Source organism: Capsicum annuum, chromosome 4 (genome assembly GCF_002878395.1).
Source record: "Capsicum annuum cultivar UCD-10X-F1 chromosome 4, UCD10Xv1.1, whole genome shotgun sequence".
In the NCBI taxonomy this organism is placed as follows: Eukaryota; Viridiplantae; Streptophyta; class Magnoliopsida; order Solanales; family Solanaceae; genus Capsicum; species Capsicum annuum.
The window spans coordinates 29,872,811-29,944,899 of NC_061114.1; the positions used below are offsets into that span (position 1 = coordinate 29,872,811).

At 33.2% G+C, this 72,089-nt stretch overlaps 1 long non-coding RNA gene across 1 annotated transcript; it reads left to right on the forward strand.

The window, feature by feature from the left end:
* Window positions 1–14,608: 14,608 nt before the first annotated feature.
* Window positions 14,609–21,084, forward strand: LOC107868164. The gene is made up of 3 exons (XR_001673680.2): window positions 14,609–14,949; window positions 16,354–18,436; window positions 18,880–21,084. It is a non-coding gene; the product is annotated as an uncharacterized LOC107868164 (long non-coding RNA).
* The last annotated feature ends 51,005 nt before the right edge of the window (window positions 21,085–72,089 follow it).

The window sequence follows — 72,089 nt, forward strand, 5'->3', positions numbered from 1 at the left end:
CGATCAAAATTTATCAACACTGCAGCTAGAGGCTTTACAATAAATTTCTCCTCTATTGGGAACTCCTCCTTATCCTCATAATATACATCAATAATTGAGAAAACACTCATTTCTTTATGTTGCTTCATTGATTGGTATACATCAAATTGCACCACTTCATCGTTCAGCCTAAATAAGAGCTCATTATCTAGCAGATCAATCAACATACTTTCGATTATAAGGAAAGGTTGACCCAAGATTATGGGCACCTCGAAGTCCACCTCGCAATCCAGAATAACAAAATCAGCAGGAAATATGAAACTAGCCACCTTCACCAACACATCATACAAAATACCAATAGGTCATTTTACTGACCTATCCATCGTCACAAGTCGCATGTTGGTGGGTGTGGGTTCTCCTAAGATGAATATTTTATAAATAGCTAGAGGCATCAGATTTAGGCTCTCTCCCAGATCACATAGAGCCTTAGCAAATTCCAAAAATGCAATCATACAAGGAATAGTGAATGCTCCTGGATCTACTTTTTTCGTACCAAGGACCTTGTAGAAATAGCACTACAATGATAGAGATTATTCACCGATTCGTAGCTCACTAATCTTTTCTTCGTCATAAGATCCTTCATAAATTTAGCATATCCTGGCATTTGTTCAAGTGTCTCTATTATAGGCACATTCACTATCAGTTGCTTCAACATTGCCATGAATTTACTAAATTTTGTATCATTAGCCTTTTTTTTCAATCTTTGAGGAAAGGGAAAAGGTGGTTTTGGGAGAGTATTAACCACTATTACTTTTCCTTCTCCTTTATCTTTTTCAAATCATCAACTTGCTGGTGATCAGAAGTGATATCAATGTCATCCTGCTTCTCAGACTCAATTGGATTACTTTCTTTAAGCTTAATATTATCTTTGATCACCTCATCATTCACAGCTTTGCCCACAGAAGGGCCCGATAAAACCTTACCACTCCTTGTAGTAATGGCCATGCATGAATCATTATTCTGAGGGTTCTAAATTATATCACTTGGCAGTGTTCCACTCTTCCTCTAATTTAATATTATAGAAAGTTATCTCATTTGCTATTCTAACTGTTTGATCAAAGTGGAGTGTGAGCTTACTAACTGACTCGTAGAGGACAAATCGGTTTTCATGGTACTCACCCCAAAGTTGGTAGATTTAACTTTCTTTAATAATTTCTCTATCATGTCCTCTATGGACAACTTGCTAGAGCTAATTATAGCATTAGATTTGATACTGGAGGTATATACAGCCCACTTCTACCATTCTTGCTCTTCCAGTTTCCTTGATCCCTATCCTTATATCTATCCTTATCATAATAAGTCCAACCTTGATTTCTTTTGCTATTTTCGCGTAAACCCCCTGGTTATGCAAATAGTTTACCTCTTCTTCCAAATCAGAGTCCTCTCTTCTTAGGATGCAATTGCTTTCACCTTTTCAGTTTTTGCAGATAATAAGTTCTTGGTCAGTAAATCCATTTATGTTTTCAAGTGTGCCATGTCTTTATCGTGTTCTTTCTCTTTCTTACATTGTTCTGCAGTTATTCCAATAGGGATAGTAGGGCTTGCTACCATAGAATCCCTGGTATGATAAGGTCTACTATGTTTGGTCATCCGATCCAGCATCTCAGAGACTTCTTGAAAAGTGAGATCCATAAATAACCCCCCTATAGCATTATCAACAACTGGCTTAGTAATAGAGTTAAAAGCTTGATAAAGAGTCTCCATAAGGTAAATATCTGTCATATTATTGTTCGGGCACTATATCAACTTTTCTTAATCTCTCCTAGGCCTCATGAAGAGCTTTGGTTAAGAGCTGTCTAAAGTAACTGATCTCATCCCTCAATTGTACTATCCTGGAGGGTGGAAAGAACCTTTTTAGGAAAGCCTCTTTCAACTGCCTCCACTTGGTTATAGAATCAGGCGTCAGCTTATTAAGCCATGATGTTGCCTCTCCAGACAGAGACAGTGGAAATAAATACAGACGGATGGCATTCTATCCCACTCCTATGTTATCAAAAGACTTACAAATAGTGACAAATTTTACTAAATTCATATTGGGATCATCTCCCGGGAGCCCACCGAACAACCCCTTCAAATGGAGGAGTTGAATTATTATACTGCTAATATTGAACTTTTCTCCTAGTGCTAAAGGTGGAGGAATAATAGCTCCAGTAGTACCATCTCCATTCATTCCATCATCATCATCATTCTGATCATACTGCATAGGTTGGCGATCCAATCTTACTCGAAATGAACGATTTCTATTCATATTCAAGTTCACCGGTGTGGCTACATGCTCCGCATGCCTTGGGTTGGAAGGATTCAACAATTCTTTATCTCCTAGGTCCTCTTCATCTGTATTTGGTACCCGACCTGGGTTATTTACATTCTGTTAATTTACTTAAGCCCTAGCCAAGTGGCTAGTCTTCCTGCTTTTTGTGGGTTTGTCATTCTACCGATCAATTGAGGTTCTGGATGTACTGGTAATAATGGTTTACCTAAACTCCGTGTACTTGTCATACACACTAACTAACCTATAGAGAATAAAAACAACAAATAAAAGTAAAATTAAGAAACCTGACTAATAGTCAATTAGCACACATAAACTTAAATGACAATCGTATTCCCCGACAACGGTGCCAAAATTTGATACACCTAAATTACAACTCACTTACGAGAGAGTAAGCGGCCGTTGTCAAATATATAACCAAACTAGGTTGGGGTCGAATCCCACAGGGAATATAGTGTTAAACTAAGTTATTCGTAAGTCAATCAACTGATAGTTAGAAGTTTTCGGTAAATAGGGGTTTTTCTAGATTAAATAGGTAGTTATTTCTCACTTTAAGTTTATCACTCGTTACCAATATGTCAGTGTTTCAAGTCAATATTATGGAAGAAACCAGAATTGTGTGCACTATGGGTATTGGTGCTTGACAAACACTAGTAGAGATTCAAGATTCTTATTATAGATAGGAGTAATAGATCATCTGTATTAGAGCAATGCCTAAATATCTCTTAACCTATTTATACATTAAATTACCTAATCCTTTTGAACTTAGGGAATTCATAATAATGAACCAGATTTTATTAGGTTAATTAACCTTGTTACAACATTAACTATTAAATAGAAGTTTAATGCTTCCAAGACTCTATAGATAATTCACTTCCAACAAGATTTGATTTCTTATTTCAAGTAAATCACTAGTTAGGCATAATCTATCATTTTCAACCAATAGATAATGTGTACAACAGAGGAATTATCCAAAAGTCCCTAAAATCTCACGAATCTTGACCAACTAGTGACATTACAAGACCAAACCCATAGATCCCACATTTCGGGTTAAGAAAATTAGCTACTCATGATGTAAACAAAAATAGTACAAATTGCATTCATAATACGATGGATGATAACTTATAGACTAATGATTAGCAATAATTGTTTCTCCTTCACAATCACAGTAGCAATCCCAAGAAAAATATAATAACAATCTTCCAAAAAGGAATTGTAATGTTCCAACCAAAAACTGGAGAGAAAACTACAATAGTCGTGAAGTTTAAGATGCCCTAAAAAACCCTTCTCTCTGTCTTAAATACTTAGCCTAATTTTGGAATTAAATCATAGATTATAGCTTTTTTTTCCTCACACAGGTGACGACAACATGTGATGGCCTATCAGGATGTTGATAACTTATCAGACATGTCGTCAACTCCTTTTCCTATTTCACATGTTGCTGCCTTCGACTGACGATAATACCTGATGACTTATTAGAATATTGATGACATATCAGATAATGTTTTCAACTCTTCACTGCAACTCCTACACACTGCCTTAGGGTGATGATATTCCTGATGACTCATCATGATATTGATGACATATTAGACGATGTCATCAACTCTTTATTGCAACTCCTACACACTGCCCTAGGCTGATAATATTCCTAATATCTATTCATAAAGTTGACGACTTATCAGACAAGTTCCCTTGCTTGATCTCAATGGGGAACCAGTGAAGCAAAGGAAGAATAAGAGCGAGAAGAAAGATAAGGGTAAGAGAAAAAGGCATGATAGCGATAAAGAAAGAAAAGTAAAGAAGAAGGCAAGAAAGAAGACTGAGAAAACAGATACGAAAAAGGTGATGCAAGTATCCCAAGCGAATAATGAGAGATGGGAGGAGGCCCTACAAGTAAGGGTTTTAGGTGCCTCAACTAGTGGTCCACCAACAACTACTAGGCCAGATGCGTCAGAACAGAGGAAGGCTCCCAATGGAGATATAGCAGCTGAGGATGCAGCAGCAGGGTCAGCTACCCATGATTCGCGTGCTTGAGCCACTACAGATATGTTCCAACCCCTATGATTTTGGTTTCTTTTTAGATTTGCATTGGGGACAATGCATGCTCTTTTCTATTGGGGGTGGGGTATCTATTTGTTGCTTGGGATATTTGTTTATTTTCTTGTTATGTTGGTGGTTTGTTCAGTGTTATGTTTAAATAGGAGAGTTCGTATGACAGTCATCATTGTTGATTTTTGAAACACCTGTTCAATGGTATGTTTTATAATTGTGTAATGTGCATCCATGTGTAACCACTGTGCATCTTATTATGGTATTAGTACTAGTGATATGATAATCATTTCTAATAAATTGCATGATCCGGCTAGGTAGTAGCTTGCGGAGTACCTGGGTGCTATATGTGTGTGAGATATTACTTGGTTCCCATTGTGTGTAAATCTAAAACTTGCCCGGTTGGTCTTGCCTTGGTTGTAGGATAGTGGTTTGGAAAGGATATGGTCAGCCTAGGATAGTGTAGAGGAGTTGCAATAAAGAGTTGACGACATCGTCTGATATGTTGTCAACATCCTAAAAAGTCATCAAGAATATCACAGCCTAAGGTAGTGTATAGGATTTGCAATAAAGAGTTGACGACATTGTCTGATATGTCGTCAATATCCTGATAAGTCGTCAGGTATTGCCGTCAGCTAAAGGCAGCAACACGTGAAATAGGAAGAGGAGTTGACAACATGTCTGATAAGTCATCAATATCTTGATAGGCCATCACATGTTGTCTTCACCTGTGCGAGGAAAAAACAGTTATAATCTGTGATTTACTTCCAAAATTAGGCTGAGTATTTAAGGCAGATAGGAGGGTTTTCTAGGGCATCTTGAACTTCACGACTATTAGAGTTTTCTCTCAAGTTTTTGGTTGGAACATTACAATTCCTTTTTTGGAGATTATTATTATATTTTTCTTGGGATTTCTACTGTGATTGTGAAGGAGAAACAACTATTGCTAATCATTAGTATATAAGTTATCATCCATCGAATTATGAATGCAATTTGTACTGTTGCTGTTTACATCATGAGTAGCTAATTTCCTTAACCCGAATTGTGGGATCTATGGGTTTGGTCTTGTAATGTCACTAGTGGGTCAAGATTCGTGAGCTTTTAGGGACTTCTGGATAATTTCTCTGTTGTACACGTTATCTATTGGTTGCAAATGATAGATTACGCCTAACTAGTGATTTGCTTGAAATAAGAAATCAAATCAAGTAGGAAGTGAATTATCTATAGAGACTTGGAAACATTAAACTTCCATTTAATAATTAATGTTGTAACAAGGTTAATTAACTTGATAAAATCTGGTTCATTATTATGAATTCTCTAAGTTCGAAAGGATTAGGTAGTTGAATATCTAAATAGGTTGAGAGACATTTAGGCATTGCTCTGATACAGATGATCTATTACTCCTATCTGTAATAAGAATCTTGAAGCTCTACTAGTATAAGTCAAGCACCAACACCCATAGTGAACACAATTCTGGTTTCTTCCATAATATTGACTTGAAACACTGAAATATTGGTAACGAGTAATAAACTTGAAGTGAGAAATAACTACCTGTTTAATCTCAAAAAACCCCCATTTACCAAAAATTTCTAACTATCAGTTGATTGACTCACAAATAACGTAATTTAACACCATATTCACTATGGGATTCAAATCCAACCTAGTTGAATTATATATTTGACAACGACCGCTTACTCTCTCATAAGAAAGTTTTAATTTGGACATATCACTTTTCAATATCACCATCTCTTCGTGCCCCTCAAAATTATTAATGAATATTTAAAACCAATCTCTAGAATTATCTCTCCTTTAGCCATAAATTAATTCATCTCTTTTCTTTCCCTTTCTCTCCTCTTTAGGGTTATCAGAACTGACTCGTTTTTTTAATCTCTTTTCTCTCCTCTTTTATATGAGGATCCTTTTGTATCTCAACTGATCTATATCTTTTCTCGACTAAAATGGGTGTTTTGATCCCTTTGCTTTTTTGACATTGCAGGTATGGTTCACTATTACTCTTTCCTTCTCATCTTCTTCTTTGTATGTTATTTAAATTAGATATTTACATTTGTTGTTTTTATTTATTTACCCATTACTCATATCTTATTTATTGAGAAAATTAAATAAAAGGTGACTTTTAAGTCTTGAATGAACGAACCATTATTTTTATTAAAATATGCACAAAAAAGTTATCTATTGGGAGAACTTAAAAAGTCTTGTTGTCAGTGTCATTTTTTTTGTCTTTTGTTTGTTTCTTTATTGTTGATGTTGTTGTTGATGTTGGTGGTGGTGTTGGTGTTGTTGGAATATGTGGTATTTGTGTTGTTGATGGTATTGGAACATATGGTGTTGTTTCTTTGTTGGTGTTGGTGTTTTTGATGTTGTTTTTGGTGTTACAACAGATTCCCCAACTATTGTAACTGATGAATCAACTGTTGAAATAGGCGGAGCAATTGTTGGAATAAATAAAACTAGTAGTAAGGTTGGTTTGATTTATTCCAACAGATGACCCATCTGTTGGAACGCCTGTTGTAATGTGTTGTATTCATTCAATTTTATGTTACCCTTTTTAAAAATTATGTAGACATCAATTGTAATGTTCTTTTTGTTCTCATCTTGTTTAACATCAATTTTTTTTTCTCTTGTTTTCAGATAAAAGAAAGTAAAAGTGGATCAACTTTTTCTTGACCAACATAAAAGGCTAGAGTAAAGATGGATTCGAAGGAATAAGCTACTTGCAGATGAACCACTTCATATGTGAGAGGTATGTATTACTGAACATGTTATCGTGAAAACACACATAGAGTACACCGATTTTGTGAATGAAGTTTTTTACCAATTAGGCATTAATCATTCAAAGAAGATATTGCATTTTATAGTTAAGATTGATAGATTCGAACTGATAAGGCCGAGAGACCAAGTAGGTGGTGTCAATACCCTGTTATGGTTTAATGATGGTTTTGCTAATGTTTATGTGTCAAGTTAGGAGAAGGGACTAAGTTTTTCGTGGTAGTGTAAAGATTCAATAGTGATTGGACTAATTTTAAGGGTTCAATAGACTTTTGAAAGGCCTCTAAAGCCTCACACTACTGAACCAGGAATGGAAATCAATATAGTTATTGCCATGGTCTAAATTTATATGGATGGGTTGTTTGGGGTGATATACAGCAGAAGGTGCTTGGGATAATATCTACAAGCGAAATAGGAGGTGCTAAAGATCATATATCAATTCATACCTTATTAAAAAAGAAACACGGGTAGCAAGGAACATGTAGAGAATCTGGCCGATGAAATTGACATGAAAAATGAAAATACTGAATGAGCTAAAAAATTAAAAGTGTGTCCAGAAATGAAAATCTATCAATTGATTTTGAAAAGAAAAATAGTGAAGTGGACTGGAGCTGTGCACTTTGCTGGGGATCTACGACTAGCAATCATGGACTGGGTGATGACCCACAAAGTGCAGGATCAGAACTCTAAGGTTGCAGCTTTGTGAGCACCGAGGGTGGTAAGATGGTCAGTCAAGAACGGAACTTGAACCAGCAACTCTTGAAGTAAAAAATAAGGGATCAAGCCAAGGTGGTAATTTCTGAAGTTAAACTTGCATCCCAGGCCTTCTGCTTGCTGTCCTAGTTAGGTCAAAGGCAGTGGAATAATAAGGCATGTGATTTTGGCCCGACTTCAGACCTTTTTGTTTCTACTTCTATTGACCTGATCAAAACCACAAACAGAAGGCTTGGGATGCAAGTTAGACTTCAAAAATTGACGCCTTGGCTTCCCTTATTTTTACGTCAGGATTTGTTGGTTTAAGTTTCATTCTTGACTGAAAATCTTACCAATCCTCGGTGCTCGCCAAGTTGTTTTCTTAGAGTTCTAATATTGCTCTTTGTGGGTTTTTATTCAGGCCACGTTAGCTAGTCGTAGTTCCCTAGCAAAGTGTCTAGCTCCAGTCTACTTTTCTTTTCTACAACGACTGACAGATTTTAATTTTAGGACACACTTTCACATTTGCAACTCATTCAGTTTTTTATTATCTTTCAAGTCAATTTCATTGGCCAAATTGGCTAGAAGTTCCTTATTTGCTACCTTGTATTTATTTTAAAACAAGATTTGAGATGATATATCATCTTTTCCACCACTCCTTTCCCGTGCAGGTATTCTCCCAAGCACCTTCTGTTGTATAATATCCTCCTCGAGTAACCCATCCATATAAATTTTGACCAGGGTAATTTCTATTAGTTTTCCATTTTTGTTTGCTATAATGGTAGGCTTTGAAGGACTTCTCAAAGTCCATTGCACCATTAAAATTGGTCTAATCACTATCGAATATCTACAATGACATCAAATATTCTCTTCTCAGAACTTGATGCATAAACATGAGCAAAACCATCATTAAATTGTAACAGGGAATCGACACCCCTTCTTGGAACCCTTCGGCCTTATCAGTTCGTACCTATCAAACTTAACGATAAAATGTATGATCTTGTTTGAAGGATTAATGCCTAAGCGGTAAAAAACTTCATTCACAAAATCATTGTACTTTATGTATGTTGTCACAATAACCTTATCAAAAATACATAACTCTTACGCATGAAAGTGGATCCATCCATCTACACGCACCTTATTCTTCCTACCCCATCAATGTCAAACAGTGTTTAATATTCAGTTCCCATCGTTAAGTAGTGTACAAGACTATAGAGGCTCAACAGGTAACCATCTTAAACGTCAAAGGACTACATGCCCATTAAGAAAAAACAAGTTCTACGTATGTAATGCACCATGATCGTTGTAATAGTAAACTTGTATTGTTGTTTGATTATGGACTTTGATAATTTTAACTCATTGTTTGGGATGTAAATGTTATTATTATTATATAAAATATATTTTTAATAACTTGTGCATCAATAAAAGAGGCAACCAAACAGGAACTAAATACACGACTGACTACAAAAAGTATATTCAGCATATTACCCATGTGTTACAATAGATGGAAATTGGCTGGAAAAACAGAATACATTTCATCAGATTGCATTGCGTTTAACCAACACATGACCAATATGTTGGAATAGATGGAACATCTGTTGCACATATCTACTGAAAGAACACAATACAATTATTGCCATTGATTTGCGTTCTTCAAACAAATGGCAAATCTGTTTCAACAATGGTCCATCTGTTGGAAAAGCTGACTAAAAACGGTTATTAATAAAAAAAGAGGATCATTGAAAGGGTGAAAGTCATGACTTTTCAATTATTTAATAAAGAAAAATAGTTCATAAAAAAATAATAAGGAAATAAATAATAAAAGCAATTTAAAACCACACAAAAATGGTTATTTGATTTTAATTAACAGATGGTCCCCAATAGATGATCCATCTGCTGTAACATATTTTCCATCTATTGCATCAGATTTTTCATCTGTTGCACAGATGGATCATCTATTGTAACAGATGGAAAATTTATTGCAACAGATGGACCATCTGCTGCCACAACTCAATAAAAATAAATATTATTAAAAGAAACGGTTATTGAAAAAATGAGAAGTCTTCGATTATTTAACTGAGAAAAATAGTTATTTAATTGTAAGAACTAATTAATATTAAGAAGCTGAAGATTCATGACTTGTCACAATAATAAAAAAGTCTCCAGCTTGATTTAATTAAGTCATGACTTTTCACAATAATTAAAAAGTCACCAATTTGAATGCAATAAATAAAACGGAGGTGAATAGTCGTGTCTTTTTACCTAACGCATTCAAATTCGATCCTCTATAAATAGGTCCCTCCTTACTCATTTATTTTACTACACTTTATTTATTTCTTGTATCTTGTCTTTCATATTACATCTTCAACCATTTCTCTTCAAAGACCAGATTTCTTTCCCTAACTCAGGTAAGTTTTTTTTTGGTGTAAATCTATCCAGCTTGTAGTATACATCGTATTACATTCAGACTCTTTTCTATACTTTTGTGTTTATGTTTTTTGTCAATTCATGTGTGTTCTAGATATGGTTGATCCTATTTGGGACATTGTTATTCTTCGCGATACTATGTGGAAACTTCAAATGCAGGTTAATGACCTACAGTGGGAGTTAGGTGCCATGAGAGCAAGGATGCTCCGAGAGATTCGCAGGCTGAGGAGGACCCTGCTGCTGTCGGTTGACAATAGGTCGGCTGACAATAATAATAATAATAATAATAATAATAATAATAATAATAATAATAATGAGGATAATAATAATTATGTTATACTTTTTCTTTTAGCGTATGTATTTTTTTATAATTTATATCTAATCTACCTACCTAATGTATTTTATTTTTATTTAATGAAAGAATTTATGTTTGGTCGATTTTGGCTTTTTAATTCTTATTTATTTTTCATTCTGTCTATTTCTTCTTCTCAATATGTTGATGGTTGCAGGAATGGATTGAGAGTTTGGCACGACTTTGAATCCAGTAGCAATAACAATAGTTTTGAGTTCTTTCAACATATGGACCATCTGTTAAAAAAGATTGGTCATCTGTTGGAACAACAAAAAACAGTGGCAAAAATTATTGTGTTTCTCCAACAGATTACGCATTTGTTGCAATATAATAGTCATCTGTTGGAGGAACACATTCCAGTTTGGTGAGCTGTATAGTGTTTTTTCAGCAAATGTCCATCTGTCGCAATAGATAGATAGTCTGCTGAAAATAATTTTGTAGTATGTTGTATTTAGATCTTGTTTTACCTCTTTTTATTGATGCACAAGTTAATAAAATGGATATTTTATATAATAAATAATAACATTTACGTTCACAACAGTGAGTTAAAAATATCAAACTCCATACAAACAACAACACAAGTTTTGCTATTACAATGATCATGGTGGATTACGATCCGGACATGTAGTTCTTTTGTGGCCAGCGTTCTTACATAAAGAGCACTTATTTTTCTTGATGGGAATGATTCTCCGACACCACGCCTCCTCTTATATCGCCTTCTTTTTGGTTTGATAGTGCTTGGGACAATATATAGAGGAGGTATTAATCTCCCCAAAAGCTCTACAGGAACAACTCAAGATTTTTCAGGAGGCACCAGATTAATATTCTCACTATATGCCATTATATATATTTCCACCGAATAATATGGAGATGAGCACTCATAAATTTTAGTTTCATATTGTGAACCGTATTGGGCTCGAAGCGCTGCATAATATGTGGACAGGTTATTTTGTCCAAGTCAAAAACTCTACACGTACAAGATCTTGTTTGAAGATTGACCATGACAACATCACTATGACCATCGATACTGAACTTGTAATCTGCTATTTGATGAGAAAATAACATATTCCCCAAACTAATGTTCGTTGATATTTATTTTTCTGCCTCTAAAACAAATTTGGTTCCTCCTTTCGTGAACTGCACACGTCTTTCGTGTAATAATTTGTCATACTTCTTGTTTATTTCATCAAATAGCGTCACGATGGGAAATTCTCTTTCAATTCCAAACAATGAATTCACTGATTCAACTATGTTTGACGTCATATTATTATACCTATATAATAAAATCACTTAGTACGGCATCATACTAAACTTGTAACTCAAACAAGACATTAAATTCATAAGAATATAAATATTTATCGGACAAAATACCCGGCTCCATCTCTTGAAATCGACACGTATGAGATGTTCTATTGCCTTGGGATGCTATCCATTATTTGATTGAAATCATCAAAAAACTTATCTCTATTATATGTTTTAGCTGCTCTATAAAAATGGGTCACGACCCTTTCATTGTGAAACAACATTTCAGCTGCTCTACAAAATGGGTCACGACCCTTTCATTGTGAAAGTTGTTTCGAATATTATCTCTAAGATGTCTTATGCAACAACCAAAGTGAGCTGAAGTGTAGAAAATTGAACCTATATTTTACTTTGATGTCTATCCAAAATAAAACACAACTCTTTGGTATCTCGACGCATCTTTGCATTTATTCAAAAAAATATCCATACGAGGCATCACATTTCTTATCTGATACACAAAAAGCGACAGAAAAGATGTGCCTCTCCGCATCTTGTGCCACCGTCGCTAGCAAAACTCCATTATACTTGCTTCTCAAGAAGGTCCAATCGATGGCTATGACTTTTTTCAAATGTTGCAAACCAAGAATCCAAGCACCATAGGATACAAAAAAGTACTTGAACCTTTTATTTTTATCAACATCCAGCACCCTCTTACTTTCAAGATTTGTGGACTCAAGCATGTAACGGTAGGCATCGAGGACTGCATACTCGTTCTTGTGTGTCCCCCTAACCAAGTCCTTGGCAATCTTCATGGCCTTATATATCTTTCAATAACTGACCGCAACACCCAATTCTGTAAGGAGTTGATTGGCCATAGAAGGGCCTTTGCCATTGGGGAATTTATTCTGGAAATATTGATCGAGGACCTCTATCGTGGCATGAGGATTTTGGCCCATAATATGCTCTGAACCACATGTGTGATACTTTTCATAAACATTAATGACAAATCTTTCAGAGCTTAAGTATTTCACAGCCCCCAACCACCACTTGCAGGTCGGATTAGCACATCTGTAGGAAAAGACTTTACTCGAATTAATCACCTTCTTTACTCTGAAATCTTTTTTTAAGCAAGCAATAAACAAAGAAGTAGATAGTTCTTTCTTCTCCTTGAATGACATTCCCTTGTAAAAGCTAGTCCCATCATCTTGACGACTGTCTGACTGTGTTGATTGAGAAGAACTGCTAACCGTATTACTCGCACCAACGGGCGTAGGTGTTTGATTATCATATGGAATATTCATGTTCAGATTATCCAGCTTATCATAAAAATGTCTTTTTGTTGTTCTTCTTCTACATTTTGGTTCTCATTCTCTCTCGATTTTCAACCATATACGCCGTTAATGCCGGACTAGCTGAATCACTAAGATAAGCATGCAACCGAACTTGATCGGTTATCATAAAAGGTAGTACCTTTTGATTTTCAAAGGAGCTATGCATGTAACTGATAACGAGTTCTTCCAGTTGACAATTCAGTCCACACTAGCTGATGATTAAGTTCACAAAATATCATACAAAACATCACTTTGAACTGTCATAGCTATCGTCTCTAGCATTTCACCCTCCTTCCAACGCCATACATATCGATTGCTCTTCTCGATCCATTCATTATGACAATTCACCTCTATTGTTATTGATCCCTCCATTAGTGGTTCCTAAATAAAGACATTTGTTAAAAAAGTTAATAATGACATCATAATAAAATTAATAGTAATTTTATAGTGCCGTAACATAAACCCCAATAGATGAGTAATCGGTTGCAGCAGGTGAATAATACGTTGCAACAAGTGAGTTATATGTTGTAACAGATGACTCACCTATTGGTAATTCATGTTATAGTACTGTAGAACCTGAAGTTGATTCTAACAGATGAGTCATCTGTTGGAATAATTGACTCATATGTTGCAGCAACTTATACATCTATTGCAACAGATGAATGACATGTTGCAATAGATAAATAACCAGTTGCAACATATTAGTTACCTGTTGCAATAGACGACTCGTCTGTTGGAATCGAGTTCAGGTTCTATTGCAACAAGTGAGTAATTTGTGTCAACAGATGACTCCTCTTTTACAACGGATAACTCGTTTGTTACAACAGATGATCCATCTGTTCGATTCATGTTACAACACTATAGAACAATAAACATGAATCCAACATATGAGTCTTCTGTTGAAATAGATGAATCTTTTGTTGGGTTATATTTATAGTTCTATCCAGTGTTTAGAAAATAGAAGTAGTAGTATACCCAGATGAGAAATTCAACTAAAAATCATAATTTTACTTACCAACATCGCCTATGAAGTAATGCCAAAATGATGTACGAAACTAAATTTGACCTAAAAAATTAGTCAAGCAGTAGCAGTAACAACAAAAATAGTAAACAAAAAGAAGATGATGATGATAATGAAGAAGAAGATGATGATAATGAAGCACAAGATGATGAATAAAGTAGCAACAACAATGAACAACAAAAATGACGAAAAGATAGAAAACAACAATAATGAAACGAGAGAGAAAACATGCATTTTATTCCCTTCGTTTCTAGTTATATTATGTCAATAATTGGATCAAAGTAAAATTTAAAAATTTATAGGCTATTTTCAAAATTTCCCAACTTTGTTAATCACTAATAAAGTAATTATCATTTATACTCAATTATTAAAACCTAAGTCATCTGTACCTCATTTTCAAATTGTTTTTATCACTTCTAGCTAAATTGTTTCTTTCTAAGTGCTGTATCATATAATTTCCTGTATCAATACCCTTTTCTTCCTGTAACAACACCTTTTTCTAAGGGCTATATCAGCTAATTTCCTGTATCAATACCTTTTTCTTTCTAGTTCGAGAAGCTAAAATTGACTTCACATTCTGATTGATAAATTAAAATCACAAAAATATGAAATTTCACACTCAAAAATAAATACACCCAGATCTAAATAAAGACCTTGACCAAAACCAATCAGTAGTCAAGTGCACTGCTTCTCTCCTGCTTTTCATTTGTTATCTTCTGCTTCAACTTCAATATCAAAGGTAAATACTGATTATTTCATTCTTCATTTTTATTGTATTTGAAATCAGATCTGATTGCCGAGCAGCTGGAGATGAAAATTAACTTACTATTATTTACTTATTAGTTCATTTTTCCTGTTAATTTCTGTGACAGATGTAGAATTTTTACTTAAAATTTTGAAAAATAAAAATTTGGTCCTTGAGATTTGAACTTGGAATTGTTAAGTGAATTTTAAAATCTCTAAATCACTGAATCAACCTCTAGTCTTATGTTCACGGAGTCATAACCTATATATTCTCAAAATAACCCTATATATACAGTGTAATTTATTACCGAGAGGTTCGAGTAAACACCCTTGCTCCCTCCTAGATTCGCTCCTCAAACCCCACTTGTGGGATTACACTGGATTTGTTCTTGTTTGCTTGAGTTCACCCTAAATTAATTGTGTTAACTGTTAACTCTACGGTCGAGGCTCTTATGGATCCGGTAGCTTTTGATTCAGACTCAGTATTTGTCCAAGACCCATTTTGTAGAAATTAGAACCCATAAACTCAAATATTTAGCTTTGCCTCAGCACCAAGGGGTGTTGTGGGATGGGATCCCTCCGTGGTTAATCAAGGGTCTCGAGTTCGAGTCCTCGGAGTAAAGAAGCCTCTGGCCTTGTATGGTCCTGCTGTACGAATATGAATTAGTCGGACTAGTGAGTTATGTATAGGCTAATGGTAATGAAAAAAGTTGCGTTAACTTTCTATTTTGGGTAGAGAAAATTGTGGAAAAAATGGCTTCTTAATACTGCTAAACAGGGTCAAAAAGTTGCAAAATACTCTTCTTTTCTAGAATGTATAGCTCTTTTTTGTTTGTAAACAAAGAGATGCTACTTCCATAAAAGAATTCGGCTTTGTTAACTTCCATAATAAGAATCGAGTTTTGTTAAACAATATTTATCTGATCTTTTCGTAACAAATAGCTATTTGGTCTATACTGCACTGTACTTCGTTCCCGGGTTTGCTATCTGGTATGATTTGTCAAACTTTAACATGAAATTGTTTGCTAGCTAGTGAGATATTACTTTCTTTGTTATATATTATATGAAGGTTTTCACTAGACATGATGTTTAAAGTGTTGAATTTGATAGTTTTTTTATTGAGAAAATATCACATTAAGATTTGTATTTGAATGACACGCTAAATACTCTCCTTGATGCCATTTGTTTTAAAAAAAATGATTCTTTTTGAGATGATTATGCTCATTGATCAGATGTCCAAGAAATTGAAATGTTATACCAGAACGAAAAAGAAAAAAGCCTTTTGAGATACCTCATAATATAATTTGGATAGGAGAAAGTACTTTTTCAGTAAACTGCATGTTGATTATAATTTTATCTGCGCAACTGAACTACATTTTTATATTTGTTTTTTTGGCAGTGCTTTTCGTTAGATCGTGAATGCTTTTATTGAGAAGGTAGTTGATATTGGCTTAAAGAAGTTCAAAAGTATTAGGGACTTTGATGAGAATATGGAAACTCTGGAAGAAATGTTAAGTAATTATCAGACAAAGTGCTCGATGTGAAGACAGAGGTTGAGAATCGAGAGCCATTTGGGAGGAATAGGAAAAAGGAAGTTGATTCTTGGTTTGACAAAATTATGAAGGTTGAAGAAGTATTACGTGTGTTAAATGAATAAGTAACAATAGGGAAGAGAAGTGCAGCTGCTTTGCAGAAAATGAGTGGAATGGTTGGAGAACTTCTTGAGCAAAGTAAACATTTTGGAGTGCTCTTACATGATTTGTATGAGAGAGTGTCTACTTCTTGTAGGCAAGTTCATGTGGAAACCTCAAAACAAAATTTAGAAAAAAATTGGACGTGCTCAAGCATCCATATATATGGTATGGGAGGTGTAGAAAAGACGACTTTGGCAAAGCATATACATACTCATCTTGTTAATGAGATTCGTAATCAACTCTCTTGGGTTAGTTTCTCAAGGGTTTAGCGGTAAAATATTACAAGATGATATTCCCAAAATTGTGCATCTGGACCTTTCAGATGCGGTAGGCGGTAGGCAAACGAAGATGGGCAACCATATTAAATCGGGCATTCTTTTCAAAAAGAAGAATAACATTTTTATCATTTTGGATGAGGTCTGGGATCCCCTTTGCTTGGAGAAGTTGCTCGATGTGGAGGAGGGCTGTAGACTGATTCTAACTCTTCGCTCGTATGAAGTTTGCGAAAAGATAGGTTGTCAGAAACTACTCGAAGTGGGGAAACTCATGACTTATGATGCTTGAGAGTTGTTCAGGAAGAGTCTAGGGTGCGAGACTCTGTTTAGTCTAGATATTGAGCCAATTTCCAAATCCATGGCAGGAAGGTGCAAGGGCTTGCCATTTGGGCTCATCACTTTAGCGGGAAGCATGAGAGGGGTGACTGATATAAGGGATTGGAAGAATGCTTTGAAAGAATTCCCCGATGACATGGAAAATGATGTCTTCAAGGTACTGCAATATAGTTATGATTGGTTAAAAGCTCTAAATATTTGCAAGAGTGCTTCTTGTACTGTTGTGCTTTGTATCCTGAGGAAATAGTATTAATAGAAAGGAACTAATTGGTGAGTTTTCATGGAGGGGCTGGTGAAGAAAATAGTAGGTAAGAAGAGTTTAACCAGGGCCATACCATATTGAATAAACAGTGAAACTCTGCTTACTTGATGCAACTGATGGCACAAAATGTACTCTTCTTACTTGATGCAACTGATGGCACAAAATGTACTCTTGGGCGTTATGAAGCAATAAAGATGCATGATTTACTCAGGGAAATGGCATTGCGGATCACAAATGTTAAACCAAGGTACATGGTAAGGGCTGGAATAGGATCACAAGTGCCAAAGGAACAAGATTGGGCATTCGATTTGGATAAAGTCTCTTTTTACAACAGCGAGATAAAGGGAATCCCTGAAGACACGACACCCAATTGCCCCACATTATCAACCTTCTTTTGGGAAGATTGTAGTTTGAGAAAGATCCTGAAATCTTCTTTCAGCATTTGAACAACCTGCAAGTACTTGACTATGCAGTTAAGTTATGATAACTTATTCGATTATTAAGACCTTGCCTTCTTTATTGGGGATGTTTCTGGAGGACCACGAAATTGTGGTGTCTAAACTGATAACTTTGTGGATGGGGAAGGTTTTGTGCAGAACATTGGATCTGGGAGTTAGGAAAAGGCAGCTGAAGAATACTTGAAGGAGCTCATTAGCAGTAACATGGTAGTGGTTTCAAGGAGAAGATATAAAGGAAAAAACAAAATACTCTCTGGTTCATGATGTAGTGCATCACTTTTGCTTGGAGAGGAGTAGAGAAGAAAAGTTTCTGATGGTAGTGAAAGGGGATTATAGCTACTTTCATCCTTCTAAATGGAAGGAAAACCAATTCAGCCTTGGTTTCATGGATAAATATTTCAAAATACAACTGCCTTCCAATTAGGGAGAACCTTGGGATTGTGATATCTTCCATCAGGTTAGTGAATTGAGACTTCTTAAGGTCTTGGATTCGAGTTCTCATAGAGTGGTTTGTTTTTCGTCAGCTACATTGAAACCACTAATTCACCTGAAGTACCTCGCAGTTTACTATAAATTTGATTTTAATGAGAAAATATCACGTTAAGATTTGAATTTGAATTACACGCAAAATATGGTGCTCCTTGATGCCATTCATCTGATGTTTTTTTTTTTTAATTTTTAATTTTTTTTTAAAAAATGAATCTCTTTAGGTGTTAAGCTCATTGATCAGATGTCCAAGAAATTAAAATGTCAAACCAAAAAAGGAAGCCTTTTGAGATACCTCAAAATAGTAGACTTCCATATAAGTTGGAACGGAGAAAGTTGTTTTTTTTGGAAAATTACATGTTGTCATTTTATCCTCTGCAACTGAACTATATTATTATGTTTCTTTTTCTGCAGCGCCTTTCATAGTATCGTGGACACTTTCATTGAGAAGGTACTTGATTTTGGCTTAAAGAAGTTCAAAAGTATTAGTGATTTCATTGAGCAGATGGAAACTCTGGAAAGAAATGTAAAACAATTATCAGATAAAGCACTCGATGTGAAGACAAAAGTTGAGAATCGAAAGCGATCTGGGAAGAAGAAGAGGAACAGGGAAGTTGGTTCTTGGTTTGACGAAGTTATGAAGGTTGAAGTATGACGTGTTAAAGGAAGAAGCAACAAGAGGGAAGAAAAATGGAGGTGCTTGGACAAGATGAATGGGATGGTTGAAGAACTTGAGCAAAGTAAACATTTTGGAATTCCTGTCAATGATATGTATGAGAGTGAGTGTCTGCTTCTGGCACGGCAAGTTCATGAGGAAACACCAAAACAAAATTTAGAAAAAATTTGGACGTGGTTAAAGGATGATGTCTCAAGTAGGGGTGTATAAACCAAACCGTTAAGTCAAATCGAACCGATGAATCAAATCAATCTGAGAAAAAAAAAACGACTTATGGTTTGGTTTGATTGGTTTGGTGTTGACAAAAAAAATTGATCATTCTTGGTTTAATTTGGTATTAGAAAAAATAAAATCAAACTGAACCCAAACTGAACCGACGTAATACATATATAATTTTAATTTTTTATACGTAAAAAATATTACTTATAATCTACTTTTTAATTACTTTTATTATTTTTTTATATTTAAAAAATAGATATATATTCTTGGACCTTTAATTATAGTATTTTTCTATGGAGAAAATACATAAAGTAACATACTTAAGTATTAAATTATAAAAAAATGACAACTCTTTTATTAAATTACATTTTGTAGCATATGTATTTGTATGTGTTTGTATTTTTATAGCAATAGTTTGCAAAAATATAAAATACATATCGATCATAGAGGTAGTAAAAATCATATGTATTTGTATTTTTGTAGCAACAGTTTTCAAAAATACAAAATATAATTTGCTATATTATGTAATTATGAAATTGTTGCTATGAAATTCATAATTAAGGGAATAAGTATGTTATTTTTGAATTTTGCCCTTTTTCCATTAATAACAAATTAATATAAAACTTAATATTAATATAAAAATCTAAAACTCTTTAATTGCTTCACTTTTACATTTTACTTTTCAAGTATTCAGAGAATTTTCTTTATTTTCTCATTTTAATTTCATCTTACTTTTCCCATTGGTCATGTTGTGATATAGGTTTGTTTGTTTTTTTCTTTTATGGAATTATGTTATAATTAATTATTTTATGGAGTTAAGTTTTTAATAAGTTGTCTCCAATTCTTCATTCTTTTGTATGCTCACATTTTATGTGAAGAAAATTTTCAGACAAGCTACTGTGACTAGTGACTTAGAAATTGAACTACTTGGGTATCCATATAATATTACTTTGAAAGATAGTAGTTTAGACGATTTAGTAATTTGCCAACTTAATTTTTATTGAAACTACTCTATGATTATTGTTATTTTTTTAATCTTTTTAGTGAAAACATTTAATTTTTTCTTCAATCACATTATAATTGTAAAAAATTTGAGAAAATCGAAAAATCAAAAAAATCAAAAAAACCCGAAATAAAAAAATCGATTATATATTGGTTTGATAAAGTTTATAATTTAGAAAATTGACATTATTGATTTGGTTTTGTTTTAATTAAAAATCGAACCAACCCGATTTATGTACACCCCTAGTCTCAAGCATTGGTATATATAGTATGGGAAGTGTAGGCAAGACGACTAATTACATCTACAATTAGTGAACTTCCAGATCTAAAAGTGCTCTACCTAGGCGGACGACTTGAATTGAAGAGAATATGTGATGTAAAATTGATGTGTGATTCCCTCGAATCGATGGCCTTCCTCGGCTGCTGCAAGCTGAAGAGGATGCCTTTGTATACTTCCAGTACAAATAGACATACCTTCCATCTCTTAGAGAAATCTGTGTTGAAGAATATTGGTGGGAAACATTGGTATGGGACCGATCCCATGTCTAAGACCCTCTTCCAACCTTGTATTACTTTAAAGGAAACATTTGTTTTGTTTAATTTTGTTCCTCAAAACAAACATGTTTTAGATTCAACTTCATGTTAAGCAGAGGCTAACTGGTTGTTCAGCAATGATCAATATTTCTTGTTTTAATGACAGACACTTTGCTCTTTTTACTTTTTATTATCTCAACAAAAAGTCTCCTGTTGTCCTTCATGTATTCAGTATGATTTTAGGAATATATAGCTAAAAGATGCCCACTTTTTTATGTTCAAATGTTAGATTGTTGGATATTTAATAAGTGTTTGGATTATGAGATAAAATCAACATTTGGATATATGATTTTATTTCATGAATCATGATTTTAAATCACGAAATAAAATTTCAAATTCTCCCAAAAGCTTGATTTGGAAATTTGATATCATGATTTGAAAATTTTCATGTAAAAAAGTCAACTCACGTTTATATTTTGTGAAAAGAAAATCCCCATCACTACTCTCACCAACCTTCAACCAATCAAATTTATTACTCCCTCTATCTCATATTTTATGTGACACAGTTTTCTTTTAGGTTCATCCTCTAAAAAATGTTGTGCTTTATTTAATAACCATTTAAAGACAGAATTTCTCTTTTAGCTTTATTGGTCTACTTAAGTTCAAAGTTACTTATTTCTTAAAATTCTATGCCTATTTAAAATGTGACACATAAAATGGAACGGAAGAAATTACTTCAAACCAACGCTTACTTTAGTATTTCTGACTGTAACACCTCGTATTTTTGCACTAGAATTCTAACCGTTGTTCTTACGCGTATAAGTCCTAATAGAAATGATTCCCATGTGAAAATAAGTTTCATGATAATTATCCTAGTGTGTGAAGTGTCTAGTAGGTGAAGAACGTTTATAGAAATCACTTAGAGCCAAGTTGAGCTAAGAACCTTAAATTCGTTCAAAGTTTGGTGTTCAATTCTACTAGGATCAACTTTCAAAGTGTATAACTTTTGATGTATGTAGAATTTTTCAGCTCAAGAGCCACCAAATTGTAGATAATTGAATTATCTTTCCAACGATACCAATTTCGCCTTAATCCAATACCCGAGCGAAAAGTTATGCCTATTTTCATGAGAGGCAGTAAGGGTGTACGATGGGCAATGCACCGCCCAACCAAACTTGGGCGATGGGCAATGCGACGCAAAGCCTAGCTTGGGCGATTGATTGGCCGACGCCTAAGTCATTGCCAAGTGACAAAAACACTCCGTTTTGACTTATATCAAGGGTGTTGAAGTCATTTCACACCCCTAACCCATCCCTAATCACTCCAAATCATTATAAGGGGTTTTTAAACGCATTATTTACAATCCCTAAGCCCCAAATCAGTCAAGTTACGATCCAAAGCCCTCTTCCATTCCCAAGAACAAGATTCAAGTATTTTCCACAAGAAATCAAGGAATTCAAGCTTAAAGGTCCAATCTTTTCACAATTTCATCGTCATTAAGGTATGTGGGGTTTATGAACAAGGATACCCTTTCATCCTTGTGACCAAAACTTGATTTTTATTTAAGATTTCATATTTTGCAAATTAGGGTTCATACTCAATTATCATTGTTTGAAGATTTTGATGTTACAAGTGACTTAAATGTTGAATTGCATGTCTATTTTCACATCTTTATGTGTGTGATATGATTTTACAGATTTTCAATTAAGTTTTTAAGCATGATATTGTGAGTTTGATTTCATTACGTTGGATATTACTGAAGTATTTCGAGAAGTATATTGAGCATAACATTTTACTATGAACTTGCATGAGTTTAAAGCATAGGTTTTTACGCCCTAAGTCTAAGTATTGATATTTCAAGAAGATTACAATTTTAAGCCTCTTCTATGAGTTTTTTTTACAAAGATTTAAGAAAGAAATTGGTCTTTTGATCCCAAGCTAAGATAAGGAATCCACATTGTTCATACAATTTGAGATTTAAAGAAGAGAAGCATAATTGGTTTTCATTACAAACCCTTATGCTATTTTAAGGTGGATTTCCTAAAGTTCTGAGCAAAAGAATAGGAGTAGTATTTAGCACCGAGTTAGGTATGTTTCTAAGGTATCATGCCCCAAAACTACGTGCCACCGTAGGATTAAGATTAAGTGCCCATAGTGGGCTAAGACAGTGATCACTAAGAGAAGGTTATACTCCTTGGCAAGAGTATGACACCTCTCCCCAATGTGAGGTTTTCCCCTTAGGGGAATGAGACATTGGACTCCATGACGGCTCACATGATTTATGTTGGTTAGAAGAACCTCCTAAATCCCCTAACTCTTAAATCAAAATGTCAGAATAGTTTTGAGAAAACTAAGTGTAAAGGCTCACAAATTTACTCAAATTTCAGCTGTAAGTTTTAAGATTGAGAAAAAGAGAGCCCTTTTCACTTAGCCTGTATGATTTGAAGGCCAGAACAAGAGTACACTTTTTTAGAACTAAATGTGGTGGATCACAAGAATTTCTCTACGACTTATTACTCAAGTCATATGATTTATCAAATTTTATTATTCAAGCCAAGGTGAGTCACTCACATTTAGCATGCAGTTTTGAAAGTTTATTTGAATTATTGCATTATTATTTTACTTATGCATTCACCCCCATATGCTCAATACATTTCAAAAGTACTCATCTATAAATACATCTATGTGCTACATTGTTTAATAATGTATGTACAATTTGTAGGGTGCATATAAGAATCAGACAGTTGTAGCTTTCAGTCAGCAGGTGATGAGTCCTTTTGATTCAAGGGCTCGAGTCAATTAAAATTTTTGTAGTATTTTATTTTCTTTATTTATTCAGTTGTATTGATTCGAATAGTTGGGGGTCATGTCCCGACTGCCTACAGTCAATACTAGTAGAGGCTTCGTAGACAATCAGTAGAGTTAATGTAGTTGATTCAAGTTTTGCTTTGTATAATCAGAGATGTATCATTTTAATATAGCTTTGTATTGATCATATTCAGAAAAGATTTATCTTTCACATTATTCTTTCAGACATGTATTTATTACAGTTGCTCATGAGTTATGGTAGTAGAAAGGGTTAGCTTGGGATCATTTGTGGTCCTAAGTACTGTGTGATGACTAGGGGTAGTCTCAGGTCGTTACAACTTGGTATCATAGCACAGAGTTCAAGTGTCCTAGGGTGTCTATGAAGTCATGTCTAGTAAAGTCTTGTGGAATGGTTCAGAGACGTCTATACTTTTCTTTGAGAGGCTATAAGGCATTTAAGAAAAGTTTTCTTTCTTTCATACTCTAGATCGTGCTTTAAAGTTGTTCTTTTAGAAACTTCTTTCAATTCGTGTGTTAATCCATACTTCTCCATCTATGTTATATTCTTGAGATAACATGATTAGCAAGTTCCAATTCCTCCTAAGATGATACTCTCAGATTTACTATTAGTAACTTCAGAAGTTACACAAGGGGATTAAAAGGAGCTCGCTAGTGTGTTATAAATTCCTCAAGTTGAAAGTTATTTCCTCATCCTCATGAGTCCTTCAGTTAAGACAGAGTAAGATATGTATTCAGATTCCTCATTAACCCTTCAATACAGATAGCGCTCATAGGAAGAGATAGTATGAACCTAGATTATTAAATAGAGTTTACGTTCAAGAGATTTTGAAAACCTAGAGTGTAATGATTTATTAGTAGAACCTTCTTATAGTTGGAAGTATGGGTTTAGAAGTGTAGAGATAAGAAAGGTGGTGAGGGTGATTGATTGAATATATATCGCTGAACTTTTGCATATGATTGAGTTAGTAGTGAAGTGATATGTCCTTGTGTGTCAGTTTAGTGGCAGGTAGAGAAGGAGTTATTGATGGTATTTATTATGTTAGAAAAGTATAGGATATTCATGAAGTATTTGGTGGTTGAGTATTGTTAATATAGGCTTCCCCAAGTGGCTATGAAAAAAAATGATTTGTTGATGCTTTAAGAGATATGGATGTAATTTAGGTGTATAGAGAAGTAAATAGTTGCAATGTATAGAAAGAGGATGTACTAGAAGATTTTAATAAGTAATACCATATGATTATGACCGATTATTGTTATCATGAAGTTCTAGTGGACTAGTGTTTCTCGATATTTTAGTTTATAGTTTCCAAGTGAGAATAGTATGTGAGGTTAGGTTGTTAATCATGACTAGCACTAGACACTAAGTTGGAATAGTGAATGACTATTAAGGTGGAAATAATGACTGCTTGGTTAGTGATCCTAGTTATATGGAGGTGATTTAGTAGGCTTGAACAGTGCATGTAAGAATTTAAGTTTGTTGAGTTAAAATTTAGCATGATGTTGTAGGTATGATGTAGGGGTGTGCCCAAGGTGTTATGGGGCTGCATTATTTTCAAAGTTTATTAAGTGTTGTGCGTGGTTAATAGTACCCTTGAGTTTGTTAAGTGGAAGAAGGTTAGTATATAGTACATGGTGTTCTTAATAGCTAAGTTGAGGAGTTTTGGATAGATGGTGTTGAGTCTTTTAAGTATGAATTTGATTCTTACGATTTGGAGAAAAATATAAGTATAGAATTGTGATCTTGGTAGGCTATGATTTTGTATTTAGTGAGGTAGATATGTATGCTAATGAGAGTGTAAGTCTTTGATGATAATTATTAAAGCTAGAAATTTAAGAATAGTATGTATCAAGGGGGTATTCATGAATGAAGTTAGTATAGTTTGTTAAAAAGTTGGGAATACTCATGTTAAGTGTTAGAATCTAAGTTTGAATCTTTGAAGATTGAGCTATATAAAGTAGAGTTAAAGAACTAGATGGTGTGAACTCATGGTATGGTAATACTCCCGAAGATTCTAAGCTAGTAAGTGTCAATTTATTAGATGGTGACTATTGGGGCCATAGAAAGATAGAGTTGTAGCTTAGAATAAAGTATTAGCAGTGGGTTTTACACTTTCAGGTGTAGTCTTTCAGGGTAAGTTTGTTATTTATGTGTATTGTATACCCCAAACTCTAGAGTAAAGTGATTACAGTTTAAATTAGAGTTTAGTAAAGGGTTCCACAAACTTAGAATGATGGCTTTAATTTGAGAGAGGGATGACAGTAGTGATAAACAGTTGTTGAGATCGATTTTTTTCTTGTTGAGGAAAGATTGTTGCCTACTTAATGAATGTTTGTTTTATATGAGACTATAAGTGTGAAGTAAGATCGAGACTAAGCTTTTTGTATGCGTCATGGTTAGTTGAGATTTTGTATGTGTCTTCTTAAGAATAATGCAAGAAAGTTGTAAATGATAGAAGTTTAGAGATTATGAGGAAGAGGGTTTTATGGGTATTCGCCTAAAAGTTCTTATGTGGTTAAAATGATAGGCTTGAATGTTATGTTGGTATATAAGTAGATGGGTGCATTGTTCGCTAAAGATTTCCTAGTAAGAGGTTGAATTTTGTTATCGAAGTGATAAGAAGAATTATCTTAGAGAGGAGAAGTTGTGAAAATGCTTAGGGTATTGAATTCATTGTTCAGACTAGTGTTATAATGTTATGTGTAGTACATTGTGATTCAAGTTAGGCTTGAACATGGTGAGAGAATTTAGTTCAGATCAGACATTAGTCTATGAAGTTATATGAACCCGTGTGAGCATGGAATTCAAGGGGAGAAAGTATAGTTGAAGAGAGTATTTGAGAAGTGTTTCTAAGCTTGAAAAATTAGTAGTTTTACTGTCTAAATCCTAGTAATTCTAAACTAGTTTATGTTTAATAAGCCTATGTTCCATGTTAGAAAGTTATAGTTACACTGAGAATTCCTTCTTCAGATATCTCACTCAGATCATACCCAAGATTCCTTTTCCCTAATGTTATTATAACTTCTTGGAAAGAGTGCTGAAGAAATATTCCAGTTGAGTATAAGATTTCAGCATAATTCAGTCCGTATAGCCAGCAATTAGTTTAGTAATCAGACAGACAAGTTCCCATGGTTTTCCATCTTTCCTATTCTTAAGGTAATTCATTCATGTTCATGCAAATTGCAAATTCAGTTCAGTCTAAGCATTATGTTTCAGATTCATTTATTTAGTCATGACTCAGTTCATAAGTGTTCAGAGTATAACCTCAATTTTCCAAGTATTCCAGCCCAGATAGTGTAATACCCCTTATACAATCTTATTCTCGTTGTCTCATGGTTTGTTCTTGCATGAGTAATCACTTCGCAGCTCTATATGTATGATTGTATCATGAACACCTCAAGTGAGTTCTAAACTCCAAGCATGAGATGATCAGTAAAGTCAAGTCAGCTCAGAATTCAGCTTCATGATAAAATTTTAAAAGTTTCAGCTTAACCATTCCTTCATTAGTAGACACATTATTCCATATTGTTAATGTTTCAATAAGTTCCTGCCCATCATTTGAGGACGAATGATTCTAAGGGGGAGATAATGTAACACCCCATATTTTTGCGCTAGAATTCTAACCGTTGTTCTTATGCGTATAAGCCCTAATACAAATGATTCCCATGTGAAAATAAGTTTCATGATAATTATCCTAGTATGTGAAGTGTCTAGTAGGTGAAAAACATTCACAGAAATCACTTAGAGCCAAATTGAGCTAAGAACCTTAAATTCATCCAAAGTTTGATGTTCGATTCTACAAGGGTCAACTTTCAAAATGTATAACTTTTGATGCATGTAGAATTTTTCAGCTCAAGAACCACCAAATTGTAGATAGTTAAATTAGCTTTCCAACGATACTAATTTTGCCTTAATCCAATACCCGAGTGAAAGGTTATGCCCATTTTAGTGAGAGGCAGTAAGGGTGTGCGATGGGCAATGCGCCACCAACCAAACTTAGGCGATGGGAAATGCGACGCAAAGCATAGCTTGAGAGATTGACTAGGAGACTCCTAAGTTATTTCCAAGTGCCAAAAACACTCCGTTTTGACTTATATCAAGGGTGTTAAAGTCATTTCACACCCCTAAACTGTCCCTAATCACTCCAAATCATTATAAGGGGCTTTTAAACGCTTTATTTACAACCCCTAAGCCCCAAATTAGTCAATTTAAGATCCAAAGCCCTCTGTCATTCCCAAGAACAAGATTCAAGTGCTTTCCATAAGAAATCAAGGAATTCAAGCTTAAAGGTCCAATCTTTTCACAATTTCATCTTCATTAAGGTATGTGGGGTTTATGAACAAGGATACCCGTTCATCCTTGTTCCCAAAACTTAATTTTTATTTAAGATTTCATATTTTGCAAATTAAGGTTCATACCCAATTATCATTGTTTGAAGATTTTGATGTTTCAAGTGACCTAAATATTGTTGCATGTCTATTTTCACATCTTTATGTGTGTAATATGATTTTACAGATTTTCAATTAAGTTTTTAAGCATGATATTGTGAGTTTGATTTCATTACTTTGGATATTGTTGAAGTATTTCTAGAAGTATATTGAGCATGACATTTTACTATGAGCTTGCATGAGTTTAAAGCATGGATTTTTATGCCCTAAGTCTAAGTATTGATATTTTAAGAAGATTATGATTTTAAGCCTCGTCTATGAGTTGTTTACAAAGATTTAAGAAAGAAATTGATATTTGGATCTTAAGCTAAGATAAAGAATCCACATTGTTCATACAATTTGAGATTTAAAGAAGAGAAGCATAATTGGTTTTCATTACAAATCCTTGTGCTATTTTAAGGTGGATGTCCTAAAGTTCTGAGCAAAAAAATAGGAGTAGAATTTAGCACCGAGTTGGGTATGTTTCCAAGGTCTCATGCCCCAGAACTACATGCCACCGTAGGATTAAGATTAAGTGCCCATAGTGGGCTAAGAAAGTGATCACTAAGAGAAGGTTATACTCCTTGGCAAAAGTATGAGACCTATCCCTAATGTGAGTTTTCCCTTTAGGGGAATGAGACGTTGGACTCTATGATGGCTCACATGGTTTATATCGGTTGGAAGAACCTTCCAAAGTGATAAGAGATTGAAAAAAGAGACACAAAATAAACACCCAAACAATCCACAAGTTGGAACAATCGAGGACCCCTTTGGTGATCACTCTCGAATTCACTACAAAAATAATGAAAACACAATAACAACAAGATATTAAGGTGTTCAACACCTCTAAAATCAGCGAGCCAACAAACAAGATTAACAACACAAGCACAAGAACAAGAATAACACAAAGTCTCGGTTTTGGGACACCAAACCCGAGAATGAACAACAACAACAATGGAAATAGATAGATAGATAGGTAACTTGATATACAAATGCACAAACACTATGAACCTAAGTGTATATTAAACACAAATACCCAAGAATTCATACAAGTAACACCAAGCTCTACGGTGACCTCAACGGAACGGGATTCCCAAGCAACCAACGTTTCAAAACTAGCACCAACACAAGTGATATCCCCACTTGTTTACCAGGAATCAACCTTTCAAGACTCTCTCTCTAGAGCTCTCAAAATATCATCAAATTTATGAGAAAATAACCTAACATTTTCTATTTATAGCCCAGGTTACAACTTAATACAAAATGACTAAAATGCCCTTAATGAGCCATGGCTAAGGGGTGGGCTTGGAGTGTCCATTTGGGGTGGCTTTGGAGTGTTGGAGACTTGTCCTCTATACTTCAAAGCTTGTTCCATTGGTCGAACAACCCACCTGCATGAGTCTCAATGTTTTGGTCTACAATTACAATCGTGCTTGTGTCATCCTCCCCTTGTTGAAGAGGATTCTACCTCAAATCCGAACCTTGCAAAATAATAGAAGAGACAAAAAAACTCATATTCCTCATGACATGATGGTTAATGTTAGCACAATCAACAAAAGTATCAAACTACGCGTGCACATTCTACATATGTCATGGGACTCTAGGGAGAATAAAATACCCTACCAATCACCAAAAGAAATAACTTATCTATCCACCTAAGTATGACAAAAAACAAAATAAAAGAGATAAAATGCAAACCTTTGGAGCAAGTACTAGAGCTTGCTTAGGGTTCTTCATCACCAAAAGGTCAGAGTGGGATCAAGACCTCACCTTCTTTGGGCCAAGCATCATCATGAGGTGTCTTTCTCATCAATCCGTAAGGTATATTAACTTTCCCTTCCTCCACCACCCTCTCAGATTCATCATCATATCCATCATCCTCTTGAGGGGTTCTCTCACTAACATCAATTTTGGTTATTTTGTCCCCAACAAAGTAAGGATCACCCTCCACCAATATAATGTTTCTTTGGTTTGGGTACTCATTAGCTTTGTGACCCCAACCTTGACATTTAAAACAAATGATACTCTTAGGATTAGAAATGGAAGAACTAGTACCTTCAAGCCCTGGGGTCTTTTGGAATGCTTTATCAAATGGTTTCTTCTCTAAGGGCTTGTAGAGCTTGTTCCAACCAAAGTTCTTCTTTTCAAGATTGTGCTTTTCAACTTCAATGGCCGCTTCTACAAGGTCCTCAAGTCGATCAAATTTGTGGACAACTAGTTGAGAAATAACTTTATAGCACAAGCCACCCTTGAACCGAGCTAGGCAATGATTTAGAGGTTCGATAATATGAAAACATAGGATTAAGTTTTGAAACTCATCATAATATTCCTCCAACTTATATATCCTTGCCTCAAGTTGTAGAGCTTTGTTAGTTGCTCTTGTTTGTACCTTTCTGTGGCATATCTCTCCCTCATAAGATCTTTCAATTCATCCCAATCCAGAAGGTCAAGATTGTCATTCCTTGCTCGTTGCAACCGCGTTTTCTCCCACCAAGTAGATTCATAACCTTCAAATTGAGTAATGGCATGTGTGGCTTTCTTTTGGGAAGTTAACTCGTTGAGTTGGAAAATCCGATTACATTGTAACTCACAATCAAGATAGAGAGATGGATCACTAGTCCCTTTGAAAGAAGAAAGACTGATCTTAATGGAATTTAGGACCGTGTCTCTACCCATATTGCCTCCTTGGTCCACTAGACCTTCTTGAACATGAGGTTGGTGTCCCAAATTACCCCTACCATGAGGAGCCAGTCCAACTCTCCCCTCTCGGCCTCTATGTCTTCCGCCATAAGATCTTTTTTTATTGCGCACAAATTCCACAAAGAGAGTTGCTTCATCTACCCCTCACCACCATAAGGACCCTCACCTTTCACATCATTAATTTAGATTGGCTGGTTTTGGTTTAGTGGTGCTCTCAGCATATCAAGGAGGTATCGAATTTGGGAATCTTCTTGATGGACTTAACTTCGGTTGTTTGGATAAGTAGAGACTGGGTGGATGGGTTCATGGGTTAGTCTAGGTAGATTTAGCAATTGGTGAAGTGTATCCAGGGTGGTAGCATGTCCACTAGTCAAGGCATGGTGGTGTTTGGGACTTGAATGGTTGGAATCTAAATGAACTTCTAATGTATCCATTCTCCTTAAAAAAGAACCCTCCATCCCGTCGATCCTTCCCCCCATCCTCTCCATTCGACCACTAAGATCATGTTTCACACTTATTATGGCCGCCAACAAAGCATCTATGGTTACCTCTCTCAAGGCCCTTGGACTACTTTTACCCAAAGCCATCGTACCTAATAAGAAAGACTAAACAAAACACAAATAATAACAAGTTAAAGGTTAGCCAAAATCACCCTCACTAACTCTCAAGCTCACACTTGTTCAAGTATCACTCAATTGGTCTCACAAGTGTTGGTACACCATTTTTACTCCAATGAAGTTACTTGGTCCCGCTTGTGGCTTAAGGTCGGAATGGATTTTTGTTTGAAATGACTCAAAACAAGTTTGTACGTACTTGAATCAAAAAGATACAATGAGTTTTGAAAAGATGAAAGCACACAAAGAAACGTAAACATGAATAAACAGACCCAAAACTAATTTACAAGATAGTAGGAATTTACTAGGTTGTCAATTAGTGTTCGAACCAACAAACAAAACTAAGAAACAATAACTTAGAAACTAATAATCCAAGTTTGAGCTCAAATTAATGTGTGAACAGTAAAGTGGGCGACGTGGCACCCCCAAATTAGCTGACTTTCAACAAATTTTAATTATCAATATTGATGTTTATGGTTCTTCACAATTTGGAATGGATGAAATTGGTTTTGGAGGGAAAGTGTAAGTCCTAGAACCTTTCTTAATTTCAATATTCAAAAGGTGTGACTTTGACTTATACTATTCCCACAAAACAAGGCCCTTGAATTAGGGGAAAGTGGTTGAAAAAGTTGTGGTCAAGTAAAGAGTGATGTGATCAAGTCTTTCACCAACAAGTCTTGAAACTTTATATTCCACCTTTTTAGATCTATTAGGCACTTTATGTTGGTCAAGATAAGAGAGAGGTGAAGAACAACAAGATCACAACAACAGTTTTTAAGAAAAATAACAACATCAACAACGTCCTACTCCAATTATTTTTACAACATCAAAACATACGACCACCTTTCAAGTTCACAACAACATGGTCAACTTTTTTTTTAAGCTCAAACTTAAGATATAGACACTTTTAGTGTTGGTGAGAAAGAAACCAACACTTAAAACACTCTAAACAAACAAAATGACCACAAGAGCATAACTCTCGGCCAAGAACAACTTCAAGAACATAACTTTTTTTTTCTAGCAAGCCCAAGATTGATTTCGTTGGAACAAAATCAACCACAAGCTTTGATACCAAATGATACAAGATAGACAAAGGAGACACAAAACAAACACCAAAACAGTTCACAAGTTGGAAGAACCGAGGACCCCTTTGGTGACCACTCTCGGATTCGCTACAACAACAATGAAAATACAATAACAACAAGATATTAAGGTGTTCAAAACCTCTAAAATCAGAGAGCCAAAAAACTAGATTAAAAACATAAGCACAAGAACAAAAAGAACACAAAGTCTCGGTTTTGGGACACAAAACCCAAGAATGAACAACAACAATAATGAAATAGATAGATAGATAGATAGGTAACTTGACATACAAATGTACAAACACTATGAACCTAAGTGTATATTAAACATAAAGACCCAAGAATTAATACAAGTAATACTAAGCTCTACAGTGACCTCAAGGGAATGGGATTCCCAAGCAATAACATTTCAAAACTAGCACCAACACAAGTGATATCCATACTTGTTTACAAGGAATCCACCTTAAAAGACTCTCTCTCTAGAGCTCTCAAAATATCATCAAAGTTGTGAGAAAATGACCTAATATGTTCTATTTATAACCTTGGTTACAACTTAATACAAAATGAATAGAATGCCCTTAATGAGGCATGGCTAAGGGGTGGGCTTGGAGTGCGCATTTGGGGTAGCTTTGGAGTGTTGGGGACTTATCCTCTATACTACAAAGCTTGTTCCATTAGTCGGGTAGCCCACGAGCTCGAGTCTCAATATTTTGGTCTACAATCATGATCGTGCTTGTATCACAAAGTCCCTAACTCTTAAATCAAAATGTCAGAATAGTTTTGAGAAAACTAAGTGTAAAGGCTCACAAATTTACTTAGACATTGTTTTACTTAATACTACAGTTATCAGATTTCAACTTTAAGTTTTAAGATTGAGAAAAAGTAAACCCTTTTCACTTAGCCTGCATGATTTGAAGGACAGAACAAGAGTACAGTTTATTAGAACTAAATGTGGTGGCTCACAAGAATTTATTTATGCCTTATTACTCATGTCATATGATTTGTCAGTTTTTATTATTCAAGCCAAGGTGAGTCACTCACATTTAGCATGCAGTTTTGAAAGTTTATCTGAATTATTGCATTATTGTTTTACTTATGCATTCATCTCCATATGCTCAGCACATTCCAAAAGTACTAATCCACATATACATCTATGTGGTACATTGTTTAATAATGTAGGTACAAGTTGTAGGGTGCATATCAGAATCAGACAGTTGCAGCTTTCAGTCAACAGGTGATGAGTCCTTTGGATTCAAGGGCTTGAGTCAGTCAGAATTTGTGTAGTATTTTATTTTCTTTACTCATTCAGTTGTATTAATTCGGATTTCATGGCCCGACTACCTATAGTCAATACTAGTAGAGGCTTCGTAGACAACCAGTAGAGTTAATGTAGTTGATTCAAGTTTTGCTTTGTATAATTAGAGATGTATCATTTTAATATAGCTTTGTATTGATCACATTCTGAAAAGATTTATCTTTCGCATTATTCTTTCAGACTTATGTATTTATTTTAGTTGCTCATGAGTTATGGTAGTAGAAAGGGTTAGCTTGGGATCAATTGTGGTCCTAAGCACCGTGTGACAACTTGGGGATAGTCTCAGGTCATTACACTGACCAAATACATATCACAGGGCCATTAGTGTTTTTGACAAAAATGATTCAAAGTAACAATGTTGGTTCATCTTATCGATCATCTGATCGAGAAATATTGTTCAATCTAGGAGATTGTATGTACTATGTTTGGGAAACCCCCACCACTACAACTCATGTTCAATTTTTGTTTTTTATTGAACTTAAGTTCGATCAATATGTAGTATATTCTTTTAAAAAAATAACTTTTTGGTAGTGCGTTATACTTTTGTTATGAATTTTTTCTTATTTGGTAAGATTATATGAAGAGTTGCCACAATTTTAATAGTTTTCACAACTTATAAGACTTTTATATATGTGATAAAACATAAGGCCCAATTGCATGCTCATACAAAACTTCAACCTCTTTCTGAATAATTTTATATAATTATTTTAAATTATGATTTTACCTCATATGACCAAAGGGGCATTTAGTATGCATCTGTCTATTTGGGGGGTTGGGGGGCGCTCATAAGTCATAACAACAGTGAATATGATAAATAGCTTGATATATATCACATATTCAATATGTGTTTGGACATAAAATAAGTGATATTAAAAAAGTAAAACTTACATAAATCCCTACATGTTTATCCCTAATTATACCTACCTCAACATTTAACATAATTTCATAAAATTTTTATTTTTTGATATATCTACTAACAAGAGATACATTTTATCTAATACATCCATTAAAATAATTATTACGCCTAAATATGAAAATAATGCACATTAAAAAGAAAATATGTTCAATTAATGGAAAAATTTGAAATTCAAAAAAATCTCAGGATTCTTCTAGTAACAACAAGCGGTCATATCTCCTGCAAACTTGTGTTGCCGAAACAACCATAACAGATCCAAAATTTTCAAAAATCATTGTAAGCTCTAACTCGTTAGACCCTCAATCGCTAGCCACTATTCTAGCTGAATTCCCTATCCAAAAATCAAAATCCTCTTCTCCGTGGAAAATACATAAATGCCATCACCACCGTCGCTCTAACCAGCCAACCGATGAAATACCACCTTCCATACATCCACACCATACATATTGATACAATCTGATACATAAATTTAATGTATCAGAGTATAATTAATAAAAAAAGCATACCAATATAGAAATCTGATCTATTAGTAGTTCAATTTAGTATCCTGATACATAGTCTTGAGATATTTTTCACCAGATACATCATTATATCTCTTTTAGAGGGTGCCATGATGTATCTTCATGTCCTTCCCCATCCCAATATTAGTGGTGGATACCTCATGAAACCTACGAAAAGATATGATTTAGAAAGTAGGAAGGAATTTAAATTATTGAGATCTTGAAGCGGACTATCAACAACATCCTTAACCCCAAGAATCAACTCTACATTGTCCCACAACAATTGCATCAAGTTCTTCGCTCCCTTAGGATAAGTTAATTTGATACTAAACTAACAAGAGTATAAATGGAAATGGAAGAGGAATATGATCGAAAGTGGTGGAAGGAGAGATTGGAGAAAGAAGTGGTGGTGGTGGCAACAGTAGCAGTGGTGGCGACAATGGCAGTGATGGCGGAAGATGGAGTGTATATAGAGAGAATTGTGTATTATACCTTTTAAAAATATTATTAAATTGGTAGAGCTAAGATTTTCAGCCAAATTTGTAGGGGATACTAATATATTTGATTTTTTAGGGTGAAAATGATGTATCTAAAATTTAAAGAGAGAGAACGTAAATCAGGAATTTTAATAATTAATATAAAAGATGAGGATTTTAAGTAGTTTAGATAAGTTGTGGTATGAGGTAATTTTTTCATTAAAAAATAAAAATGGACATGAGTTGACATTTTTCAAAATTAATAACCCTTGTTTGGGCCATTGGATATTACATGGCCAGGCGGCCAAAGTAATTCCACATATTGGTCATTAAAATTTGTGCTACCGACCATTTCACAATTTGGGCCATTCAAGCCTTCATTCACATTTTTTGGTGGCTCCAATTTCTTTGGGCTAAAAATTAGTTTTCCTTTTTAAAAAAATAAAAAATAAAAATAAGTCCATATAATTGTATAGAAACTCCATAATTGTTGTATAGAATATGTATAAGTATTGTATAAAATTTATATATTTATAAGTGTGTATAGAAATTATATTATTGTTGTATAGAATATGTATCAAACTAATTATTGCAACTAAAAGTTGTATAGGATGTATATAGAAATTTTACAATTATTGTACAAAAAATATATATTATAAGATAATATGTATATGTATAAGATTTGTACAGAAACTATATAATTGTTGAATAGAGTATGTACATATATAATTATTATAGGTCTGATTGGATGCATCATTAATTAGTTTACATCTTGGGTTCAGAGTAGATAATAATCTGTAATAAATTCTGTAAGAAAGACAGATTAACTCAAAACCAGGGGCATAATTTTAACCATGAGTTTTTATTTCAAAGTCAAAGAATCAAGAATATTCACATCAGACAAAGATAATTGTAAATTTGGTTGTGTTAAAATAAACTGGGCCATAAGCTACCGTGGATTCAATTGAACCCATAAGAGACTATCTGAAATTTAGATTTCTAGCATCCCTAAGTACAGCCAGAAATATCTCTGGTAACCCTTTAAGAGTCAATGGTTTAAATGCAATTTGAACCATTCCTATATGCACAACACCTTAATATATAATTTTAAATATGTGGTTATAAACCACGGCACAAAGCACACAATCTGCTTATGCAATGCACAAATCTCATAAAATTCTTGAGAAATATTATTTAATTCATCTAAACTATAAGTCTCAAAGAACCAAATTCTGAATCGGTTTCATTTTTTATCAAAAAATATTTTTTAATATAACTCCTTGCTTGGGAACCAGGACTAAAATCAATTTGGTGTGGAATCAGATTAGACACTATTAACATCAAACTCCATTTTAGAAGGAGTTGGGTTATCCCTACCAGAGATATTATCACTATCTTGAACAATATTTGTTTAGGGATTGATTTTAATATTTTCTACAAATCTAGTAAAAGTAGGTACAGAATCAATAGTATGTAAAGATGATGTATGATTCCTAGCTGGACCGGCGTTTATACATCTCAATATCACATTTATTTAACAGTCTAATAGCCTGCTCATCCACATTTAATACTAAAGACTACTTAGTAGTTTTTATGATTTGCTTCTGAAGCACTTTATCAAAGAAACCATATTCATAAATGGTTTTTATATCCACCTTGGAGATAGTCCATTTATTTAATAAATCAAGATTTAAAGGTATATCTACCTCTTCAAGCTTAGTAATTTTTGTACTAACTTCTCCTATATCCATTCTGGAAGATTCATATCTATGCCAAAGAGTTCAGATCTGTTGCATAATTACTATGAAAGAACCTAGGCTTTGATACCATATTAACAGGACCGGACAGGCAGACAGTAATCCGCACGGCCTACCACACGCATTATATAATATCGAAAAGCCTTGTTGAGAAATCAACTGAGGCACCAACCAAAATATAAGAGAATTTCAAATAACTTATTGACTGTGTGGAGAATTTAATTCTTTTACCCAAATAAGGGTTCTGTCAGAAGATTAATACTTACTTAAGATGAGCCCATGTGTCTAGCATTTCTAACCGTGAGAAAAGTGATGCCCTTTTCCACCTTTAACGGGCTTAAAATTTATGACTTTCTAGACGTAGTCACTAAGACAAAGCCATCATAAGAAGTACTAATTTCGATTGTACCAACTATTTTGAAACCATGTCAAGAAACTATAGAAAAATTCCTTCATATTTTGATAGAGTTTGGTTCTTTTATAGTTACTATGTAAGAGAAGTTAGATCTCCAGCATAGATATGAAAGGTTTTAGCCAGACATAGTCATGGCTGGAGAAGGGAGGAAAGTATTACAGTACTTAAAATTAAAAGAGAACTAATCACCTTGAAAAATTGTTGTATGCGAGACCGGAATAATAAATAACAGCGGCTATCAACCCTTTTATTCAAGCCTTAAATTTACAACAAGAGGGAGGGGATTTCAAACAACTTAGAAAGAGAAATAAAGAAAATGAAAATTTTTCTTCTGACCTTCCCTAACAAATAAAGGTCCTATATATAGAAAATAATATGATCTATGCATAGTATTTATGGGTCCCACATCCGGGTCCCTATATACAGTGGTTCTACTGTGTATATAGTAACAGAGGGTCCCACATTCGGGTTGTACCAAAAAATATATTTTATAAGAGAATATGTCTATGTATAAAATTTGTACAGAAACTGTATAATTTTTGTATAGAGTATGTATCTAATAATTATTATAGCTAAAGGTTGTATAAAATATGTATAAAAACTTCATAATTATTCTATAGAATATGTATTTTTTATATGATATGAATATAAATTGTATCATTATTATATAAAATATATATATCTGTATAAGATTTGTACAAAAATCGTATCATTAATGTATCAAATACTTATATGTATCATTGTTGTGTAAAATATGTTATTTTTACATCACAAATAAAAAGTACACTTTTTTGTATTTGGTGAGAAGCAACTATGCAGGCCCTAGATGCTGATATACTGTTAAACGTGACTAAGAGGGATTCTTGTTTACAACTGATATACATGGTATAAAGGTATGTTAATGATGACTATTAAGTAGAATTAATTTAACGACTAATTAGGGGTATTTGAATTTGGGGCTATTTTAGTGTAATTATTTTAGAATGAAGTGTTATTGTTGTCCTTTCTCAATCATTTTATTTGTTGCTCAATTAATGTAAATCCCATAACTAATAGTATTTAATAACAAACAGATCTCGTCTGTACCCTGATTATTTGATGGACCTACCAGATTAAGTCTTAACATCTATAAATTAGTCAATCCTCTAGCCATTACGTATGCTTCATATTCTTTATGCAATTTCATAGCTGACAGCGACAATAAAATAAAGTTAGATCAATGAGGCAGAAATCAATTTTGCAACTAAAGCTTTCATTCTCCTCTCCGATACTATCTTTTGCGCAAGGTATGTTTTTCATAATGTTTCTTTTAAAGACTATCATCTTCAAGATCATGACGTACATTAAGTTTACATTTATTTTTTTTAACTAAAACTTACACAAATACACAACTTATGTTTCCAATATTACAAAAAAATCTCAACTCCCTAAACATATTACAAAAATCCCAACATATACACATCATATTATGTATACGTCGGCTATGTTATGTATATTAATAGGGAGAGAGAGTAAAGTAATTTAAAAAGTGGAAGAGGGTGTAATTACTTTTAAAAGGGTTGGTATTTATATTATTTATACTTTTTTTAATTAAATTTTAGGTCCGGAGACTATTTTATTGATAATAGTCAAAAATAAAAAAGGGAAAATTCACAAATAGAATACTTAGCACCTTAATTATAAGATTCATAGCAACACTTTCATAATTACATAATATAGCAAGTTGTATTTTGTATTTTTGGAAACTGTTGCTATAAAAATACAAATACAACTATTTTACTGTCCCATAATTAACTGATTTAAATTTGGAAATATTACCTTTAATCAACTGTTAAGATTGCAATCCCATTAAAAACTCATTAATCACGCATTTTTCATTATTTGCTAACAAACCAATTCAAATTCAAAAAACAGTTTCATAAACGTGTTCAGTAAAAAAAATCAATTCAACAATTCAAATCAAGTGTATTTTTTCCTGTTCGAAATCAGTTTGAGAAATAAGTTTTTTTTGATTCAACGATCAACACTACCTTCTTCTAGAAAAGAATTCAAAATTTAACTATCTGTTGAAAATTTGTGCTTAAGTATTGCTGAAGGTATTCAATCGAATTATTTTTTGTGATTATACTTTTTTTCGGATAGTGTACTGTAAATTGACCGTTTATTTTATTGGTCTAATTGTGCTGCTTCATTGAAATTTTAACTTCATTGGAAAATCGCTTCTGGATATTCATCATAAACAAAATGCAATTTACAGTTTATGCTATAGTAATTGAACAACTAGAACAATAACTGATCAAATTTAGGTTTTAAGACTGATCAAATTCTATTTTTTTGTAGTTTTTGCTTGTCGAAATTTGAGAGTATATCTATATATCTGTAAATATATTTTATATATGTTTTAGTTGTTATTGAATCTAGAAGTTCTGCATTTGTTCGTATTTAATGTTGAATAAATGATTTTTCATTGCATTTAGCATGGAATAAGTTACTGTTAGTTCTAAGTTAAGTCTATCAAATGTTTTGTAAATGTATTTTAAGAACTGATAGAACAAAAAAAGGATAGAATTTAGTTTTTACCAGCTGATGCAATTTTTTTTCTTTTTGAATTTTTTTCTGTGTTTGTATTTTACTTTAAACAAATGTTGTGTAAATATATTTTTTGATTGTAGATGTTGTCTGTGTAACTTTGTTTGCAATTAAAACTGAAAAGTGTATGTTGTAACAATTGACATCTGACAAATATATATATATATATATATTTGTTTATTTTTGGTTAAATCAATTAGAAATAGGAAGCATACCAATTCTTGGGAAGCACTCTGGTAGGTGGACGTATGAAAAAAACTACGAAGATTACGTCACTGCGCTATACTGGTGAGAACAACAACATCATTCATTGAGTTGCATGATGTTTTGGCATCTCACTTAAATGTGGACTTAACCAGCAAACATATTCTAGTGGAATATCAAATCACTGGTAATACAGGGCAAATACAAATACATAATGATATGGTTTTAAAGGTTTTTATGTTGAAGAAAAAAGAGATACAAGACATGAATTGTCTTCCATTATATGTAAGCATTTTGGAGAAAGTTGTAGGGAGCAGCTTTGCAAGTTCATCTGTGTGTGTTACTGAAACAAGAGTCATTTGTAACAACGTGCAAACAGTATTAAGTGCATATAACGAAAGAGCTTTGGTGGTTTCTGAAGATACTATAACATTAGATGTATTTGATATAGATATGGTTGAGGTGATTATCTCAGACCCACATCACAAGTAAATTGAGGCAGACCAGGTTTACTTGATGAAAAATATTTTAAAGTCAGTCATGAAGGACTATACAATTAGGGAGAAATTTCAAACGCGAAGTGAAAGGTCAAGTAAGAAATGGTACGTACGTTCTGTATCATTTTGATCATGTTTAAAATAAGTTTGGATATGTATTTTGATGGTATTAAAAAATATTGGATGTAGTTATACATTGTTTTGCAAATCAGAGAACTGCGATTTTTTAATGCGTGCATCCAGTATGGGAGATTCTGAAACGTTTAGAATAAGAGAATTCATACCTCAACATACCTTCCCGGTGACGGACAAGGTCTATCCAAAAGTGCATGCTACTAGTATGTTGACAGGTGGTATGGTTAAACAAAAATTCAAAAAACACAAAAGAAAAGATAGTGCAACTGAAATAAAAAATGGCATGAAGGAAGATTTTGGTATGGATTTGACATACACTTTATGTTGGAGGGCCAAGGAAAGAGAATTAGAAGAGTTGAGGGGTAAACCATCTTCATCGTACGGGAAATTACCATCCTACTTATATGTTTTGTACAATACCTATCCTGAGTCACATATTAGAATGAAGAAGACGGATGAAAATAAGTTCTTGTATGTATTTATAGCTCTCCGTGCATCCATTAAAGGATTCAATCATTGTAGACCTATCGTAGTTGTTAATGGTAGTCATATGAGAGAAATGTATACTGGTACATTTATAACTGCATGTACGATGGATGGAGCAGGTAGTATAATTTTATATTTGCATTGTAGAACTGGTTGTATGGTTATATGTATTTTCTGCATATCAGTTGAAAATACAAATATCTAGTTGATATATACACTTCTATTTAAAAATATATATATTTCCAAAGTTTCATGGATGAAACATGTTTAATTGATAATGTATGAATGTGATGTACATTTACATGTTAGTATATGTAATTGATGCTATTTCTTTGATAAAATATACGGTTTTTTGAATCTGTATTTTTTAAAAATACATATGCAGTTATTATATGTATTTATATCTAAATGTCCAAAATGTATTTATAAATACAGGTCATATATTCTCTTTGGCATATGGTGTGCTTGATTCTGAAAATGATGCATCTTGGACTTGGTTCTTTGAGAATCTAAAGGAAGCATACGGGGAAAGAAAAAATATGCCTGTTGTATCTGATTGGAATCCAAGCATCATAAAGGTTGTTGGTGATGTGTACAAAGATATTCCACATTATGCATGTATGTGGCATCTATAGGAGAATGTGAAAAACCTTTACAGAAAGTCACACGATGCATTATCGGGGATCTTTTATACAATGGCCAAAGCATATTCAAAGACAGAATTTCACATTTTAATGAAAAAGGTTGAGGCAATTGATATTAGGGTAAAGAAATATTTGAAATTGGCTGGTCACAAAAAATGGGCTAGGTCCTATGCAAAAGTTCACCGAGGACGGACTATGACTTCAAACATTACGGAGACAATAAATGGAGTACTTGTATCAGTTAGAGAACTGCCAATTTATGATTTTCTTAAGAAAGTTCGATTGTTGTTTTCAAAATGGAATTGCAAAAATAGGAAGGAGGCTTCATATACCTTCACAACACTCGTTGGAAAGTTTAATGACATACTCAAAGAGAACGAGGCTTTGTGTACTCGTATGACGGTATAATCTTTTAGATTTATGAATTTATATTAATGAAAACATAAGTTACAGAATAACTTTCATTCAGTTTTAAATTAATGAAAACATATAAAAATAAAGAAAAAGAACATTAAAAAATATATTATGTATTCTGCATATGTATTTTGTTATTGAAAATTCTTAACACTTCACATGTATTTAGATGCTCAATAAAAATAATGTACTCTGCATATGTATTTTTATTGCAAGATCTGAACACTACATATGCATTAATGTCTATAAATATAGTAAAAACCATCTTCATTAACAAATAATTTTTTTTTTTTGTAATTTGTTTGTATTAAATATATATTTATGTAAATGTATAGTTGTCTAGAAATAATACATATGCTGCTGTGGTTAGAACATATCAGAGAATATGGTTTGCATTTTTTTGTAGCATTGCATTTACATATTTCTTTTGATATCAGGTTGTACCTGTCACAGAATATGTGTATACGGTGCACGACAAATAAAAGCACTTCATCGTTTGCATCAAGGAAAGAACGTACTCATGTAATGCATTTCAACTCGATGAAATACCATTTGCACATGCTTGTGCGGTGTTGGACAACAAGAATTTTCATAAGGGGCCATATTGTTATGATTTGTTTAAGCTCAAAACTGTGTTGAAGACATATGATGTTCCAATCTATCCTTTACCACACCAAGATGACTGGATAATTCCAGTTAGTATATTTGGTGAAAAGTACTGCCTCCGAAGTTCAAACGACCTCCGGGAATACTTGCAAAGAAGGATCATGGAAAATCGGGTCGGGATATGTTTGGAAAGAAGAACATCAACTCATGTGGTGGTTGTGGGGCTAAGGATCACAATAGGCATTTTTGTAGAAAATATCGCAAATGATACATTTGTTCTTTCGTATTATTTCTTAAAACTTTATTTTTCATTTTTTATAATAATGAACTATTTTTTGGGTTAATACAGTTATGCATCATTTGATAACTGAACACAGTTAGATCTGAATACTGCACATGTATATGTTGCAAAAATTTGAACATTGCATATGTATTTTTAAATTGCAAAATGTTAACACTGCATATGTATTTTTAGGCTAAAATATATTTGATGTTTACTCCATATGTATTTTTAAGCAAAATATGAACACTGCATATATATTTTTTAACTAAATCTCACAATATAAAGTAGAACTACATAAAATATTCAAATTAATCTTTAATTCAAATACTCATTTATTTTGTTAATAAATGAACAAATATTAAAATACATATTAGGTATGCTCCAAATGTATTTTTGAAATGTTTAATCTTAACACTGCATATGTATTTTTAGTCTAAAATATATTTGATGTTTACTGCATATGTATTTTTAAGCAAAATATGAATACTGCATATTTATTTTTTTAACTAAATCTCACAATATAAAGTAGAACTGCATAAAATATTCAAATTAATCTTTAATTTAAATACTCATTTATTTTGAAAATAAATGAACAAATATTAAAATGTATATTGGTATGTTCCAGATGTATCTTTGAAATGCTTAATCTTAACAATGCAAATGTATTTTTGGGCTAAATACATTTGATGTATACTGCAAATGTATTTTTAAGCTAAAAATGAACACTGCATATGTATTTTTTAACTAAAACTCACAATAAAAGGTAGAATTGCATAAAATACTCAAATTAATCTTTAATTCAAATCAAAATTAAACACACTTCAGAACTGAATTAATTTCATTCAATTCAAAATAAGTACTACTATAACCTACTATTAGAACTACTTCAAAACATAAAAATTAGTTTGTACAATCAGAACTTACATCCATATACCAGTTTCTCAACTATCCAAAGTAATAAATCCATCAACCATCATACATCAAAAACTTCAGTGACACTGGTTATTCTACTTTGCCTTGCAGGCCTTAAGGGTGCTTCGACATCACTATGAGCATTTGCTTCTTGTTTTCGGATGCCATAGTCCCAAAAAAGTGCAGCATATCTTATATGGAGTGCTTTGGGGTTGAAGTCGAAAGAACTTTGTGACCATAAGAAAGGCACTTTGCATATGTAACCATATAAATACAACAATTCCTACAAAAAAATTATTAATAAGTAAAATATATTTTGTACAAACTTATAATTTCGGTATATGTATATTAAAATACTTACAAGCTTCCACTCGGTTTTTGAGGCAAATTCTCTTCAAATAAAACATCAAACATATATGGATAATCTTTTTCTTTGTATCTTGGATGGTTTTGAAGATCAATTCCTTTCTTATTGTAGAAATCACAAGCTTGGAGACACCAAGGGATAATCTCAGCTAATTTCTCGATCTCAGCAAGAACAACCAAATAATGAACAGATGATTCATATGAATCATATAAGAACATGCACCTCTATGAGAAGGACAAAACTGCGAGCACCCAATGATGTTTTTCCTTTATATTAACTGGAATATAAATGTCTTCCACTGTATGCCATGTCACATCAGCATGCAAATGAAACTCATAACTGTATTCATTAAGATGGGCCTCCTGTCCTCCCGCCATAAGATTTGGATCATCCACAGTATAAACATCATGAACAGACCTAATTATGTTCATAAAGTTGCAGTCTAGTGTGCTAAATTTGTAAGACCTATTGGGGTCATACTTCGACTCTTCCTCAAGTAGTAGAAGCAAACATCAATTTACTGCAGTAATTAACAACAAAAATCTTAGAACATTCAAACAATTTGTATACTAAATTAGCATGTGTATGTAATATAAAATACATATGCAATTTAAAGTTTAATGTCTAAGATTTGCATATTTCTAATTTCATTTGTAAACAACACTAATATATAGACAATGCAAGAAAAATAAATATTCAACAGTATTTGATTCAATAGAAATTCATATGTATATTAATAAGTTATATATGAATTTTTAACACAGTATTTGTAAAATAATAAAAATATAGTAAAAATACATATGTGTACCTGCATATGTATTTGTAGGTAACATAATATGTATTTTAAGTAGTGTTACAGCTGTAAAGAAAAAGTTGTCAAAATAATATACTAAACGAGTCTGTCCATGACTGATTAGGGAACCCCATTGTGTAGAACCAGTTTTTATCTTCAACACTCTCCACTCCAAAATGCATCATTGGAATGGATGATTTATCCTTTTTATAATGATCCACATTTTCCTTCCTGTTTTTTTATCAGTAAATGTTAAATCATAAAAACATAATGGAATTAAAAAAAAGTTGAAACAGTTCAATAGAAATACCTTTTAGCATGAACTTTTAGAAGGTCGACAGAAATCCAATCCATGAACCTCTTGACTATCTTCGTATCCACTATCCCATCAATCGGGTGATAAATAAATGGATGTTTCTATGGGAATATACGTATGTACCCTGCTGAGCTCCTTATATAGTTATAGAATACAAAAATGTAATTAATAAAAACGTATTTGCATAACATATTACATTGAAAACTATATATATAATCTAGTGTACTTACCGGCCGCTGAACCAAACTTCATCGTGTAGGGTGCCTCCTTGAATTTGGATGGTAGCCTAATCCATAACTTTTGAATGGGAGTTTGAAGTTCACGATTAGCAGAGGGATGAACAGTGATGCTTTTACTACTGTAGACATTAAGACTAGGAAGCAACTCATCAGGGATTGTATTTTATGAATCAGGCCAAACTGGTTCATCCCTTTGTGCATCAGTGGTTAGTTCTTGTATTTTAGGAGGTGTCGTAATTTTCTCCTCCATACCAAGATCAACCTCTGCGTGCATCTCTGATTTTGAGCTCAATCCAATGTTCTTTTTTTTGTCTTTATAAAATGGAAAAAAGTTTAGTTTGTTCTGTACAAAATAACCCACATAACCTCAAAAATATATTCATTATACATACTTGATAATGATCTTCAACAATAGACTCAGACATTTTATCATTCAAATGTTCATCAGTGGGTTTTTCTTCACAGGTTGTCGATGGATGAGTTGTAATACTTTCTATCCGGTAGGCATTTAGACTTGGTAACAACTCATCTGGGATTGTAAACTGCAAATCAGATAAATTTGTTTCATTCATGTTCTCATCATTGATCTACAAAAGAAATGAAAGAAATAGATAATTATCCTCTGGATTGTTAGGATTGTTGCATCGCATAAACTCAAAGTTCAATTCATTATACATACTCGACCATCATGATGAACAATCTTCTCAGAATGTATATAATCCATATTTATACTTCAAAGAAGCTCATAAGGTATTAAATGTTAAGAATCAATTTCAACATTTGTTTTATCTGAATGCAAATCAGTGCACCCCTTGCAAACAAGTAAAAAAAAATTAAAACATCATCAAACAAAAATCCTGTTGTATATGTTTATACAGGTCTATATATAAAATTACATATGTGAACTCAAATGAAGAAACATATGTTACTTATTATTTACCTTTGTACCCTCTTGATTTTCACCCAAATTCTGATCAACATTCAGACTGAAACGTTGTGGTGATGTTTCGGTACCAGCATAATCCATATGTTATCTTCATATTGTTGCTACAAATATAAGTTCAATAAACTATTAATACTTGAGTTCACTTAATATGTATATACCAACTCACTAAAAATACATATTGCTATAAACATCATTCTCAAAATATATACTAATATACAAAACTAAAAATAAACTTTTTTACAGATTATAATATTTGCAATCATACTAACAATTCATATTCTTATAACAGAATACTCACAAATACATATGTAATTTTGAATACACTGCATATGTATTTTTTGAATACTTTGCATATGTATTTTTGAATACGCTGCATATGTATTTTTAAATACTTTGCATATGTATTTTTTAATACTCTGCATATGTATTTTTGAATACTCTGCATATGTAATAATAAAAATTTTACCTTGCTTTGTTCAAATGCTTTGAGCATCCGATTGAACTTCTTTTTCACTAATCTACGAATTCCTTTAAACTCTTGACGAATCTGTTTTCGTACAAAATCATTAAACACAATTTGTTTTTTAATGTAAAACAAGTATTTGTCAAAAAATTTACCTCATCACAGAATGCATCAAAAACTTTCTTAGAAATGAAGGCTTCATTCTCTACATTACTCTCTGGTTTTGACATGAATTCTTCCTCTACAGGACTCTCTGGCTTTGACTGTACCGAAGAAAAAATAACCCTAGCTGTTTGCTTGACTTTTTTCGTTCTTGAAGAAGTTGCCTGTCCTGTTTAAATTGGCTTGAAAACTGGTGTCTTCATTCCAGCAGCCTTTGCAGCACGAGGAGCTGGTGTCCTCTTTTGGGTATGCTCATCAACAATATTGACTGGCTTTTTTCTTGACGATTTCTTCACTGCTGGGGTTGTTGAATCAAACTTTTGTTTTTGTTTTGAATGCTCATTGATCTGTTTTGGTGGTGGATCCTGAAAGTTATCATTCGAATCAACTGAACGTTCATCTTCAATTACATCCTTCTGTGGTATTTTAAACTTTGTCAATTCCATTTGCGTTGGCTCTATGTTCTTAAATACAACCTAGGAATATAGATAAAATATGTTAAAGAATCTGTTAAACAATTGTAAATGAAAAAGTATACATGTAGACTTTATAATGCATATTAATACATATGTATTTATTAACAACAAACCTTGCCATCGTCACTGAACATGACATTCATAAAAAACTGAAAACATGTTCGAGGTGTATTTGTCTTCCAATTTAATAATCGAGGAATTCGATTATCAACCTTCGATGCAATCTTTAGTGGGACATTTGAAAAACACTCGTAAAGCCACACTTGAATAACCAGTGGCATTCCCTGAATCAAATAAAATTTACCACCAGCTTTCAATCGATTGTTCAAACTTCTCGCTAGATCCTCAAATGATAAAGTACCCCATGGAAAATTCTTATGTCTTCCACTTTCTACCAAATCAAAATGAAGACGGGGTATAACCACAGTTTCAACATTAGATAACACAAAAGAATGCAGGAAATACAAAATTACAAACTTCTCAGCATCCTCATCATTGTTCTCCCCCCAAACTTTCTATGTGAATTCTAGAAATAGTTGCTTTTTCTGTATAATTTCTGCACCATTGAAATACTTCTCAACAATTCTATTTGGTACACCCTTGTCAAAAATAAAGTTGTACCTAGTAACGATAGCAATTCCCTAGGAGTAAAATTAAGAGAGGTTCCATTAGCACGAATGACTATCCCAGAAGAAGAACTACCCTTAACCTCAAGCGTCATAACACATCTACACAACTGTGCTTGCACTACACATTGCTTATTCTTAATGAAATAACCAAAAATGATATTATCACCAAACTTTTTATACTATTCCTTGTTTAATATGGCGTGTATGCTTCCATCAATATCATTGTCACTGTATGAGCACATATGTGGTGCAAATCTTGGAAGTTTTCTGACAATGAATATTTTGTGACGCATCACCTATACAAAGTAAAACTACAACTTCTTAAACTGAAAAAAAAAAAATCAAATCAGCAAAAAAATACATATAACATGCATATGTATTTTGATCATACAAAAAATGCAATCAATACTGAAAAATACATATCAATTATACTAAAAATACATATAGCCAAACAACTTCTCAAACTATAAAAAAAAAATTCAAATCAGCCAAAATAATACATATAACATGCATATGTATTTTGATCAGACCAAAAATGCAATCAATACTGAAAAATACATATCAATAATACTAAAAATACATATATCTAAAAGACTATTCCTGAGTAGTTAATATAACAATATATTTTCACAATTATACTATCATCTTCACAAATCAGCTTTCTACAATCCCTAAAAATAAATATGACCAGAACATAAAAAAACATATTAACTACTTGAAAAATACATATAACTCCCAACTTTGATAAATCTTTACTTAGAACAAACCAATACTTAATAGTCAATTATCCCAATAAAAAAATACATTAACAATAAAAAAATACCTCTTCTTCATTATCTTCTTCAGATTCATCAACAGAAGAGTTCTGAACATCGCCATCAACCTTACTTGCTTCTTCAATTTCTTTAGCTTTCCTTTTCTTCTCGTATTCTTTAATTTTTTGTTCCTGTGTAGGAGTTTTCTTCAACCGTCTTTTTTTCAAAATTTCAGTCATCTTCACCGGGTCGTAGCAAAATTTTGACCTAATCTCCTTTGCTCTACCAGATTTCTTCGACTGTATAGAATTTGAAACAACTTCAACTACATCTTATTGAGTTAATCCAAGACTAAAAGATGGAGCATAATTAGTAGCATCTCAGCGATTAAAGCAAAAAAAACTTAAAATTGGATTTTGAGATGTATTACAGTAGAAAAAAATGAGAAATTGCTAACATACAATAACTAAATTAAATAGTTACCTGAAATAGAAGAAGATAATCCTTATCAGAACGTGCTAAAAATCGTGCAAAAGGAAAAAAATAAAGCGGGAATTGATTGTTAATGAAAAAAAAAGGAAAAAATATTTTAAATTAAGGACAGAGAAGAAGAATTGCGTGAAAAGGGGGAATAAGCACGGTAACTTCTCTTAGGGGCAAAAAGTAGGGGACCACATTAAAATAATGCTACAGATGCTACAAAATATAATTTGATATAAGTGTTGCTAATTTTTGTAATTTAATACTTAGGTTTGCTACTCTATGTAGTTTTTCCAATAAAAAATGGCTAGAGGCCCAATCCAAAAAGAAGAAGGGAAAAGACATGGGCTAACCACTTGAAAAACAAGTGGTCCAACTTTGGCCTACTTGACATAACATGGCCAGTCGGTCTTTTTATTTCCAACTTATAGCCATAGTACAGATATCTCAAATTCCATAAAATTAGTCTAAGTAGTCTCTTTTGTCTTCTTTATATCATTATACTTTCTATTTTTTAATTTTTTTTCTAACTCCATAACCATTCTTCTTTCTCATCTTTCTCCAATCTCTTATAGAAAAGAACCCAACATAAACTCTCTCTTTTTCTCTAATTTTTATTTTTTCCACCTGGGTCTATCTCACTAAGTTAAATTCTTAAATAATTCATTTAATTTCGACTTATTGTGATTGTGAGATTGTGATTGAAATCATTTTTAAGAAGTACTCGATTGAACTTCTCACTTTTTCTACAATGTTAGCGAACATGCTTAAATTATGTGCGAATTCTATATTTTGTTCTTTTGAGCTTTTCTAAAATTGTGAATTTTTTTGCACATTTGCTTTTGTTCTTTTTTTTTTTTTTTTTTTGGTGGGGGGGGGGGGGGGGTCTTTTTAGCAGCGATTCGAATGTATAACTGTCGAACACAACATATTACCCTTAAAACATAAACCACAACTAAAAAAAGACCAAAAAGCGACACAAAAAAGCAACAAACTGTGTCACTTTAAAAAGCGACGAGAAAAGTGACACTGTCCGTTGCTTTTTTAGTCTAATTTTAATTTTTATTAAAATCGACGGCCAACGTCTTAATATCTGTCACTTTTTTTCACGGATTATTGTGTCAACTAATTAACAAATATTTTTTTTAATAAATGCGACGGATAGCATCGTAATTTATTTAAAAATAATAATAATTAATTTTAAAAAAGTGACGTAGTCCGTTGATTTTTAAATTTGATTATTAAAAGTGATGGACAACGTCGCTATAATTTTTATTTTTTTAAAATATTAATTATAGAAATGCTACGCTATCCGTCGCAATTTATAATTATTTTTAATTTTTTTTATATTTTACTAAAAGCGACGGGCAGCGTCGCTTTTGTTAAAACTAAACAAAAATTAAATTTATGATAAAAACCGACGTTGTCCGTCGATTTTTAAATTAAATTTTATTTTTATTAAAATCGACGGACAACGCAGCTATAATTTTTTATTTTTAAAATATTAATTATAGAAAAGCGACGCTATCCGTCGCAATTTTTAATTATCTTATTTTTCTGTATTTTTACAAAAAGCGATGGACAGTGTCGCTTTTGTTAAAAATAAATAAAAATTAACTTTATGATAAAAAGCGATGTTGTCCGTCGGTTTTTAAATTTAATTTTTTTTTAATTGACGGGAAACGTCGCTATAATTTTTTATTTTTTTAAAATATTAATTATAGAAAAGTGACCCTATCAGTCACAATTTTTAATTTTTTTTTATTTTTTCATATTTTTTACAAAAAGCGACGGACAATGTCGCTTTTGTTAAAAACAAATAAATATTAACTTTATGAAAACGACACTGTCCATCGATATTTGATATTTGAATTTACTATTAAGTAAATAATTTTTATATTTAAAAAAATTAAATGTATTCAATTACATATTAAATACAATTATATCATACGATCGATTGATCAAGGTAATAATATACTGTTGAAGTTATAATATAATAATATAAGCTAAATTAAATGATAATTCATCAGAGTATATATGAAATACGTTGTATTACGAGGTAACATACCCGTATATGTGATGTATATAGTACACAATCTCATATATATATATATATATATATATATATATATTACTTATTGCTCTTAATAATAAAGGACAATAAGCAGGCACGTCTTCGACATGCCTGCTTGTGCTGCCTGTTTCAGCTGCTTCAATCGTAATTTTACTATATCACCCCTAATTAATTAGTATAAGTCATTTAAGTATTAAAATTAATAATATTTGATTAAAAAAAAAAGATAAAATAGAAATAAAATAATAAATTAACTCTTGATGTTTTGTGCTACCTTCTTTAGCCGCTTCAATTGTAATTTTACTATATCACTCCTAATTAATTATTATAAGTTATCTAAGCATTAAAAAATAATAATATTTAATAAAAAAAAAAGATAAATTAGACATAAAATGATAAATTAACTCTTAATGTTTTAAATTAACTTGATGTCTTATATATGACCCATTTAAATTTTTTCACAAGTATTTTTTATAGTTATTTTGCTATATCATTTCTAATTAATTGTTATAAGTCATTTAAGACATGTCTAATTCGTTGTTTCAATTGTGATTTGATTATATCACCCCTAATTAATTTTTATGGTCATCTAAGCATTAAAAAATAAATAATATTTCATAAAAAAAAGATAAAATACACACAAAATGATATGTCAACATAAAACATTTGATTGACTATTGTTGACACTCAATTTTGACCTCCCGATACACCTCCTAGGCTGATATTTTGATAAAAATTATTAATTTTAAACATTAATATTTTTTACGTATTATTTTGATGTCGAATAAATGACGACATGTAACATTCATGATTTTAGAATATACAAATTCAATTATAATATTTTACATAATTTCATTATTTTTTCGTAAATATGCACACTCACAATTTATAAATACATTGTCTATTATTGTTTTAATTTATTTCAAAATTTAGTAACGACAATTTTTATGTAACAACTTTTACGTAACATTAATTTTACATACGTAGCTTATTTTTAATGTCGACATCTTATTATTTTCGTCGTTATTATATTTATAAAATAGCAGTCCGAATTTAATTCAACTTTCTCAATTTATTTAACTTCTAGCCATCTTTGTATTCAAATTACGTCAATTTTAGCTTAAATTCATTTTAATTTTGACCCCAAATTGCAATCTCTAATCCCAATTTCAATTTTAACCCAAATTCAGACTCAATTTTTAATTTATAATCTAATCCTTTTAGTTCTTAAATTATAGTCGTTGATCTGATACGATCAATGGCTAAGATTAAATCATCTTTTTCTTCCCTTTTAAACAAAACCAAGACCAAACCCTAACATATTCTACAAATAGCCGCATCTACTTTCACTCTCATCTCTCTGCCAATAGCCATGGCTGCTGCTGATCGCCACCTCTTCCACCATAGGCACAACCATGGTCGAAGAAGCCTCCCCTCTTCCTATACCTTTTTTTCTCTCTCTTCGTTTCCCACCAGCGAAACAAGTGACCATCACCAATAGCCCTCGTCGTTAGGCACCGCCGTTCTCTATCCAACCGACACCACAACTTCCACCTGCCGCTGCCACCAACATAAATAGCGACAAGCGCCGCCTCTCTCAACACCAGAGCATCCGCCACCTCTCAACCAACGAACCCCATGCTCCCACCATCGACCAAAACTGCCGCCAACACCCAGTTCGCCCTGGCCATCAACATGGACAAAGCTAACCAGCGAGCATTGTCGGTTTTAAAATTTGCCAAAAAATATTGCAATTTATGATGGATTGAATCCGTCCCAGGTTTGTTTCTTAGTTTAATTTTATTTTCTATCCCGTCTTTTTATTTTTATCTTTCTTGGACAGGATCTGTAATTTGAAATTGCCGCTAACTTGTCATATCTGATTAGTCTCTCAAAGCTTTGTTCTTCTACAAGTCCTACTTTTATTGGCTTTTCACAATTGCATAACTGTCCTTCCTATATGAAATTGGTGTGTGATGTTTCCAATACTTTAAAATCTCAAACTAATTCTTATTCTTTCTATCGTGGACCTGAAAAATAGTTAAAAGATCTCGAGACTAATTTGATTTCTTCTGTACTTTCTTTCTTTCAAAATATTGGAATTCTATCACCAATTTGATAGGTGTAAATCACAACCTAATATTTTTGATAATCTTATTTTAACTTTCCAAATTATTCAATAAAATATGTTTAGCTATGTAAATTGATCCTATTGACCCTCCATAAGTTAAGTGTAAGTTATGTTACGAAAATGGTCAAGTGTAAGTTACTTAATGAAAATAATTAAGTGTTATCACTTGAAATATGAATTTATGACTTGAAAATGGTTTAGCCTTGTGACTTGAAAATGACCAAGTGTGGTGTTTTGAAATGTGTACTAGTCACTTCAAAATGATCAAGTGTAGTCACTTGAGAAGTGGATTAGTGACTTGAAAATGGTTTAGTGTAGTTACATCAAAGGTGAACTTGAAAATGGTTCAGTGTAGTGAATTGAAATGTGTACTAGTGACTTGAAAATGGTTAAGTGTAGTTACTAAAAAATGGTTAAGTATAGTGACTTGAAATGTCAATTAGCTATTTGAAAATGGTTTGAGTGTAGTGAGTACTAGTGACTTGAAATGTGAATAAGTTATTTGAAAATTATTAAGTGTAGTGACTTGAAAATGATTAAGTGTAGTTACTTGAAATTGGGAACTTGTGACTTGAGAAAGGATAAGCGTAGTCCTTGAAATTGTGAACTTGTGACTTGAGAACGGCTAAGTGTAGTTACTTGAAATTGTGAACATGTGACTTGAAAATGGTTAAGTATAGTCACTTGAAATGTGTACTAATAACTTTAAAATAATAAAGTATATTTACTTGAAAATGATTAAGTATAGTGACTTGAAATGTGGATTAGTTAATTGAAAATAAGTAAGTGTAGCGACTTGAAATGTGTACTAGTGACTTGAAAATGGTTAAGTATAGTTATTTGAAAGTGGTTAAGTAAAGTGACTTGCAATGTGAATTAGTTACTTGAAAATAGTTAAGTGTAGTTACTTGAAAATGGTTAAGTATAGTGACTTGAAATTCCAATTAACTATTTGAAAATGGTTTGAGTGTAGTGACTTGAAATATGTACTAGTGACTTAAAATGTGAATAAGCTATTTGAAAATTATTAAGTGTAGTGACTTGACATTGTGAAATTGTGATTTGAAAACGGTTAAGTGTAGTTACTTGAAATTGGGAACTTGTGACTTGAGAAAGGTTAAGTGTAGTCCTTGAAATTGTGAACTTTTGACTTGAGAACGGTTAAGTGTAGTTACTTGAAATTGTGAACTTATGACATGAAAATGGTTAGGTATAGTTACTTGAAATATGAACTAATAACTTTACAATAATAAAGTATAGTTACTTGGGGGTTTAGGCCACAGGTGACAAAAGAGTTTTAAAATGAGGTGTAGGTGACACAAGTCTTAATTATTAGTTGGAGATGACAATTACTTTATTATGGATTAAGAAAGTTGAAGAAGTTTTAAAATAACCCACAAGTTTTTAAATTTACACTTTGATTCCAATGTTTACCTAAAATAATGGGAAACGGAGGGAAAAAGGTGTCTTTCTCTCTCTTTTCATCCATTGTTGTTTTCTCTCTCTTAGCGATTTTTGTTGTTCATTGTTTCTGTTGCTTTATTCATCATCTTTTGCTTCATCATCATCATCTTCTACTTCATTATCGTCTTCATCTTCTTCTTGTCGACCATTTGTTGTTGTTGTTGTTGTTAGTACAGCGCTACTGCTGCGACCTGACCAATTTCTTAGGTCAAATTTTGTTTACTACATCACTTTCCACTTTGGCATTACTTCATAGGTGACTTTGGTAAGTAAAATTATGATTTTTATTCATATTTGTCATCTGGGTACACTTCTGTTTTTCCAACAATGGATAGAACCCTGATCATGAATCCAGCATAAGTGCCCACAATTTAAATGGATCAATCATCTGGTGCATCAGGTGAGTAATCTTTTGCATCAAAAGATTTATTTGTTGCATCAGACTGTTTATCTGTTGTATCAGAATATTTATCTATTGCATCAGACGTTATCTGTTACATTAGACGTATTATCTTTTATATCAGAATGTTTATCTGTTGCACCAGACTAATTATCTATTGTAATGAATGATTAATCTATTTGGAACAACAAAAATCCACCCCTGCCACAAACCCAACAGATAACCAATATGTTTCAACTCTTGCTAGTGCTATTGGATTAAAAATTATTCCTTACGTCCAATTACCCGTCCCAAATTTTCTAATTCGATTTCTCATTTTACTTGTCTTTTTCATTAATCAAGAAAAGATTAAAAAAAATCCATGTTTTGCCCTTTGCATTAATCATTTTTTTTCAAATTAAAATGGAAACATCATTTAATTAGGGGACTATACGCTGACCGACGTTAAAATCTTTCTTCTCTTATGAAATTTCGATTGAATAGCAAACAATGGTTATTTCAAACACGTCTACTATCCCACCAACTAATCAGTGGGTTATGGTAAACTAGACATGTTATTAATTATTTTTCTTAATCAATATGGCATCTCAATTTGGGACGGGTAATTTGAGACGAAGGGAGTACAAATTAAAATGTCAGAGCCAAGCACCAAACTAGTCATCTGTTGAAACAGACTTCTTATTTATTGCATCAGACTTCTTATCTATTGCAACATGAGTAATTTGTTTTGGACAACACATCAGCCCCTGCCACAAACCCAATAGATAAATCTTGCTATTGCTACTGGATTCTAAATTATTCCTTTTTACGTCGAATCGTCGACATGTTTGTTGAGAAAATAATAGACAGAATGGAAATTAAATATGGATTGAAACGTCAAAGATCAAACATAATTTTTTTATTAAACAAAAATAAATAAAAATACATATAATAGACTAAAAGAAAAATAATAATCTAATTATTATTATTATTATTATTATTATCATCATCATCATCATTGCCAGCCGGCCAATCTTCAACCGAAAGTGGCAAGGCCCTCCTCAGCCTACGTATCTCACGGAGCATTCTTGATCTAACTCCTCCCAGTTCCCATTGCAGTTCACGAACTTGATTTCGAAGTTCATTCACGGTGTCTTGCAGAAAAGCAACGTCCCACACTGGGTCAGCTATAATCTTCTAGAGTGTAATATGAAAGACGAGATGTAATAAATAAATAGAGTGTAGTTGAATGAACAATTGAGTAAGGAGGGACTTATTTATAGAGGATTGAATTTGAATGAGAGGCAAAAAAGTGTGACTATTCACCTTCATTCATTAATTATATTTTTGATTAAATTAAGAAAATAAATATTGTGATATAATTCATGACTTTTCAGATTATTATTATTAATTAGTTCTTTCGAAGAACCATTTTTATTGAGTTGTGGCAACAGATTCTATATCTCTTGCATCAGATAATACATCCGTGACAACAGATATATTATCTGTTGCAATAAATATAAAATATGTTGCATCAAATAACCTATCTATTGCAACATATAATCTAACTCTTCACCTTCATTTATTAATTACATTTTTTATTAATGTGAAAAATAATCACTTAATTAAATTAAGAAATATTGTGATAAGTCATAGCTTTTCAGATTATTATTATTATTAATTAGTTCGTTCCAAGAATCATTTTTATTGAGTTGTAATGACAGATTCAATATCAGTTGCATCAGATAAATCATCGGTGACAATAGATATATCATTTGTTGCAACAATAGTGAACCTGTTGCAACAATAGTGAACCTGTTGCATCAAATAATATATTTCTTGCAACATATAATCTACTTTTTTTATAAAAAAAAAACTATCATCATATCATTAATACAAATTTGCTTACTTTTTCATTTTATAAATAAAAAAATACCTTTTCAAATTCCTTAATAAAATAATAACCATTTTATTATATAATAAATAATTTTAAAATATAAATTCAAAAACAAAAATGGTGAAAAGTCACGATCAATTATTAAAATTAAATAACCGTTGTTTTACAATTATAAATTGTGTTTATCATTTATTTCCTTATTATTTATTTACGAAACATTTTTCATATTGAATAATCGAAAAGTCATGTCTTTTCTTTTTCACCCTCTCAATAACAACAATAATCTTTTTTTATTAATAACCGCTAGGTGCAACATATGATCGATCTGTCGTAGCAGATTATCCTCTGTTGATACAAATTGCTCAATCCCTACCACCAACCATCGACATGTTGAGAACAAGGAATAAACAGAATGATTATTAAATACTAAATAAGAATCAAAAATTCAAAGTCGACAACAAAATGAAATGAATGTTCATTGATTTTTGAATCCCTTGGGTAGATCCGATATACAAAAGGAGAAAAATACATGACCTAAAATAAAAAAAAATTACCATTATTATTACTACTATTATTATTATTGTCAATCAGATATTTTTCATCCGGCAGCCTTGCTCCGAAGTTAAATAAAGAGTTCATCAAACTGCCTTTGAAGTTCACACAAGGACTCGATATGAATATTCTTATACAAATATGGATCATCCATATTTGTAAGGAGGGACCTATTTATAAATTATTGTATCTCGGAAAGAAAAGAAAATTACTTTAAAATAAATCTAACAGATGGGTAATCTGTTGCAAAATATATTCTTTCTGTTAGATAACTTACAAACAACATACTGACAATATTTTACAATAGATGTATATATCTTTTTGATTTTTGCAACATGTTGATCAACTATCATAATAGATGTCTCCAATTGTTTGACAATATAAATAGATGTGTTATCTGTTGCAACTAGCTAGTCATCTATTTATTTGATTTAAGCCATAGATGGGCTAGAAAGAGTAAGGTGCGTGCCAATGGATCCACTATAATATGTGTGGGAGTTAAGTATGTATTACTGATAAGGTCATCGGGACAACACACACAAAGTACAATGTTTTTGTGAATGCAGTTTTTAATCAATTAGGCATTGATCATTCAAACAAAATCTTGCATTGTACCGTTAAGTTTGATGGGACTGAAATTGATAAGGCTGAGGACCTCATGAAGATGGTGTAGATACCCTGTTACAAATTACTGATGATTTTTGGTCGTGTTTATGCGTGCCAAGTTTTGAGAAGAGATCAATATTTATCGTCACTATAGAGAACCAATAGCGATTGGACTTAACTTTAAGTGTGCATTGGACCCTTAGAGGGCCCTCGAAGCCTCACATAGCATCAAACAAGAATGGAAAACCAATAGAAATTCCCCTGGCCAAAATTTATATGGTTGGGTTTCTCGCTCGGGGTGATGATTATATGCCAAAAAGTGCGGTAAGAGAATGCCTCGAGGAAAAATGGGTGGTTGATGGAAGACTATATCATCTGAGAGCTAATTGAAGAAAAGCCATAGGGTAGAAAGTAACTTCTAACGAATCTGGCCGATGGAATTATCTTAACAGATGCAAAATCTGAATCAAGTGCAAAAATAAAAGTGTATCCGGTAATTTAATTTCGTCTGTTGTCTCTCCGAAAGAAAAATAATGCAGATGGACACTTTTCTAGGGAGCTGCGTGGTTAGGATCATCACCTAGGTAAAAAATAGAAAAAGACCAACAAAGCAGCCTCACGGGCATCGAGAATTGAACTGATGTTTAGCAAGTCTAGAAAACTTACGCCAACAACAACTTCAGTTAAAATAAAGAAACTAAGCGAAGGCGGCAATTTTTGAATTTTAAATTTCATCCCATTCCTTCTTGTTTGTGTTTTCGAAAAATGAGATTGAAAGGCAAATAGAGTATCATTACTTCCTTAGCAATATGGATTAATTGATTGTGTTTTCTTATCTTAGCATGCTTTTAACATTCCTTGGAGAAGATTAGATGTTTGTTGTAGTATATGAATCTCGATAATTTTTAAGCTTGCCTCCAGCTTCCTGATTCTATATTCAAGTTGGTCGTTGTCGTCTTCGAAGTTGGTAAAGAGTTTCTCATCTCTTGTGAGCTCGATCAGGAACACTACCTTCAAAGTTGTGGCATTTTAGAAGACCTTCAGAACACTTTCTTCAGAAGCCTTAAAGGATACATGGAGGGTCGCTGTGTTTGTTTTAGGTCAAAATGTGTTGATGCATGTTGAAGATGTGATATCAATAGTTGAACAACACACTTGTATCGAGTGTTGCTCCATGCATCTTGCTTAACTAATTTGATAAATTAGTAAGCATGGAGTTACGTAGCGTGTGATCTAAACCGACTCTATCAAGCCTATCAAACGTTACGTAACTCCGAGTTCATTACCCTATCAAAAAAATATGCCCGAGTTAGTGAACAAATCAAACAAGCTCAATCTGTCAGCCTTTCTGTTGATCACTCTTCTCCAATATAGATGACAAGAAATCTGCTATGCAAAAGTCTATGTCGTCGCCAGACATGCTTGCCTGGGAGAAATCAACAAATATCTTCAGATTAATTGCTCTCAGGCAAGAATGTTTGGCAACGGTGTAGACTTTTGCATAGCAGATATATTGTCATCTATATTGAAGAAGAGCGATCAGCATAAAGGCTGAGAGATTGAGTTCGTTAATATCAAAAAGCGGATCAAAATAACAATTTTAGTCGAGGAAAGATATGAATCGGTTTAGATCCGCAACGATCTTTATGAGAAGAGAAGATAAAAGTGAAAAAAAAGTTGTGACCCTAAAGAGGAGAGAAAAAAAAAATGATGAGAGTTGAATAAAATAAACTGCAGCTGAAGGAAGAGATGAGATAATTTCTACAGATGTATTGTGTACGTAGACGTGGGAGTTTTTAATATTCATTAATTAATATTCATTCATTTCATCAATAATTTGAGGGGCATGGGGAAGACTAAGACTAGTGACATTGAAAAGACAAGACAAGACTGCTCAATGAACTCACTTTTGAGATATCCAAAAAATATTTTTTACCACCTTTAGTAGTAAGTACTACTACTTGATATTATTTACTCGGAATAGAAGCTTTCTTTAAAATTAAAAGAGAAAAAAAGTTTCAAATAGATATGTCATCTGTTGCAACATATATAAATATCTGTTTAGAATTTCGAACAGCTCAGTCATAATTTCAAACAGATATGTCATCTGTTGCAACATATATAAATATTTGTTTAGAATTTCAAACAGCTCAGTCATCTCTTACAACAGATATCAATATTTGTTTAAAAATCCCAACAACTCAGTTATCTGAGACAACAGATAAAAATGTCCATTTGATAATTAATTAAACAGATATGTCATCTGTTTCAACAGATATAAATATCTGTTTGAAAATTTACAACAGCTCAGTTATCTGTCATAACAGATGCAAATGTCTATTTGATAATTAAATTAGATATGTCATCTATTACAACAGATATGAATATTTGTTTAAAAATTTTCAACAACTCAGTCATTTGTTGCAACAGATTTTGTTTTAATTGATTTAGGTGGAACTAGGGATGAATGAATGACCTCTCAGGGTCAACTACAAATCTAATCGAGTCTTTACAATTGAATGGCGTTGGTATTGCGTTTATCCCAACCCGAGTCATCGATTGATCACTCTGAGTTGAAATAAGTTCTCATCAACTCAATGTTAGGATAGTAATAGTACCTAAGTTGATTTAGGTGGAACTAGGGATGAATGAATGAGCTCTCAGGGTCAACTACAAATCCAATCGAGTTTTTGCAATTGCATGGCGTTGGTAATATGTTCATCTCGACTCGAGTCATCGATAAATCACTCTGAGTTGAAATAAGTTCTCATCAACTCAATGTTAGGATAGTGATAATATAGGTGGTACTAGGGATGAATCAATAAGCCCGCAGGGTCAACTACAAATCCAATCAAGTTTTTACAATTGCATGGCGTTGGTATTGCGTTCATCCCGACCCGAGTCGTCAATTGATCACTCTGAGTTCAAATGAGTTCTCATCAACTCAATGTTAGGATAGTGATAGTACCTAAGTTGATTTAGGTGGAACTAGGGATGAGTGAATGATCTCACAGGGTCAACTACAAATCCAATTGAGTTTTTGTAATTGCATGGCATTGGTATTGCGTTCATCCCGACCCGAGTCGTCGATCGATCACTCTGAGTTGAAATGAGTTCTCATCAACTCAACGTTAGGATAGTGATAGTATAGGTCGGACGAGGGATGAATTAATGATCTCGCAGGGTCAACTACCAATCCAATCGAGTCTTTACAATTGATGGCATTGGTATTGCGTTTATCCTGACCCGAGTCGTTGATCGATTACTCTGAGTTGAAATGAGTTCTCATCAACCCAATGTTTTAAAAACTATATCTTTTAAAAATTTTAAAATTAATTAAGATCAATTCGGACCAAATTAGCAATTTCAAAACTTGTCATTCTTTTCTAAAATTACAAATCAACCCATATAAATCATCCATTTGCGCAAAAAACTTTTTATTTCAAATCTTAAGTTTTGGATCTTCTCTCCTTCTCTCTCTCTCTCTCTCTCGGGGTCTCCTCTCCCTCTTAATAATACAAATAACAACTACTCAACATATTGCTCAACCCTTCTAAACATGTCGATTTTCTTCCCATTTACGACTATATATAGTTGTTTTTTCGACTTTATTCCTACTTGTATCCATTGTTTTCTCTGTGTTCGTAGGTAACAACATTCGAGAAGAGTTATACATTTGTTACTTATTCTAAAAATTTAGGATTTTTAGTTAATCATGAAAAAGAAGACTTTTAGTTGTATTATCTTCGAGAATGGGTTAACAATTTTGAGTTTTGATGCTTAAAAAGTAGGAAACACCTGAGAAAACCTTAGTTTTTCTCTCAGTGTTTTGTTGACTATCGTGGTATTATTGGATGGTGTTTATGGTGTTATTGGTGGTTGTTGGTGGTGGTGTTGGTATTTGTGTTTTTTGGCGGTGGTGGCGGTGGTCTTGTTGTTACTTTTGGTGGCATTAGTGGTAGTCTTGGGGGCATGGTGGTGGCATTGGTTGTGGTGGTGGTGGTCCATCTGTTACAACGGGTGGAAGATCTGTTAGGAGATATTAAATAGGTCTTCAAACAGATTCCACATCTGTTCCAAGTGTAGGTTATTTGTTGGAGTAATTTCTTGTAATGTGGCATAGAATAATTTATTAAAATTTATCCATCTGTTGCAACAGGTGGAATATCTATTGGGAGATATTAAATAGGTCTTCAAACAAATTCGGGTTCTCCATTTGTTCCAACTGATGGGTTGTCCGTTGGAGTATTTTTTTGGTTATGTGGTATAGAATAATTTATTGAAATTTGTCTCACCTTTTTTAAAACAAATATGCAGACATCAAATGCAATGTAATTTTTGTTTTTCAATTGTTTGTAGTTAAAAGATGTCTCCTAAAAGAAAAAAACTGAAAATGGAGAAAGTGTATCAACTTTTGATCACCAAACAAAAAAGGTTAGAGTACAGATAGATTCGGAGAAACTTTTAGAACAATCTCAGTTAAGGAAAAATGAAGCCGAGTAAAGTGATAACTCCTCCTCACCAATAGGGCATGAAATAATATCGAAATTCCAGCATGATTCTGTCAAAACTATTAGTATTGACAATTTTCAAGTTGTGATGCCGCTGAATAGTCCTAAAGCAGTATTTGGTGATCTTGTACTTAAATGTCAGTTAGAGAAACCATTTTACTAACTTAGGAGTATTATGAAGAAGGAAAACATAGATGGACTTTTTAAGAAGAGCTGTTTTGCACACTTTCTTGAGTTGTCTGGTCCCCGCCCTTTTCGTTTCCTAATGATCATGGTATATGGCCTTCTTAAGTGCAGGATCAAGTATGCGGAGGATGATGGAGGTCCGAAGGAGGGCAGAAAAAAGATGGATAAAGTCTGGATCAACTACTGTGGCATGACGGTTTGTTTTGGATTGAAAGAGTTTGTCATAGTGACGGGCTTGAGATGCAATCGTCCAGAAGAACCTCCCATCAAGAAAACACCCCACAAAGGGTCCAACAAATGCAAGGTAAAAAAATATGGGTTATTGGGCATTGTTGGACCTAGCTATAGAGCGGAGGATTTGATGGCGGATCTCAAGAATAAAGACATACCAAAGCTCTACAGGGAGAAATTATTCATAGTTTGGTTTGTCCATTCTGTTTTATTGGCAAGAGACATCAGGAAAGTCATAGAACATGATTTTTTGGCGTTTGCTGATGATTTTAGAAAATTCAACAATTATCCCTGGGGATACGATAGCTACTACTTGACTGTCAAATATTTACTGAAAAAGCTAAAGCCAAAGACAACCATATTATACGGCTTTCCTTGGGCTTTCATGGTAAAATTGATCACCATTTTATTCATTCATTAATTTATATTGAATATACTTATGACCTTTTTTTTTTGCTTGCTTCCTATTTACAATTTTTAGGCTTGGGCATGTGAAGTCATTCCTCCCCTTCGAAAGTATTTCAAGGATTACCCGGATAAGGTTTCTCATCCAAGGATCCTTAGGTGGTTGGCTGCAGCAGAGAGTAGCAAAAAAAAATATTAACAAGGCTGATCTCTTTAAACCTCCGAATGATGTAGTATGTCTTCTTTCAACTAAAATAATTTTTCTCAACAAAATATATTGAAATAGATATTCTATCTGTTGCAACAGATGGGTCGTCTGTTGCAACAGATTACCCGTCAACTGCAACTAGTGCAATAGATGAGTAATCTATTATGACAGACGATCCATATTATACAACAAATTAACCATATGTTGCTCTAGTTTCTAAACCCTACTCAACAGATTACCCATCTAGTGCAAACTATGCAACAGATGGGTAATCTAATGCAATATATTATCAATCTGTTTCACTATACAAATCAGTTGTTGTGGTAGCTAGATCTTTTGTCGCATAAGTTGGTTGTGTTAACATAACCCGAGCTCCATGTAACCCAACTGACTGCAAATTATTATTACATGATTTAAATTCCTCCTATATTTTTGTATAGGTTATGCATCCTTAAATCGTGCCTACCATTGATGAGCTGGGAATGACTTCTTTTCTTACTCTGGGTCTTGCTGATATAAAAGAAGACCCAACAGTGGAGTTAATAAAGAAGGAATTGTATGGAGCAACATCCATAAAAAGAGCAGTTAGGCAAGGTCAGCCTAACGTTGAAGCATTTCACGAACAACCTCAAACTGCAATAGATTCGGGTGCTTCTACTGGGGGTGCTGTTGGTGGAGTTGTTTGTGATGGTGGCAGCTATCCTGCTGCTGCTAGTCGTGATTATGAGTATGTTGGTGCTCAGCAAAAAATAAATATGTTTGAAAACACCCCTTGCACAGGTCCTCCCTCTCACCTCTACACTGGTCCCTCCCACTCTTACAGTGGTCCCTCTCACCCCTCCTCATCCTCATGTTCTTATTGCAAATGCAAAGTGTGCAAGGACAGAGTGGATAAACTCTTTAAAAAGCTAGAGGCTATTACTGAAGTTGTCGAGGAGTTGAAATCCAGGAGGGGTGTCATACTATCCAACGAGGTGAGGGAGCCATGCATTTCTACAGTAGAGGTTAGGAGGAAGAGAAGAAAAATTAGACAAATTCTATTGGTTCTGAAATTAGCAAAAATTTCAACTCCCCTCGCTCCAATAGTTGTTGAAGTTCAGGGGCCGCCGAAGAAGGTGGACATATTCGCGGCTCTTGGAAAGGAGAAGAAGAAGGAATTGGAAGAATTCATCAAGATGAAGGTTCAAAAATAATACACCATGCATTAATTTGCAGCCAAAGACTTCTCAAATATGACAAATATGTGCGTGTGGTACGGGGACAAGGTAAGTTTACTTTTTCTAAACTATCCTTCCAATCTAATCCATGAAGAAGAATCATGCAACAGATGTGTAATCTATTGCAAAAACTTGGTATTCTATTGCAACATAATACACATCTATTGCATAAGTTGCGTTGGCTGGGTAATCTGTGAACTGATTCAGAGAACCCTCTGCATCGAATTCTTTCCACTGTGTTTTTATTCTTTAGAATTACTAACCTATTTAAAAATTGTCTTCTTATACCACAGTATGTTGATGAAATTCTCTTCCTAATGAAAGGCAGGCAATTAGCGTACCCGGATACTTATGATGCTGCTAGTAGAATAATGGACCTCAAATTCTATAATAATTTCAAGGATAGGTATGCTAAATCTGTAAAATAGCTAATTTTGGTGGCCCGAGATTTGATCAGTTAGTTTCTATGTTCTAATGGGATGAAGAAGCGATTAAATATGTTAGAAGGAAGAGGCCATATCCACATTGTAAGAGCTGAACCAAGGCAAAGAGAATCCTTGCAGTTATGAACGTGGATGTCACACATTTTCTCACTGTTGAGATACTACTATACGAGGGAAAGATTAAGGTTTATGACTGCAACTTACATGTCTTCAGCGAGAAGACATTTTTAACCCACATGCAGCCACACTTAAAGTTGTTGCCCAAGTTGTTGACGCAGAGTAAGCTGATGGATCATTTGCTGACTGAAGTCTTGGCAAAGGAATCATGGGATTTTGAAGGTCGAAATAAGAAAATCCATCTCCCAAGAAATACAACTGGTGCAACGTGCAGGCCGTACTCACTTGCATACTTCGAGTGTTTGCTGATCGGCACACAAATGATCGGTGTATGCGACAACATTGTGGGAAAGATGCAATGGGTATGGGCATATAGGGTACTACCAAAATGTTTGGAGCCCGTGTATAAAAAAGAACATGTACAAAGACAAAGACAAACACGATAACAAATATTTATTTCAAGCCAATTCACTTTACATGTAGTGGCAATAATTTTTATGTCTGGTCAAGTTGAATTTTTATAATGCAATAGATTTTATATCTGTCGTAATAGATATAGTACCTGTTGTGACAGATTGATTATCTATTGGAATAGATTGGTCATTTGTTGCGTTATGTAGATGTTCCCAGTCTGTCTGTCGCAATAGATATACGATCTATTATAACATATAATCTATCTATTGTAACTGATCAATAATCTGTTGGAGCAAATCAAAAAAGTAGGAAGACCTGTTATATAATTTCCAGCAGATAACCTACGTGTTACATCTCATGTTGCAACATATGTCTAAATCTGTCTGATAAGATATGTCGTCTGTAGCAGTAGATATATTATCTGTTGCGATATTTGAATCTAGTACCTATTTCAATCAACTTGTTTAAAACTAAGAATTAATTATATTCATAGACAGAATAAAATAAATTGAAGCCTTCAAAATTACATGAAATAACTCAACAAATCAATGAAATGTAAAAAATATCATTATAGGTACAAACATCTACTCTACAAATAAATTAACAAGTTAAACCGAGGAGGATAGGTTATTACATTAATGGACTCAAGCTATAAAGATCTAATCAATATGGACAAGTTGTTCTTCATCTGGTGCTATGGAATTCGGCTTTGGTCGTCGTGGATCTTTAACGTCGGTTGCGTATGGCTTTTGAGCTTTCGCTTCTCCGTATTTCCATAAAAGAGTAGCATATCTTTTGCATAGTAATTCGGCATCAAGTCCATCATTTGGTACTTGTAATCCATCGCTTAAATACTCAGCATAAGTGGCAACAAAAGGACCGCAATCCCTGCGTTAAAAAAAATAGATAATCCACATCTTACAGTTCATGCAAGCATTGTGAAATTTGTAAAATGAAACTAAATCATGACACTTAAACTTATAGGCTACCAATGATTTGTTGAGCAATTTCATCACCATATTGTACATCAAATGGATTAGCCATTTTATCCCGGTATGCTTCAATCGTCGACCAATCAGTACGAACCTTTTAGTCCAAAAAACAACTCATATCAAAGTAAGTAGGAAATATTTTGTCCATCTTTTATATCTCAGACGATGGCTCAGAACGTCTCATTCGTGACATCCAGTCATAAACTCGAATACGCCTCTCTTTTAGAACGACGACATCCAACACCTAATGGATTTCATCACCAAAATTAATTGGGATGTACACTTCGTCGACCAAATGCCAAGGTAAGCCAACCAAAATGCTAAAAACTTTGATGATGTTGATTAAGCATTCATCGTTTTGTGAAACTTCCGATTGTTGACAATACCTATCATAGGCATTATTGATGTAAACTTTGTACAAACAATTGCCTATTGTGTATCTATATTGTTCTTGTGTTTGCAACTTAGCCTTCTTTCGAAGGTAGTAAAAAATGACATCGATGTGCTGCACATATTATCAAATATTTTGGATTACGTGATGAAAAAATCAATACACAGATGCAATTAAATAAAGTATTAATTAATAGTAATATGTATGACATTTAAACCTCATCATTCAAGCAAGTTTGAGGCTATGACATCAAATAGAATCAATTCTTCATTTTGGGATGTGCAACAACAAAGTCGAACATATCAAAAGCAAGATTCGATTCGTTCACTTTATAGCGCTCGTCATTTTGTTTTCTATATGTTGATTTATATGTGTTAATGTCAGGTTCTTACAATAAGAATTGTATAAACCAATATCTATAAAATTGATTTATGTACCTGCCAGCATGATGCTTTAATAGCCCATCGGCAATCCATTCTGAATAGTCATTGATCAATTGTGTTAGTTTTTTTGGAGCCTCATCTAAGATGTTGAACCCTTCAAACGGGTAATTCTTCCATTCTCCGAAACTGACAGGCTCTACTTTTTATTTATCTTTGGAAACAGTTGATGGATTATCAACTATGATATTATGCTCTTTGGCAGTAGCTGTGACATCCACCTGGAAAGCCAGAATTATCAATGCTAAGTAGAGATATACAATAGCTTTTCCATCTGTTACAACAGATGGGTCTTATGTAGCATCAGATGGATTATCTGTTGGAAAAAATTTGAACAGGTTAATCAGAGCAGTATGATAATTTTGAACAGATGACTCATCTGTTGCAACATAAAACTCATCTATTGAAACAGATAACGAATCTGATGCAATAGGTTAGATAATAGTTGCAACAGATGTATATATCTGTTTGATAATTTTCAGCAGATGTATCATCTATTGAAACAGATATGTGCTTGTTTGTTTTTTTGGAATAGATGATGTACATTCACCTTCTTTAGCTCATGCTACTCTCTTGTGTCCCTTGCACACAGAACATCGGTGCAAGATAAAGATAGAGGCATTGCAATCTTGCTTTTTTTTTTTTATGATTGATGATGCCTTGGAAGTGTTTTTCCTTCTCCTCTTAGCCGCCTTGATCTCTAGTGGAGTGTCTGGATATGAAATCCTCTTTGATGGAATGACACCCCTCTTAGATATTATTTTCTTTACAAAAGCAGTTAGTGAATTAATAACATTAATCACTCCATATTGTTTTGCCTTGTAGTCTTGACATTTGCATGAAGAACATTCGCTAGATGCGGCAAAATTTGGAGAAAAATCTGTACAACCATTATGATCATAATCATAATGACTTGTTGTTTCAAAAATTGTAAGAGGAGCATCATTAGCCCCACCCTCCAAAATTGTTTTTCTTGTGATGGTTGTTGCTCCAAACAATTCCATTTTTATTCCATCAACGACCTTAGGATTCGATAAAATTTGCACATACCGTAAAGTAAGAAAAAATGGCATTTTCAACTCTCGGTTGGTCGGAACAAGCCATGGATGGACAATCTAAAATAAATCGATACATATATTAAGAATGAAGATGAAATCATTTAATCATTAATTAAAATAAAAACTTGATTAGAATTAGACTTACTGCTTCCTTGGGGGGATTTAAAAGATCAAGAAATTTTGCATTTTTATCAGTTTTAGCCGACAACTATCTCAGAATTCTTGGACAGAAAACTTCTTCTTGATAGTTCACTTGTTGTCTCAAATAAGGAATTGCTTCAAATACCCAAGCCTATAACATAACGCTAATAAATCAAAAGCATTATTGAATAAAAAAATAATGAATCATATCATGATAAAAGAAATATTTACCATGAAGGCCAATGGAAAGCCATATAAGTTGACTGTTTTTGGCGTTAACAGAGTCAACAAATATTCGACAGTCATTTTAAAGCTTTCATAACCCCAAGGATTGTTGTTAAATGCCTCAAGATCCTCAGAGAGATTTATTAAACCGAGGCTTATGTTGTTGTTAACGTCTCTCACCTAAAGAACATTATGTACAAACCAAACCAAGCACAATGATTGTTTGTGCTTCTTTGAAAGTCCTTTACCTTTCAACGCTTCTATCAGATTTTTTATTTTTGAAGCTTGGACCAACAATGGACACCAGATCATCACGATCACTCGACTTGCCTTTTCTTTTTTTGGGTATGCAGGGTGATTTTTTTTGGGTCAGAGTAGGTATGACTTGAGAAGGAGAAGGAGGATAACATTTTAGTCCAGTAACTTCGGCAAACTCCTTCCAAACAAAACAAACAGGCATGCCATAGTAATTTATCTACACCTCATCCATCTTATCTTTGTTTTCATACATAAACCTGCGCTTGAGAAGATCATATACCATTCTCATCTGGAAACGAGCATTGTTGTCCTCCGACAAATCAAGATATTGCCCAAAGCAGCATTTCCTGAAATAAGAGTCCAATTTTTATTCTTGAAGTATTTTTCTGAAGGCGTCGAAAGATTTTCCTATGACTGACTTAACCACGAGATCACCCATTAAATTTGTGGCACCATCGCACTGCATTCTCACAGGATAATGATCAATGCTGAAGGTTTTGACCAACATTTCGGCGGAAGGGCTATTAGCATTTGGATCATCTCTTTTGAAAGATTCCTCCTCCCCATGTTCATTATCTTCTACTCTTGATTGAGATAATGCTTGTAAAGCAAGCTTATAGAGTAGTGGAGTAGCTGAGCTGCTGCACTTGTTTCTTTACTTGGACTTGATTCGATTTCTTTTCTTATGGGAGCCATATTATCTTAAATTAACAGGAACATAACATAGATTATAATTGATTAATGCATAACAGTAATATAATAGTTCCAACAGACAACTAATCTGTTGTACCAAGTATGTTATTTGTTGCAACATATAACTAACCTGTTGCAATGGATAAGTAATCCATGGGAACCATAAAAACAACACTAATCTATTGCACCTGGTATTTTATCTGATGCAACATATAACCAACCCAATGCAATGGACGAGTAATCTATTGAAAACCATAAAAATAGATCACTAATCTATTGCACCAGGTATTTTATCTGTTGCAACATACAACCGACCTGTTATATGTTGCAACGAATGAGTAAACCATTGGAAAAATAAAAATAGATCACTAATCTATTGCACCAGGTATGTTATCTGTGTAACGGATGAGTAAACTGTTGGAAAGAATAAAAAGAATCACTAATATGTTGCAAATGAAGAGTAAACCATTGAAAAGAATAAAAATAGATCACTAATCAGTTATATGTTGGATCAATATTGTTTAGATTTTTTCCAAACAAAAGAGTCGTCTGTCGCAACAGATGAATGATTTGTTAGATTGTTCACCTATTGCATTAAATTTCTATAGTTGCATCAAATTTTCATCTGTTGCATCAGATTTGCATCTGTTGTATCATATGTTTTATCTGTTATATTAGATGTTTTATTTGTTGCAATACCATTTTTACCAAGACAAATAACAAATCAACCCAGCA